A 60,948-nucleotide genomic window follows, 5' to 3' on the forward strand; every position below is an offset into this window, starting at 1 on the left:
TTGAGAAACACAGGTATATACGGATACGCCACACACCCCCATTTGAGATTTTATACTCTCACAAGATTATATTATATCTAATGGCAAACTGTTATGCCCATTATTGCAGGCTTTTGAAGAAATACATTTAAATAAAACATGTACTTATTTAAAAATCACTCCTCCTCTAAATTCTAAGTTTAAACATGAATATCTACTCACTTCTTTACCCTGGCCTATTGATTTGTAGCTGCCAGTTATTCGAATGCTTACGATGTTCTAGGACCTCTACAAAATGTCAGATATACATTATTTAACACAACTTGTTAACCATTTCGTGGTTAGAAAATAGAAAACTGAGGCTCAGAAAGATAATAAAAGTTTCCCAGCATCATACAGCTAGTAAATTTGTTGTAAAACCAGAACTTGAACCCAAAAGCATATGCTGTCACCTATTACAGTATTTTTTAATACTCTTCTCCAATAGCCTGTCACGGTCAAGTTGCTTTCTTAATTCTTCAAGGAGATAGCTTCACAGAGGCCATTCCCTTACTTCTTTTAACACATACTATACTCTTTCAAGATATAGCTCAAGAAAACTTAGTTCCCTTAGCCTTCACAATCTACAGTGTATTTTTAAACTTGAAATATCAGCTTTGATATTTACAGATGACAAGATGTGGTATCTGGATATGGTATAAATTAATCCTGAGTGGGTGAGGGAGGAGATTTGGGGGAGGGTACAGTTACAGAAGGAACAGAGTTGGCCATGTTTTGTCACTTGTGTAAACTGGATGGATGACAGCTACATGGATGCTTATTGTACTTTCTTTCTATTTATGTACATGCTTGAAGTTTTTTATGATAAAAATTTTAATTTAAAAATCAACTTACAGACCTGGCTGGAGTGGCTCAATGGATTGAGTGCTGGCCTGTGAACCAAAGGGGTCGCTGGTTTGATTCCCAGTCAAAACTGGGCAAACTGGGCAAACTGGGGCGCATGCCTGGGTGGCAGGCCAGGTCCCCAGTTGGGGGTGCGTGAGAGACAACCCACATTGGTGTTTCTCTCCCTCTCTGTCCCTCTCCCTTCCCCTCTCTCTAAAATTAAATAAATAAAATCTTCTTTTTTAATTTAAAAAGATAAAAAAATCAGCTTATATATTATGCTCTGAAATAAGGACGATTAGAGCTATAATTTGTCATGTGTGTATACCTAAATACCATTCTCAGGCTTGTTTTTTAATTTTATTATCACTTGTAGAGTGGAGGTTATGTTCTTGGCTTTAAAATAGATCCTGTGGAAAAACTGCAAGCGTCAGTTAAGGAAATCAATTCACTTCACAAAGTCTATTCTGCCAGTCCTATATTTGGAGTGGATTATGAGATGGAAGAAAAGGTAACTTGTTCACTATGTGAAATATAGTGTTTGCCGAATTGTTTTTACACAGTGTATAAAATTCAGATATAAATACATTATGTACAAATTAATTTTAAATTATGTTTAAAAAAATAAGCTGTGTTTAAAATTATGAATACACACACTCGGCTCGGCGAACACGGCCCCTGGGCCAGCACTAATTTGTGCGCACCACCTGCCTCCTCGCTGGCTGCTTCATCGTTTATTCCCGGCCTTCTACGTGAGCAGCCTGTGCAGGAAAGTCTCCACAGGCAAGGCTCCTACATGTAGACAGACTCGAGCCTCTCACTCTGTCAGTCTTACTTTTATTCTACTTCAGCCCCCCATTAGCAGGGGCAAACCTTGCAGGCCTCATGGATACCGTTTTCCTCCCGCAAGGCCCAACGGTTTAGCACCTGTGGGAGTCTGCTCCTCCAGTGCGGCCTGTGCCCATCCTGTTCATCAGTTCCTCTGTCATGCCAGCTATGAAATATTTTGAATATCACCCATGTCTGCTCATTTCTTGCCCATGTCTGCGCCAACCTCTTCTCTCCAGGTACATCATTTCTTTTTTGACTTTAAGCCTCTCAGCCAGGACCCTTGTGCTCACCAGCTGCTGCATCAGGGATGTCCTCTTGGTCTGCTCTGTCACAGTGCCCTCCCCAGAGGTGTGCTCCGTGGTGCCCTCACTGACTGCTCCATCACAGGTTCCCGCGCGCTCTGTTCTTTTGGGCCCTCGCTGCATTCTATTGCTGAGGTTTTTGTCATCCTAGGCAAATCTGAGCTGCAGTTTTCTCATTATAAAATGAGAAACTCTCTCTAAAAAAATTATTGATTGAAAAAGTTACTGATCAGGCCCTAGCTGGTGTGGCTCAGTAGATTGAGCACCAGCCTACAAATGGAAAGGTTTCTGGTTCAATTCCCAGTCGGGGCACATGCCTGTGTTGCGGGCCAGGTCCCCAGCTGGGAGTGTGTGAGAGGCAACCAACTGATGTGTCTCTTGCATGTTTTTTTCCCTCTCTCCCTTCTCTCTCTAAAATTAAATAAATAAAATCTTAAAAAAAAAATTACTAAATCCTTAAAAAAAAAAGTTACTGATTATGTCCATAAAACGCCTGGCACATGGGAGCCACTCGGTATGTTAGTTCTCCTACCCGTTTCTCCTCTGCCTCCACTTCTCCTCTTTTCCCTTCCTTTGGCCCCAATGCATAAGAATAGCCATTCTGCCACTTCATGTAATTCTCTACTCCAACAGCTGCCTCTTCAGGGAGGTCTTCCCTGACCTTATCTAAACCGGCAACTCCTGTCACTTTTTGTCCCTTATTCTACTTGTTTGCTTTGTTTTTAGTAACAGTAATCAGTCTCCTCTGCTATAAATAAACTCATAAAGTCAGGGATTTTTGTCTTTTTTTCCATCTATTTTTCTTTAACCATTGAATCTCCCACAGTCTCAGCTGACACCTAATAGACTCTTAATGAATATTCCATAGCTGTTGAGTGACTGTTGAATACCTGCCATTTGCCATTCACTGCTCTAAGAACTTCATATGCATCATCTCATTTAATCCAACAGTTCTATGAAGTGTATCACAATTAAGGAGACTGGGGCTTAGGTTGATTAAATTAATTGTACGCAATCACACAGCTCTGAACATAGTTGAAACACTGAGGCTAACCTCCGACTGTGGAATCACGGCACTCTCTTGATGAGCAGTACACTTCTGCCCTCAACCTAAAAGCCCTACTAGATCCCATGCCAGCCTTTACCTCATGCACGTTCCTGGGATTCAAAAGCCAGAAGCTGTGCTTTCCTCACACTCTGATTATAATAGATATTGCATTTGTTACAGCTACTTTCCTGTGTTGAACTGTATGATATTATTAATATTTTACCATTTCAACTAAGAAAAATGTCAATTTCATATGGTTCAAGTTACTGTTTAGCTATTTGTAATTGTGTTTTATCCTTTGCCCACTCCCACTTGATTACAACCCTTTTGTGAGTAAGGGCAGGGACTTCATACCTTTGGTAGCACTAGCATAGTGCCTGATACACCAGAGATGCTCAAATATTTGCAAATAATATAATTTATGAATAACATACTCATAAATATGAGTATTTTTTTTATGTTTTATATTTAGAATAATCTATACAAATCTTAGTTCTTTTACTTTTCACAGATTCTCCTCAATGACTATTTTGGGGAAAATTGAAAAATTTCTATTACACAAAGCTTTGTGGGGGTTTTTTTAAACTAAATGAGAGAAAATGAGATAAAGTCCAATGAGAGTTTTTTCTTTAAGAATATCTCTAAGCCCTGGCTGGTGTGGCTGGTAGGACTGAGCACCAGCCTGCAAACCAAAAGGTCGCAGGTTCGATTCTCAGTCAGGGCACATACCTGGATTGCAGTTTAGGTTCCCAATAGGGGGCGCTCAAGGGGCAACTGATGGATGTTTCTCTCACACACCAGTGTTTCTCTCCCTCTCCTTCTCCCTCCTTTCCCCCCTCTCTAAAATAAATAAATAAGTAAACTCAAGAATATAAGTGTCATATTGAGTGTGTGTAAATTTGTCATTTTAATTCTTTTGATGATATCAACTTCAGATATAAAGGCTTAGGTTTAACTGACTCATTTTATTACTCAAGTTAGTTTTAATAAGATCTGTTATACCATAATTTTTATAAGACTTGAGTAATTTATATTTGTGTTATCCTTTTATAAATATTTGCAGTTCTCAGCATATTTTACTAAATGATTTATTTAATTAATATTGTCTCTTTGATGCATTTTAACATTTGTTTTTCAGCCACAGCCCCTTGAAGCTCTGACAGTTGAACAAGTTCAAGATGATGTAGAAATAGATTCTGATGATCACCCAGACGCTTTTGTGGTGAGCATAACAAAGGAGGCTACTAAATTTCTTATGATTATTTTTATGTGAGTCACATTTTATTAAACAATTAAGTATATAAAACACCATTGAACTTGAGAGTATTTGAAACATGAGTTGGTGAGTAAAATTTTTTTTAAGTTTGTGAGTTTTTGTGTGTGAAAATACTTTTTAATTACCAAACTGGGAAATACTTTAAGAACGCAGTTATTCAGAGGATTTCAGATACGTAAAAAGTTTTTTCATACCTTAAAATACTAGAACATGTTAAATATAGTTAAATTAATTTAAAGTCTGTACTTACTATAAATAATTTTTATGAGATGGGCAATTTATAGGTATATTACCTTAAACATCTATTTGAACAATAAATTTTTCCATTTCCAAAGTTGTATTATTTAATTAACAGCCAAAATAATAATAATCCTTACTTTATATTGTGATCTGTGAATCTGACCAGAATACCTCTCTGGGAACAAATATTTTTAAACAAAAAGTGAAATTGGTATAAAATATTTCATTATAAACTACTACTACTACTTTAAACTATGCATTTGCTGACTGATTGCTTTGTTTGTTTTGCCAGTATCTTCTTGTAAACAAAAAGTAGGGATGAAATTTCATAACTTCTAAGTCATTCTTTATATCTCCTTTCAAGTTAACAATGCTAATTACACACTAATGATAAAGCACATTTTTTAGAGCCGAAAGCACAACTCTTGAAGACCTCAATAATGACTGACAGAAAAAATGAATTCTGCTACCAGCATTGTAAAGATAATTGAGAAAACAATTAGAAACATAGTAACAGGATATAAAATACATTTAGTCATAGGATTGTTCTGTAAATTAATTGCCTATTCCTTAGCTCACTGACCTATTATAATATTATGTCACATATGTGAAATATAATTTTCTTTGTCTTATAGGCTTATTTTGCTGATGGCAATAAGGTAAGGATATTTTACCTAAAGTATATGAAAAAAAACTTTATTTTCCAATATTTAGTATTCACAAACTTATGTGAAACCTATTTTTTGTTTTTTTCCTCTTCCTTGCCCACCTTCTCTATCCCATCTTACCCTCTTATCTCCCAAAAAGCAACAAGATCGTGAACCTGTATTTTCAGAAGAACTGGGGCTTGCAATAGAGAAATTGAAGGATGGATTCACCCTACAGGGACTTTGGGAAGTAATGAGTTGATCTTGAGCTGGATTTCTATTTAAAGATATCTCAAGATTAAAGATATTAGTTGCCCACCATAAGGCATGGAATAGTTTTCACATTTACAGAAAAAGCTTTTAAGGAAGATATTTTTTTAATGATTAAGGAAAAATTCATTAGGATTTTACTGTCAGTTTTTTTAAAAATTATATTTAAAATTGTAATCGAAATGCATCTGGTTTATAAATATGTATATTTTGTACTGAATACTTGTAAATTATTAGTCTGCAGATATTAAATGACTGTATCACATTGGGTTTAATAAAGAACTTATGCAGCACCATTTAATGTTTTGAAAGTATTATTTAAAAGAATATGGCTATTCTTATGGAGTAATCAAAATACAGCTTTTTTAATTATAAAACTCTGCTTTAACTATATTTCCATAAAGCTCCAGATGTAAGCCAACTCTAATATAAATTACAGCCTTTAAACGTCATTTTTAGGTGGTCAGTTCTGTAACAATTAAAAGTTAAACTAACTATAGACTATATCAACTTCTATGTAAAGTTTTGGGCACTGTTTTATAAATAACTTCAATATAGTTTTGGTAAGAATACATTTTATTTTGTAAGTAAATAATTTTAAATAATTTGTAAATAAATAGTTCGTTTATTGACTTTATTGTTTGTATTAATAAAAACTTATTTGACGTTTTCAAAAATAGGATATGATTTACTGATTTCTTGGTTAGGTGAGATTTGGTGACTTCTCTGGCATCAGTGCTTTTTGCCACTGCCTCGGTATAAAGAAACATCATAAGGAACCTTTGTCAAATCATTGAAATTAGCCAAAAGAGCCCTCTTTCTCTAGAGGGAAAGGAGTGAATATGTAAACATTTAAAATAAGGTTAAACTGTATGGACGAACATAAACACATAGTACAACCAAGTGCTAACCTGAGTCTAATAAAAGGATTTCTACATTTTTAAGGGATGGAATTATAATTTTTAAGGGGGAAAATAGTTGTTGGAAAAATTTATACACATCACAAAATCCCACCAGGAATTTGTTTAAATAGTTTTTCAAGCAAAAGAAGCTTTATAAAATTGCCAACTAGTAAAGAATAATCTCAAATGTCTGTCATGGTGTTTGCATCTGACTCATTAATCTTTTCAAATGTTAGGTGTTACATGTAGAGAGAAATGAGTCATTTATTGTTTAAACAAGAGAGCAGCTGTTAGTTTTTCCTAGTGTGTTAAAACCTTAGTGGCATCTATAAATGGAAAAAGAGTCAATGAGCTCTTTCAGCTGTTGTATGAGCAGCTGACAGTACCACTGACTTCACTGTGATATTAAAAAAAAAGAAAAAGAAAAAAACCTTTACTCGTGGAAAGAGATCTTGAAGTTTAAAAATACACAATTCCCTGATCTAGGGACATTCATTCATTCAACAAATACAGGGTCTGGCACAAATAATGCCCTTTGTTATTACAAAATCCTAAGCGTGTAATTCTGTAACATAACAATATCACACTCAAGCACACCATATGACATTTTAGGTGAAATGTTCAAACTGAAACTATAAATTACTCTACCCATGTTATTACCCTACCAACCACACCCACGCAAGCCTTACTTCTGCCAGACCCTGTATTTATGGAGCACCTGTGAGGCCCTGGAGCAATACCATTAAATAAAACAACTTCCCCCTAAAATCCCTGTCTTTGTGGAGCATGTGTTCTTTTGAGCATGTTTAGGAATACCAAGAAGTAGTACATATATACAATGGAATATAGCTCAGCCATAAAAGAAAAAGAAAAAAATCTTGCCATCTGCAACACCATGGGTGGACCTAGAGGGTATTGTGCTAGTGAAATAAGTCAGAGAAAGTCAAATGCCAGATGATTTCATTTATATGTGAAATCTAAAAACCAAAATAAGAGGCAGAACAGAAACAGACTCAGAAATACAGAGAAATTTTGATGGGGGTTGAGAAGATGTGTGAAAAAGGCGAAGGGATTAAGTGCAAATTGGTGGTTATGGAATAGTCATGGGGATGTAAAGTACAGCATAGGGAATATAGTCAGTAATAGTGTAATAACTATGTCAGGTGGGTAATTGATTTATCAGAGTGATCACTTTGTAAGTTATATAAATGTCTAATCACAGGGTTGTACACCCGAAAGTATTAGTCTATGGCAACTGTAACTGAAAAATAAAAAATTATTTAAAGATAAATTACAGAATTTCTATAGCCCCTCTGATTTCAGAAAGTATGACAATATAATTTCATAATAAAATGTTTCATAAAACAAGTATATGATGCTATCTGTATATAAACAAAAGATCAATTTTCTTCCTAATCATACCTCTGCATTCCATAATTAATACGGTGTTCTATTATAATCAACAACTTAAATTATGATTCCAGTTACAAGTTCTTTTTTTTCCTTTTTCATGTATAAGACCTATTTTCCAAATTGTACAGGTGATGTATCACTTCTTCCTATGTTCTGTTGATAACATTGTTCTCATGGGGTTACACCTGTTCTTAACTTTTTCTTTAATGAAAGATCATCTTAAACACTTTCAATCACAGAATATCTTTACTGACCATATTGTTTGTGTGTGGTTTTTTATTTCCTTAGTATTGACTTGAAACTATTTTTTTTTATCTTGACGATTCCTTTTATTTTATTTGTTTTATTGTTATTGTTTGCCACACCAAATACTTTATAGAGTAAGACAGGGTGTGATAAAGATAATTTTATAATTTAATACTAATTAAATTTTTTTCACTTACGATCATTTAGAATGTCTTAGAAAATTAGCAGTTTCTCTGCATTTATTTCAATTATGATGAGGATATAATTTTAAGGTTTTTCTAAAAACAACTATAATTATAATACATAAGTAGAAGTCTTTAAGTCTCTTCCTTCCAAAATAAGTTGAAAATAAAACTTTGTGAGTAACAGTTATTGGAAAGAGGATATTGCTTATGAGTATTCAAGTCAACTCACCTCATATTCTTGACCTTTGCATCACTAGTCCAGATAGCCAAGTAGCAGGCCACTAGACCATTTTTAGTGGACTGACTCATTCTTATGATTCAGTTTTCTGTCAGTTCAATAAATATTTTCTTGTGGTGGCCTTTATTAGCATGTCTTCTAATGCTTTATGTATTTTAAAGCTTTCCACTTCATTTAAATTTCTTGTTTCCTAGCTGTTTCCTTAGTGATCAAAAGTTTCAGTTGTTCCTTTCACTCTGCAACAGCTGCAGGAACAACTCTCCTTTCCAAACTGGCTCTCCTAAATTCCCGTTGTTAGAGTTGGTATCTATATTTAGCTGGTGGGATTAAATTGCAAAGGCTTCAAGCGGGGCAAAGCACACTGATCTGCCTTTTTACAGCTAGACCTGTGTGCTGCGAGGAGCTAAGGCCTTCAGTGTCCCCTTCCTTACCCAGGTTACTCACAAAATGGATTCCCAGCGGGAACTCGCAGAGGAGCTGCGGCTTTACCAATCCACCCTTCTTCAGGATGGTCTAAAAGATCTCCTGGATGAGAAAAAATTCATCGATTGCACCCTAAAAGCTGGTGACAAAAGTATCCCTTGCCACAGGTTGATTTTGTCAGCTTGTAGTCCTTACTTCCGTGAGTATTTTTTATCTGAAATTGATGAGGCGAAAAAAAAGGAGGTAGTACTAGATAACGTGGATGCTGCTGTACTGGATTTAATCATCAAGTACCTCTACTCTGCCAGTATTGATCTCAACGATGGAAACGTACAAGATATTTTTGCCTTGGCCAGCCGCTTTCAGATCCCCTCGGTGTTCACTGTCTGTGTTTCTTATCTTCAGAAAAGACTGGCTCCTGGGAACTGTCTAGCCATCCTAAGATTAGGACTTCTCCTTGACTGCCCAAGACTTGCCATCTCTGCCCGTGAATTTGTGTCTGATCGCTTTGTACAGATTTGTAAGGAAGAGGACTTCATGCAACTGTCTCCACAGGAACTGATCTCAGTCATTTCAAATGACAGTCTAAACGTAGAAAAGGAAGAAGCAGTATTTGAGGCAGTCATGAAATGGGTGCGAACAGACAAAGAAAACAGGGTTAAAAGCCTTAGTGAAGTGTTTGATTGTATCCGTTTTCGCCTTATGACAGAAAAATATTTTAAAGATCATGTTGAGAAAGATGATATAATTAAAAGCATCCCAGAACTCCAGAAAAAAATCAAAGTTCTCAAAGATGCTTTCGCAGGCAAGCTCCCAGAACCTAGCAAAAATGCAGAAAAGGCTGGGGCTGGTGAGGTGAATGGAGATGTTGGTGATGAAGATTTACTCCCTGGTTACCTGAATGACATTCCCAGGCATGGAATGTTTGTCAAAGACCTCATCCTCCTGGTTAATGACACAGCTGCAGTGGCTTATGATCCCACAGAAAATGAATGCTACCTTACTGCACTGGCTGAACAGATTCCCAGAAATCATTCCAGCATTGTTACCCCACAAAATCAGGTATATGTGGTAGGAGGACTGTATGTGGATGAAGAAAACAAGGATCAACCTCTACAGTCATACTTCTTCCAGGTAAGAAAGGCTATTTTTATATAAGTAGGGACATAAAAAAAAGGTTGTTACTCACCATCTGGTAAACTGATTTGCAAATTATTCAAAGTGTTTCCATTGATTCTACTTGATGTCCTATTCCAGTCCCCAAAAAGCTGTAATCGAACAGATTTTCTACCTTTTTCCAAGTTTCCTTGAACTGATTTGAAGTTCTTGGAGGCAACATTCTATCTCCTATTTATGGTTACTGCCTGTAATATAATTTTGTTGAATATTATAAGAATTCATATATGTATTTCACACACTTTGAATTACCATCTAGGGAAAACTGCCTACACAAATGTCACTAATGTGAAATAACAATATTTAGAATTTTTTATTTACAACATGGTAATTTTTTATATATGACAAATTATCACATCTATTCAGATCAGAGTTGTACTTAGTCATTATTACACTTAATCTGTTTTGTGAAACCACAGAAGTTTCCAAGAAAACAAATTCTAAACTAATAGAATCTTTGTAGTTTGTTTGAAGGGAGTTTGTTTCATATTATAAATGCATTGTACTTCATCAGTTTATGGAGGAATCGGTGACTTGCCAATATCAGTGTTTTGTAGCTAACCATTAGCTCAAAGAGCCTGTTTAGGTCCTACCTAATCATGGCCTGGGATTTCTGGGCACTTGAGTTGGAAAGGCCAGAGATAAGTGTAAAATGTCGTTTTGCAATAAGTGTGTACTCTCAAAGTGTTGTGAATGCTGTACATTCACAAAGTACTACATTTAACCAGTTTTTTCTTTTCTTGAAAAATGGAATAAATGTAATACATGTTAATCATGCTTCTTAATTTTCCAAGTTCCACTGAAGAATGTAAACTATGAAATATAAAAATAAAATAGAAGCTGTGATCATATGTATTTGAACATGGGCCAGAAAATTTCCTAAGCCCTAATTTTAAATTCAGAAAAATTTTAAAAAGGGCAAATTCAATTTAAAAGACAACGATTATATCGAGGAAGTAAAAATGTTATCAAAATGCAGTCAGATACTTAGAAATCATAGGTCCAAGGAGTACTTAGAGCCTTATCATTATTCTCTCCTACCCTGTTACTACCCTTCCTTTATTGACACAGCCTTGCATTTCTGGTTTAGCAAACCTGCTTAATGTTCTTTATAGCCACAAAAACAGTTATACGAAGTTGAAAGGGCCAACTCCCTATCATTGCCTATGCCTTGCTCCTTTTAAAAGGCACAAATAGTGGAACAAGATGCCAGGATAAAAGCACCTGGTCGTAAAAGAGGGTTATGACTCATAAGAAAATATAGGTATGAGGGGTTTGGAGGGGTGGAAGGATTAAGCAAGAAAGAAAAAAAGAAAGAACTCGTGGACATGGACAATGAGGTGATTGTGGGGCGGAGGGGGTGGGCGGAGGTGGAAGAGGAGGGTATGGGGGATAAATGGTAATGAAAACTACAATACAAAATAAAATAAAAGACTTTTTAAAAGAAAATATAGGCATGAGAATTTTAGGTCTTGCTTTTCTTGGTGACATTTATTAAAATGTATTGTTAGTACTATCACCTTTGGTTGTATACTGTTGATTATGAGAATTTTTACAAAGGTTAAGAGAGGGTTTTTTCCCACAGGCTTAATGGGTTCATCCAGTCTTAAAATAATAATAAAACAGCACCACATCTTAAAATAATCTAGGTCCAAACCCTAATTTTAAGGATAAGAAAACTGGGACCATAGTGGTTAAACAGCTTGACAGCTCGTCTGTCAGAGTGTGGCAGACAGCCCGCTGCTTCATCTGCTGCGGGAAGCGCCCTAGCAGGGTAGCGCGGGGACGCAGACAGTGCTGTGCAGCCTGGCGGAAGCCGGCCACACGGGGTTATAATGGCTTCTGTTCCCATTTTGAAACAAAAACTATGGATGTATGTACCTTGCATTTGAATATCACTTAAAATCTCTGTGAGCTTGGGCAAACTATTTAACCTTTCGGTGCCTCAATTTTCTCACCTGTAAAATGGAGATAATAAAGTGCCTGTCCTGGAGGACTAAATGAGATTACCTGTGCAAAGCATTTAGTAGGAACCCTGCCACAGAGTCAACACTCCACAAGCATTGATCATTATATCTACTATTCCACACACCACTTTCTTGATCAAAGGATTTTTTTCAAAAATGAAAACATTAGTGATCACAATCTAGATACTGAAATCAGTAAATGCAAAGCTAATAATTAAACCACTCATCTCATCTAGTCGTAATTAGTGCTTTGTTTTAACTAAGATTACTAGAACAGACATAGATAGGCTTTCACAGGGACCCCCTCCCTATACCATAGCATTTAATATCTGCATTGTCCTTGGTATCCAATTATTCTGGGTTTTATTCCTTTTTCTTCTTCTACATAGAAGTAGCACTAGAGAGCTTAACAAACCTGTGACTGCTCTACCTTCAGACAGCAGTTTTCTTGTGCCTGGGTGTCCTAAATGCAATGTAGAAAATATTAAAAGTACCAATAGTAAGTTGTAATAGTAAGCTGAAACTGATGTCAGGAATACCAGAATCACCTACCCCAGGTCATGGGCACTAAAGAGGGGTGTCTTAGGCTTGCAGAAGTGGGAGTAGCAAAAATAAGCAAAGTTACTTCCTAATATAAACCCAAAAAAAGAAAAAAAGAGCAGGGTAGACCCTGACCACGTAGCTCATTTGCTTAAGCATCATCCTGATATGCTGGCCCAACCACTGGCCCAAGGTTGCAGGTTTGATTCCCAGTCAGGGCATGTACAAGAATCAACCAATGAATGAATAAACAAGTAAAACAACAAAATTGACATCTCTCTCTCTCAAATCAATAAAGGAAAGAAAGAACAGTATTTCAATTAACTCTCAGCGGAAGGCTAGGAAGTTATAGGCTATAACACTTGCCTATATCATAAGGTAATAAGGCAAATCTAAAAATTTTTTAAGGAAAGAAGATACCGCCTAAAGTTTCAGTTGTCTGTGGCCTGAGCGACAGGTCCAGCTGTCCCGGATGCCAGCGTGGGGCGCCTGTTAAATATAGCACGTGGGGATCATTCACACACTGTGCCCCTCCCTGCAGTGAAAACCTCCCTTTCCCCAGGGCCCTAAAAGCAGTATGACTCTTTATTCAGACCTGAACAAGGAAACATGGGAAGAGTTAGTTTGACTAGAAACTTTACAGTCTAACTAACCTCTTAGGACCATTTTATTCTCTTTCCTTTCTTGGAGTCCTACACATGTTAGTACTTTCAGCTATCTTGGTAAACCAAGTAGATTTTTCTCACTTTTCTAGGTAATTCTGGGTAAAATATAATACTTTTGCATTATAGTTTTATTTTACTTACAAGATCCTTGACTCTCTCAATGAATTCTGAACAACACAAACTGTAGCATATTTTCTGGTACAAGCTCCACGTTTCCTCATATATTCTTTCTTTCAGCTTGATAACGTAGCAGCTGAGTGGGTTGGACTTCCACCTCTGCCTTCAGCGAGGTGTCTGTTCGGTCTGGGAGAGGCAGATGACAAAATCTATGTAGTTGCAGGCAAAGACCTTCAAACAGAGGCTTCACTGGATTCGGTATTATGCTATGATACTGTGTAAGTTGGCATCACATTCTTATTTCTTAAGCATTTCGGTACATGAGTGCCTGTAACATTCATACTATTAGAACCTGGAATTTACTGAAAACATGTAAATTCTATCCTCTTCTGATTATAGGGCTGCAAAGTGGAATGAAGCAAAGAAACTTCCTATCAAAGTCTATGGCCATAATGTGATTTCACATAAGGGGATGATATATTGTCTAGGAGGAAAGACAGACGACAAGTAAGTACCCTAAAATCTCCTTGTGCTTTGTATCCAAATGATTTTTTATTACAAACATTCCTTCTTCTTTTCATTTAAATCTACATGATGAAATAGAACTTGGTTCTTTCTCACTCATAATTCTTTGTAAATAAATTTTTAATATAAAATTTTCAAAAGTGATTGGAGTATATTATAAATGCTTTCACAATACCTCCAACATAAGCATTCTTACAGTAGAAAACCAGCATTTAGGAACATAAGTATGTTTTTAGGTAATTTATAATTATATTTTACTACATTAAAACCAATGGGATTTTTTTAATTGGTTTAGTCATAAGTGTTTCTTTTAATTTAGTATTTAAAATAGAATTCCTAGCAATAGTGCATAAAAGTATCATGGGTTTGCACTTTACATTTATAAGAGAGAATTTAGTTAGGTGCGTTTAAAACAGAAAAGCATGGTAACTGAAAATAGGACAGTTATTTCTTCAGCAGTGTTTCACTTATTTACTCCTGAGCAGAAGTGGTATTCAAAATATTTAACCCTGGTATTCCCACAGTGCCCAGTTGCTTGTGACAAAACAGGATGAAGTTTCATATATAAACCTAACTGGATTTCTAGGCACTTCTCAAGGGATAGGTTATTATGAAAAATGTAACTCAGAGGGAGAACTGAGTTCAGAGTACCTAGGAATCAGTCAGCTAAGCCAGTAGCCTGTCTGATAAAATGAGGATTTTCAGTTTAAATAGTGAGAATTAATTTCCTGCCCCTAAAAATTCTAATGTGGTTTGTCGTCATTTTTCCGGTTTAATTAATAGAGATGCCCCATCCTGGAAAGGGAGCCAGAATTAAAGATTGGAAGGGCAAAAAGGAAAGGAAAGTATAGAAATACGCTAAAAGTAAAGAACTCTGTGTTCTGCAGTTAGTAATTAATGGTTAGTATTCAGTTATAATGACAAATATAGCACAGAAAATGTGATTGAAAAAGCAATGAGTTTTTAAACAGTAGTTTTATATTCAAAGGTAATATTCTGAAATTTTGAAATCCTTAATCCTAGCTACCATCAAATGAATGTTTAAAGGAAGGCCATATTATAAACTCACTCAGTGTAAAATCATTTTTTGGAGGACCAAAATTTCTGTTCAAGATTAAATGTCAAACCTACTACATGTGATAGAAAAAGTTCTGTAGCTCAAAAAAAATCATACATTGGGCATTTTTTTCCTTGGTAAATGAAATGGAAAAATCTATTAAGCAGCTTCTGATTTTGGAAACATAATGACCCTGCCAGATGATTTAAATTGTTTCCTTCAAGTAGTATTAGTAACTACGAAATTGATATGTCAGTGAGAAGCATACAGGTCTTGTCAGTAAGAATATGTTAATCTTGAGAATATGATTAACCAAAACATTGCTTGACAAATGCCGAAGTCAAGAACTTTGAAATGAGTCATTCTCTAAATAACACACGGAGCCCTGGCTGGTGTGGCTCAGTGGACTGAACACTGGCCTGAACCAAACGATTATGGGTTTGATTCCCAGTCAGGGTACATGCCTGGGTTGTAGGCCAGGTTCCCCAGCTGGGGGCGTGGGAGAAGCAACCAATCGAGGTATCTTGCACATTTATGTTTTTCTCTCTTGCTTTCTCCACCCCCCCCACCCCTCCCACCTCCCCTCTCTCTGAAAAGTAAATGAATAAAACATTTTTTTAATTAAAAAAAATGAAAGAAAGCACTGAGTTGCACTAGTGATCACCACAGAATGTGAAGAACATGACTTTGTATCATGTTCTAATCAAGAAGTTTTAGAGTAATACTCATAAGTCAAATATTAGAAGAAATGCTTCTACTTCAGGTATCTCATCTTTTAAATGACTAAAGAAAAAAAACATCCTCACAAAAAGTTGGGATTTTGTTTGTTTTTTGGCTTTACCAAATAGATCCAGTTAATCACTTATTATATGGAATTCAGTGAATTATGGGTAACTTTAAGGAAACATAAAGAACATACTAAGAATAATAATTCAGATGAGCCCGGGTTTTTCTGGCAGCATTTGGCATATAATACTGTTCTCATGGTCTCATCTATAGTCCCAGAGTTCTTAAAATACATTGGAATGTTAATGGTAGACTAAAATGAAATGAGCCATCATATTACATAGTTAAATTTAAAATAGGTACATTCTCACCTAATTATTTTTTAAGTTATCTGATTAATTCCTAGAATATTCAGATAATTAAATAAACATTTGTGTTACCGAGACACAATAAAGGGTTCATCTTTTTTTTTAACTCTATATATGTCTTCCATTAAATTTAGTAACACGATTAAAATCTGTTTTGCATAGGTTTCTAGAAAGTTGCCAAAATAAAGGTACCCTAGCTTCCCATAGTACAATTAAGTTCTAAAATAGTTTTGGTCCTCACATTTGAAATTGTCATTTGCTTGGTGGCATATGTTCAGATTAAGAAGACTTTAAAGACCCTAACTTGTATGACTTTGTGGGTTGAGCACTATCCCGTGAACCCAAAGGTTGCTGGTTCAATTCCCAGTCAGGGAGCAGGCCTGGGTTGTGGGCCAGGTCCCAGGTTGGGGGCGTGTGAGAGGCAACTGATCCATCTGGCATGTTTATGTTTCTCTCCCTCTCTTTCTCCTTCCCTTCCCTTCTAAAAATAAAAAATTAAAAATCATTAAAAAGAACCAGTATCACACCAATAAATTCAATAAAAAGAAAAAAATTAAGTTTTTAAAAAGGATACTTTGGGTTGGTTTGTTTGGGTTTTTTTTCCCCTCTGCTACACTACATATTCCAAATGAGAGGCAAAACTAGATGACTGGCTAAGTTGCTTCTTTCAAAAAAGGAAGGTTCACCCTGGCCAGATGGCTCAGTTGGTTGGAGTGTCATCCAGTGCATTAAAAGGTTGTTGGTTCAATCCCCAGTCAGGGCACATACCTAGGTTGTGGGTTTGACCTTGGGGCATGTTTGGGAAGCAACTAATCGATGTTTCTTTCCCTTCCTCTCTCTATAAAAATCAATAAAAATATATCCTTGGATGAGGATTAAAAAAAAAAAAGATTGTAAAAGGACCATGTTGTTGTCTTTTTTGCTTATAGAAAGTGTACAAACAGGGTGTTTATCTACAACCCCAAAAAAGGAGACTGGAAAGATATGCCTCCAATGAAAACAGCCCGCTCGATGTTTGGAGTGGCTATCCACAAAGGCAAAATTGTGATTGCAGGAGGTGTCACTGAAGACGGTCTTTCAGCTTCAGTTGAAGCTTTTGACCTCACAACAAATAAGTGAGTTACTATATCTTACTACAGCGTATGAATCACTATACATTTTAACTTTGGATAAATATGAAGCTTTCTAATTAGGACATGGGGAAAGGAGGACAGAAACGTAAGGATTAAAGAGGAAATACATTCATGTGAGTATTTTCCTGTTACTGGGGGTAAAAATGCCTAACATTTTTCTGCATTGCATGTGTCTGTAATTTGGAACACATCACCTTCAAGGTAATGTTGGGGTGCTTAATTTGTACTTGTTATTAACTTTGTGAATTTAGTCATGCAAAGGTAACACTTCTGAATAATTATCTACACTTCCGTGGATATATGTACCTCTATAGGGTTATTTGATTTGAAATAGGTAGTTTAAAGATAAAAAGACCCACACCTTAGCTTGTGATGTTTGTAAAGAGAGAATGTTTCAGAAGTCTAATTTTTTTTTGCCAGCAGTTTGATTTTTTTATGCCCTTTATAATATTCTTAAATTTTTCACTTTTAAGCTTTTATTGGCTTCAAGTTCATGTGAAAAGATATTTGCGGGGGTGGGGGAAGGTAGAAGACATTAATTGTGGGGATAAGTGGTGATGGAAGGAGACTTGGCTTCTGGGGGTGAATATGCAGATGATGTATTATAGAATTGTACACCTGAAACCTATGTAATTTTATTAACCAATGTCACTCCAATAAATTCAATTTAAAAAGATATTTGACAAATATTTATATAAAATTAGTTGTTTCAAAATTTTGAGCTCACACATCTGAATTATAGTTTTTATATTTCTAGTTTAGCAATGAAGAGAAATTAGAGTACTATTATTACTTTTTAAATAAACCACGTATTCCTGATTATCTGAAAATTATAATACAAAGAACTTCTATGGATAGGACTTAAACAATCATTAAAAGTCATGTTGTGAAAACTATATCCTATGGGTAATCTCATGATATAGAAAGTTAAGAAGCAGAAAACACAATTGTAACTATTTTCTTAGTTTTGTTCATGTGTATGGATGGAAGTTTGTATTTAAATGTATGCTTTTATAAAAATGATAAAATTATACCAAAATGTTGCTTATTATTATGTCTGGAGGGTAGATCATAGGGGAAATTTTTTTCTTCTATACTTCCTGTATTTTCCATATTTTCTACAACATACATATACTATTTTTATAATTAGTTTTGTCATATTGAGAGCTTTATAGCTAATCTGTTTAAATCTTTCAAATAAAGGAATAATATTTGATATTTTCTAGTAGCAAACTTAATCTTCTAATTTTGGGTGCATATGCTACTTGAATTTCTTTATTATAGTTACCTATAATTAGTCAGTAAATGCATGTGGCATTTCTTTAAGTTTTACATTGACTATATATTTCAATGATTCCTAGATGGGAAGTAATGACCGAATTTCCCCAAGAAAGAAGTTCCATCAGCTTGGTCAACCTGGCCGGATCGCTGTACGCCATCGGTGGGTTTGCCATGATTCAGCTGGAGTCCAAAGAGTTTGCACCCACTGAAGTCAATGACATATGGAAGTAAGTGTTCTTCACTCCCATTTTCTGAACCAAATAGCAAATCAGATAAGTGATCATTGATAAACAATTTTTAAGTAAATAGTCAGCTAGACTTTCCCAACATGTCAGCTACTTATTGGTGGTACACCCTTGGAAATTCATCGACCTTTTGCATGTGCTGCTTGATCACATACTGCTTCCAATGAGCTGTGAGCTTGGAAAGGAACTTCCCCAGGCCTGTTTATTAATTAAATGAGAATTGGACTGTGGACCCTTTAAGCTCCACTCCAGCTCTGAAAGTGCAATGCTCTAGGCTTCCGCAGAGTAAAGCCTACTTCCAAACCACTTTCTACCGGACAGTACTTTAATCTCCTAAGAAAACAGAGTTCTGAAGGAATATTTAACCTCCTGAGCTTTCCATAAATTCGTTAATTCTATTTTAAACTTAAATGGTTTTACAATTTTTTGAGAAGTCAGTTACAAAAGCTTTAAAAAGAAATAGTAAAAAGAAGCAATCCATTCTACCTCCCACATACGTGTAAGTTGTGTCAGGAAGAGTCACGTGAGGCAGGGGCAGGGGACATAGTGTATGGATGTCTGGTCACCATTGCGAAACCACGTGTCTGCCGAATGGCACCTGCTGCCTTCAGCCCAGGTGCTGTGCCTGCTGATCTGAGTTTACAGGAAATAGATCTCAGTTGCCTGAGGTGAGCCTAAGTGAGTTCACACTGTACACACCCAGACACCGCCAAATCTGTGCGTTCCCTCTCAGCTTAAAGGCCAGTTCCCACTCCCAACTCTGGATGCCCTTACCTGGCCTGTCACCAGACTGTCTAGAGCATTGGGACTCAAAGTGTTGGCATCTCCTGGAAGCGTCTTAGAGATGCAGAATCTGAGGCCCCACCCCAGACTTAATCTGAATATGCATTTTAACAAGATTCCCAGGCAATTTACTTGCACATTTAAATTTATAGCTTAAGTTTATAGCTTACAGCTTTGTAAGAGTAATCAGCAAAGGCATACCAACCACTAAGCCTGAAAGTGGAAAGTGGGTATTTGTCTGTACCTGACCAGTACATGCCTTATTCCCAGCTGGTGAACTGAAAGGCTAAAAGGCCAGTAGCTTAAGCAAATATTTGCACATCCATCATTTCCTTATGTTGTTGTATTAACTAGCCCTGTAGAGAGCACGAAAAAAGTGGCTATAAGGGGAAGTTAACTACTACTTCTCACTCCCCAACCCCCACCCCGGCCCCCAAAAAAGGGAGGAAGGAAAGAGGCTAGACTTGGCAAGAGGGTGAGATGGGGAAAGTCTGGAAGCAATAGGAAAAAAGGATGAAATAATGAATGGTTGAGAAGGTTAGGGGTTTTGGAAAACAGGGGTAGGAACCAAGAATGAAGAGGTAGTGATTCTTAGCCCTGGCTACACATGAAAATCGCTTGAGATGCTTTTAAAATATATGGGTAGCTGGGCCTTAATACAGAACAATTAAGTTGGAGTTTCTGGAGGTAGGGCCTGGGCATCACTAGGTCCTAAAACCCTAAAACCTTCCCAGGTGATTCTAAGGTGTAGCCGCTGATGTTAAGGAAGGTGCTGTCACTAGCTGAACTCCGCATGAGCCACTCTGGTTCCTAATGGTAGTCAAAAGCCAAGCTGCTTCAGCAGGAGGAAGTTGTAGGCAGCATCTCCTGCTAAAAGTAGCCCTTATATCACTGAGGGGAGCCTGAAAGAGGGATCTTCTCTGAGTGTGATTTATTTTACAATTAGGGCAGTGGTTCCCAAACTTGCCTCCTCATTGGAATCACTGAAGGAGCTTCAAAAATATTGACCATCTGTCACACCTCTATAGACTGTGATTTAATTGGTCTCAGGTATGGTCTGGGCTTTGAAACTTTCAAAAGATCCCCAGGTGAATCAACGTGCCGACAAGTTTGGCAGCCACTGGATCAGGGAAAGGCAAGATCAGCATTCATCATCATCTGCTTAGCTGTAAAATTTTAAATTTAGGTATTAGTATTTTCTGTTTGGGTAATACCATCTAGAACAGTGATCCTCAAACCTTGCTGTGTATTAGGATAACTTGGGGAGCTTTTAAAAAATCCTCATACCCAGGCCATACTCCAATACCAATTAATTCAACTGTGGGTTTGGAACCCAGGCATCAATATTTTTAATGTCCCCAAGTGGTTCCAATATGCAGTCAGATTTGAGAACCAACAATCTGCAGCAGTTCCCAAAGCAGCATCACAGCACCTGGGCATTCGTCCAATATGCAAATTCTTAGGCCTCTCCTCAGACCTACTGAAAGTGTGCAGGTGGGGCCCAGCCACCTGTGACTTAGTTGAAAGCCACTGAGCTGTAGAAAAGTGGCTGCCCGCTTGCCCTCAGCTTCCAAGTGAATATTCACACATGCAGAGATGTAAAAAGAAATGAAAACTATCAGTATACCGCATTCTAAATATATGGACCCTTTTACTATTAACAAAAATCCTATTTTTCTGCTTGTTCTTGAAGTCACTGCATTATTTAGGATGGGCTGAGCTGGAAGTAAAACTATAACAGCCAGGAAGCAAACCTTCTAAGCCTCATTTAACCTCAACCGCCTAGTGCTTAACTGTGGTCACTTTTTCATTAAAAGGTCACATTTTTCAGGTCATTTGAAACTATCTGTTAATTTGCTGACCCAAATTTTGTTTAGATAATTAAGGTTCTTCCCTTTATTAGTAGTAAAATATTTTTTACCTACTTTTCTCTACATAAAAATCACTCAGGACACAGTACAACTGTTGAGAATTAAATTTGGACCACTGAAGAAATTCAGATAGTGCATGTCTTACATAAGTATCAGCAAAATTGAAATCTCATTCATTCATCATAGAATGATTGGGGTTATTTCCTTATGCCAAGTCATGACTGCTTCTGGAGGACGGAATAAGATATATTATTTGTCCTGAAATACCTTTGAGCTTGTTGAGGACAGAATATAGAGGTGGGGGGGGGGGATTAAAATGGAGTAATTGCACCCTGACTAGTGTGTAGTTCAGTAGGTTGGGTGTCGACCTGCAAACCAAAAGATGGCCAGTTCCACTCCGGGTCAGGGCACATGCCTGGGTTGCTGTCCAGGCCCCCAGTTGGGGGCATGGGAGAAGCAATCAACTGATGTTTCTCTTACACATCAATGTTTCTCTTTCTCTCTGCCTTCCCCTCTATAAAAATAATTTTTTTAAAAAAAGAGTAATTTGCTATAACAGATACTATAAAAATGACAATGTGAGACAATAAAGAGAAAGCAACAAACTGTTTGATGAAGGCAAGAAAGGCTTCAGAAAGAAAGCAGCATTTAGGAGTTTTCCATGCAAAGAAAGAGGAGCATTTCAGCCACTGGGCAGAGAAGAGGCACACGTTTCAAAGGAATTCCAGTTGTCTGTATCTTTTTAACCCTGAATACTCAGAGGGGACAACTAAATCTTACCTAATGTCAAGTGGAGTCTAAGAGTAGTACTCACACTGGACAGTAAAGGGGAAGGAAAATGGATTTTTATGGAGTGACCACTAGTGTCAGGTTCTGTGCTGGGCACCAGGGTATGAGAACGATTGAAATCATAAGGCGCCTAATGGGCCTGGATTGTCCCAATTCTTACTCTTAAAGTAGAGTCTGTTGGACTTGACTCATAAAGACCAGCCATATCTATCAGTCCAAAAGGGAATGACTAATTGCCTGTATGTTACTCCTCATCTCTGGACTGCCTCTAATTGCCAAAGGAAGCTTATCTGCCTGAGCATCCAGACGAAGGACCGTGGCCGTGGTTCAGGCACGCTCATGCAAAGGGTGCAAGGATGCGTGCAGAGTTACCCTCCAGCGGCCAGAGGCGTCCTCCTCTGGCTGAGAACCAGTAGGGTTTCTCAAAGGTCCACAATTGTGTATTTGATACATAACGAACTTTCCACTTAACTGCTTATTGATTACTTTTTTTCTCCACCAGGTATGAAGATGATAAAAAGGAATGGGCTGGGATGTTGAAGGAAATACGTTATGCTTCAGGAGCTAGTTGCCTCGCAACACGTTTAAATCTCTTCAAACTGTCTAAACTCTAAACAAGAAGGTGGAAAAATGTAATAGATTGGGAGGTGGTTTGTTTGGATAACAGGGCTTTAATTTATTCTGTTTTTTAAAAGCCCATAGAGAGTTTCATGTAGAATTTATTTACTAAGTTACTGTCCAAGAGGTTAGCAGTGGGTATCAAAACCTCAAAGTCACTGAATCTTCAATGTAATGATCAGAGCTTAAAACCATTTTCTAATGAGAAATTAAAGATTAACTTGAACAGATTATTTCTTCTGAAATCTCTCATTCAATCAGTTGTACAGCAGGTTCCTAAACTTGAGTTGCCAATCCTTTCATTTGTGTTGTTACTTTACACATGCTTTCTATTACAAATGAAACTGGAAAATGAAATATGTACATCTACATTTTTAAAAATGTTTAAAACATCAAAAGCTTTCCCTCATGCCTCAAAATGACAAGAATTCTATGCATCATATTGAAGATTACATGCCATGAGACTTAAATGCTAGTTAAGGAGTATAATAAATGGGTCTCATTTGAAGGAGAAAACTCTACTAAGTAAAGGCAGTCAAATTCAAGCAGTCTTTTTCCTCCATTCTTTTTTTGACATTAGTATACTGTTTGTGATTTAAATCAAAATTTTTTTTTTTTTTCAATTTAAAACCAGCCAGTCACAGTTTTCAAGCCATCAGCTAAAGTACCTGTGCTGGGAGAGTGAGGAAGTGGCCTTAAACTGCAGAGGCAGAAGTGCAGCCAGTGGCTGGCATGGAGGAGGGTGTGTATTCCTTGGTTTATCTATACTTTCCAAGAAAGAGCTATTTGCAAATTTCTGAAAGAAAGGTGACTGTATTATTCCATTTTCTGGTGTATAAGACCCTTACCTTTGAGCTATTTGTTGTTAGTGTATACACGGTGGGCCAGAAGTAGGTTTAAAGTTGGTTACATGGAAAAATAATACAATAACTAATAAATACTAATACAATAATAAACTATTTCACAAACTCATAACTGTACACCTACTTTGGCCCCACCCTATATATATAGTAGTTGATTCGCAGGTCTTTCCACAACCATCACATTCAACTCTCTCCAATCTGTAACTAATCGTTGCTTCTGGGCCTCACGTGCTTTCATAGACACATTTCTGACATACATTATTTTCTGAGAAACCTGACTAGGGACGGGTTTGGAGTATTCTATGACTAGGGAGAGGGCTGAACAATGCAGACATGAGATTCAGTTGTAAGATAATGCTTTGGGATGATGAGAATGTTCTGGAATTAGATAATGGTGATGATGGTTGCACAATCTTGTGAGTGTACTAAAGACCACTGAATTGTGCACTTTAAAATGGTGAATTTTATGGTATGTAAATTATATCTTAATAAAAAAAATGCTTTTGTTTATAACCATTCCAGTTATTTAGACAGAAAAATCATCAAAAATATAAATATAAATAAATACAAATATATACACATACAGCATCTGAATCAGGCAGCCTAGAGAAAGGAGAGGAGGAGGTGTGGTACATGAGAAATCAGGGGATGTGTAACAGTAAGTGAAAGGTATATCAGGAGCATTTCATCAAGATTTCTATGTATCTAAAATATACAATACCTGGGGTTTTATTGATATCCAATTTATAACCCTCAACAGTCTAATTTATAACCCTCACCAGTCTAATAATTTTATTCTAAAAGTTACATAATAAAACATTTCAACCTATTCAGTTTAGTTCTGGTAATCATTTGCTTGGGAATTAGGACACATTCATAAAATGGACCATAAACTTAGCATTTAGCATATCAGCTAACAGAAATGATTATCATGAGATCATCATATCAAGAAATATGAAATCAAAACAGAAATATATCAAGATATATTTCACTTACTTACTGTTCTGATTTTGTTTTCCACAAAAGGTAATGTGAAGTTCACATTTTGCAAAATAATTAAGAATTGGGGCTTAAGTCAGGCAAAATCATTGGATATTTTAAACAAGCACTTTAAGCCTAAACTAATTATCAGTGTGGCAATTTACATGCAGGACACACATTATAAAGCTACATTTAAGAGTTAAGGCTCTCTAGCTACCAACTTTTTTGGAGACAGAATGAATTTAGAGGATCAGACTAAGAAGACAACACATTTCAGATGGCCAATTACCTGCACCCCCACCAGGTGCCTTTTGGCTGAGCCCATATATACCAGTCTTGGAACAGTTAGGGATTATATCACATAGTATGCATAGTAACTACTTTATTGAATAAATGTGTTGTAAAACAAAGAGAAAATCATTTTTTCCTCCTCAGTAGGATCTGTAGGATCAGACCAAGTCTAGAGTGGTCCACTTCCCCTCAGCTATCTCCCCATTTCTTTGCTTCCATTTATAAGAAATTCTCATCTCCTCCTCCTTTCTCTTGAACCAGTCAGACCTTCAAACTTACCACTTTGTCAAAATGAATCTTTTCAGTTACCTGAAGTACCTGTGGTGGGAGTTTGTATTTTCTCATGTTGCTAAATTTAATAGATATTTCCCAGTCCTCATCTTGCCTGACCTATCAGCAGCATCTCATGTAATTGCTCACTTCCTCCTCCTTGAGATGCTTTCTCTACTTAGCTTCTAGAAGTATTACTACCTATGACTTTTCTTCCTACCTCATTGGCCAATCCTGTCCAGTCTCCTTTGCTTATCCTTGACCCTCTTCTTCTTGACCTCTTTGTGCGGGAGACCCGGAGCTCAGTCCTCAGACCTCTCCTCCCTTCACACTTTCCTCTCATCACTTTTTAGTGATTTCTTCTAGTCTTATCACATTAAATACTACTGACAACTTCCAAACTCATTCTGGAGTCTGGACCTCTCCCTTTACCTCCAAACTCATTTATTAAAGTGCCTATTTGATATCTCCATTTAGATAGTTAAAAGGCATCACAAACTCAACACGTCTAAAACCAAATTCATAATCCTCACCGCCACCACCAGCACTCCCACCTTCCTCTTCTGATGGACCTCTCCACCTCAGTAGATTGCAATTTCACCTTTTCGGTTGCGCAGGACAAAAACGTAGAATTAATCCTTAACCCCTCTTTTCTTCATACCTCATATCTGATCATTGAGCAAATTCTGTTGCCTCTGCCTTCAAAATACATATAAAAATATGACCAATTCTCATTACCTCCACTGCCACTACTCTCTCCAAGCCACCATCCATTTCTTGTCTGGATTATTGCTACGACCTTTTAATGGGTTTCCCTGCTTATACACTTGCCCCACTGCAGTCTTTTCTCATCTCAACAGAGCAGTCAAAGTGATCCAGTTAGAATGTGAGTTCTTTATGCCTTTGCTAGAAATTTTCCAATGGCCTCATAGCCATGAGATTCTATATATTTGACTCTCCTATTTACCTGTTCTCTTATTAGACTTCCAACCCATTTGTCCTGCTCTAGTCACAATAGATTCCTTGTTATTTTCAAACATGCCAGGCACATTCCTACCTCAGGATCTTTGCACCTACTCACCCCCCAGCCTGAAGTACTCTTTCCCCAGATAGCCTCACCTCCTTAAGTCTTAACTCAAATGATAATCTTGTCTCTCCCAGATCACCCTATTTAGAATCATACCCACCCACAATATTCCTATCCCTTCCTCTGAATTCTTTTCCATAGCACTTAATAGCATTAATTTTGTTTGATTCCACCCCTGGAATATGTGGTGTACTCACTGCTATATTCTCAGTGTCTAAAACAGTTCCTGGCACATAGTATGTACTCAAAGATGAACTGTAAACTATTTAAGTTCCTTAAAAGCTACATATCTTTTATACTAAGAATTTCAAACAGCTTTCCAACCAGATAGTAGAGAGGGTATTCCATTGTAAAATGTCTGTTTATTTTAATAGGGATTCAATTGATCTTGAAACCAGTCAATTCTATACTATTTTTTAACTGAGTCAGGTCATTTAATTAAAATAAGTTCATATGTGACACATCATGATAACTAATTTTAAATAAAAACTACAATCATGATTTGCTATCTCCAAATATACGTTCTCTCAGGTAGTCCATCCGAGCATCCTTTGTTGACAGTGCCATAGAGTTCCATTCAAAATGAGGGATCTGTAAAATAAGTAAGATAGTTTAAATGGAGATTTTAAGGCAACAGCAAAAAACATGAGGGAAGACTTCTAAGCACTACTGAGCATAGCTGTAGGAACCCTATGAAATTGGTTTACATAAGCATGTCCTTTGCGCCCTTTTTGGAATCTAAGTGGGTCCTTCTTCCTAACAAAGCCCGGAAGACCTTCTTTTGCCTCACACCTTCCTATGATACCAAAAACAGACAGTTTTTCCTAGGAACTTTCCTACATTCACACCCTAGCCTTTTCTCTATAACTCCGTCCATCTGGTAAGATAAATGTACAAATCAACAGATCTTCTAGAGACAAGAAAGGATGATTTTTATGTACTATTCTTCAAAAAAAAATGGAGGATATTTCAGGTATTTTAATAAACTTTTTTAATATTAAAAATATGTAATTCTACAACTTTAGCATTAAAAGGGAACACATGTACAAGTGAGGGTCTCCAAGTCTTTTAGAGGCTGATTTTCATGAGTGTCTCATACCTGAATTACACGATAGCCCAAAATTTCCAAATGTCGTTTTTTCATAGCAGATTTTCCTTTTAAATGAGGGATGTTTCTACAAAAAGCTCTTAAATCCAAAAATTCCAAAGCAATTCTACATAAGATAAAAATAATTACTTCAAAAATCAAAATGAGAAACAATAATTATAACCCTCTCAGGAGCAAGGCTGCACCTTTGATAAACTAACAAAAGCCAAATGAATATAAATGAGTGTACGAAATTATTTTCTACCTAAATTTGTAATTAATGACAAGCCTATTTATTATACATATAGCAAATTATACTAAATAGCTCCATGTTTTCACCCATTTGTTTCTCTGTCCAATATATATTTATTATGCACCTACTATATGTAAGGAAGGCACAGTGTAGAATACAAAGCTAAAGCGACATAGCTTTATAGCAGTGTAAAACGTGGCTGAATACTATCAGAAAAGCAGAGAGGTATGGAGCCTCCAAAGAAGATTTTATTTGCTTCTGCTGAAGTCACTTAGAAGATTAGCACCTTAGAGATATGCTAGACTTTAGACAACGAGGGACAGCCATTAAGACTGAAAGCACACACACAAGAAAAAAAAAGCTACAGAGGTAGAACGCATGAGATAGATTAGAAGTAGATTCTACTACTCCATAAATCCTTGATAAATGAGTTCAAATATAATATTTAAATGACAAAATATGAAACTAAAAAATAAGTTACCTTTCAGATCCTGGTGGCAGCCTTGATCCAACTCTTTGGGTATTTGATTCACAGTGTATTTCTGGCACTTTTTCCAAAGTTATATTATCACTTTCATAAGGAAGAGGTTTCTTTCTTTTATCCAAGACACACTCAAAATCTATAAGTACAGGAATCAACAGTATGAATGTAAATTCTTACAGGTAAGTTTAAGATATATTTAAAATATATATACACATATGTATACAACACATACACACGCAGAGAAAGAATGATGTACCTAATTATCCAAATTACAAGATCTGGTCCAACAGCACCTCTGTTTGAAAATCAATCAATAAAAATCAACCAGCAAGTATTAGTAAATTATATTTAGCATGGGGCTATATTTAAGCACTGGACTAGGTTAAATCACATTAAAGAGTTTTTTTGGGTTTTTTTTAAAAAGATTTATTTATTTACTTTTAGAGAAGGGAAAGGAAAGAGAAAGAAACATCAATGTGTGGTTGCATCTCGCACACCCTCTACTGGGGACATGGCCTGCAGCCCAGGCCTGTGCCCTACGGTGGGAATCAAACCCGCAACCTGGGTTCGCAGGCCGGAGCTCAAGCCACTGAGCCACACCAGCTAGACAGTTTCATTTAACCCCTTTAATTCTGTTGGTCACATTTGGAGAGAGCTAAGCTAACTCACCTGAAAACTAGGAAAGATTCAAGCATGTATCCTGTCTTTCCTAGATGAAGTGTACGTAGCATAAATCAATGACATGGAAAGTTCTTTTCAAGACAAGTTTCAGCTAACAAATTTAGAAGGAATGATAGATGTAGAATATCACAACTCTGCCCCCTCCAAAGAATGATGGATTTAGGCAATGATTTTAATGGCTACTAAAATCAGTAGCTGATGAGAGGACTTTCTAATGGATGAGCTGACTGAACACTCAAACCCACTGATGGATCTTAATATAATACAAAGGAAGACAACCAGCCTTGTGTGTCTTCTGATATGATGCAATAAAAAGTACATACCACCTAAAAAATAGTCTGGCCAAAAAAAAAAAAAATCTTGCCTGAATCTAATCAAACCTCTAAATCTAACTCCTGGCTTACAAGAAAAACGAGGATGTTGGAGCATTTTAAATGACACCATAGAGTTGCAATTAGAAAAGTTCAGGATGTTTTTTAAAAAGTGCAATAAATAAATTGTAAGGAAAAAGGAGAGAAAGATAGAACTTAAAAAGATAAATAAACAAATGCAATGTTTTGATCCTACTTTTAACAAGTCAACTGTAAAAGAAAAGAAAATTGAGGCAATTGAGCATTGGCAAGCTATTTGACATTGTGAAAGTATTGTAGGGGCCATGATGGTACTGTGGTTAAGTTTTTAGAAAGCCATCCTTATCTTTTAGTTACACATTCTAATGCGATATATAACCTGTGATTTGCTTGAAAAGAATCAAATGGGACTCTGGTGAGTGGGTATTGATCATTATTTCTACTGAATGTTGATTCCACTTTTGTATATGTTTAAAGTTTTTCCATAATGAAAACAATCATAAAAGCATTTAAACCAAGAAAAAAAGAAACAATGAATGAAAGGGGAAAAAAGTAGCTTTAATGATATAGTTGTTACACATAAGAGAAACTGGGGAATTGAGGCATCTTCAAGTTTAAACATGAAATATTAATTCTCTCCTTAAGAGAATCAATTCCAGAGCTAGAATGATCAGGTCTAATCCTGGCTATCCCATTTGCCAGCTATATAGCCTTGAGAAAACAATATTGTCTCTGGGCCTTATCTGTTATATAGAATAATTTACATTCCTTATAGAGACATGAATGTTTATTATATGTAAAACACTTAAGACAGTGTCTAACATAATAAGGAATATATATCAATTACTATTATGTTGTTATATAAAATTGCAGCATTGTTAGACAGATAAACATACAGCAAAAAAACCCCTTAAGTATCAATTATGTAAGCCACAGCACACTCATTCAATGATAGATTACACAATCATTAAGAATAGTGTATTTTCACTGTTGGCATAGAAAAATATGCATAATAATATATAAACAAAGAAAGTAACAAACACTATAAAATAAGCCACTTTTTATTTTTAAAAAATCAGTTAGAAATAGAAAAACACACCAAAATTAAATAGTGTTTATATCATGGGTGATTTTTCTTTTTCATTATCTACCCTTTCTGGGTGTTTTGATAATCACATATCATGTGATAAAGTGTTTCTTTAATATCTAGAAAGTAATGGTTCCAACCCATAATTCTTACTCATACTACATATTATCTTAATTATACCACATTTTTATATATAAAATATTATCTATTAAATATTTTTAATGACTTACATACAGTTTTACATAAAAATAAACCTCCTGACAACAAGATGTACAAATAACTGAATTACAATGAGCTTGTGACAGAATAATCCTATTTTCAGTACTAATTATGTGTATGATTTTGGGACATAGTGATTTTTTTTCTCTTTTCACTTTTCTGTATTTTCCAAGTGTTTTACAATGGATATGTATTATTTCTAGTTTGAAAGAAACGTTAACAAAACAAACAAAAAGAATAAAGTGCGATAATAGGAATAAAGAGCCGGCCATATGCCTGTCACAAATTTGATGCTCGATAAATTTTAAATTATATGATATGGGGTTACAGACCATTTTCATATCCATATTTTAGTGTGTTTCCTTCTGTGATCATTACCTTTATAGGAGTATAATCTATCTTTCAAACAGTAGAGATAAACAAGAGTAGATCTATGTGTCAAAAACAACCCTCTGGAAGAGACTGCAAGTTGTTGTCCAATACCCAATTCTTCTCTTCATTTTTAATAGAGTCTTTAAATGTCAGCTGGGTATGTAGCCACCCAGAATAAAAACCATCTTTCCCAAAATGACTTGCAACCAAGTGTGGCCACAGAGTATAATTTAAAAATGGTATGTACAACTTCAGAGAACTGTACTCAAAGGGACATCCTTCTTTTTCCTCCCCCCACCCCTCCAACTCCTGCTCAGGCTATAAATGTGTTGGCTGAAACTGGAGCAGCCATCTTGGACCATGAAGAGGAAACTACACATTAGATTATAATAAAATAGAAAGATCCTGGATCTTTAATGTTTGTGAGGCTGGCATCTCAGCACTGGACACCCTATGTGTTTGGGAGAAGCAAAAAAGTTTCATTAAATTCCTGTTATCTTTGGATTTTGTCACTCTTAGCCAAACCTAATACTGACTACTTTAAAACCGAAAAACTGAGGCTACGTGTTTTGTAATACAAGATAAGGGTTTTAATGACTATCTGTTTCGGTCTCCTGCTAAGTACAGAAATCACACATACACCATCATCTGATCATCTAGCTTCTGCCTGAACATTACTTCTTCACAAGGCAGCCCATTTTAACTTTTCAACAAGTCTTTCATAAACTTTTCCATATGCTGAATTCAAATCTGCTTCCTTTAATTTTTACCATTTTTATCCTTAAGATAGAGATATCTAATTCTTCTTTCACATGACAATCCTTCAAATATTTTTTTAATTTTATTGAATTTATTGGGTTGACAGTGGTTAATAAAATTATATAGGTTTCAGATGTACAATTCTAAAATATATACAATCCTTCAAATATTTTAAGTTTTATGCTCTCCATAAGACTTGTTTTCAGACTAAATATCCCTAGCTTTTTATAAAATAAAATTTATTTTATTTATTTTTTATAAATAATTTTTTTAAAGATTTTATTTATTTATTTATTTATTTATTTATTTATTTATTTATAGAGAGAGGGGAAGGAAGGGGAAAAGAGAGAAGGAAAGGAACACTGATAAGAGATATGTCAATTGGCACACCCCCAGATGGGGACCTGGCCTGCAACCTAGGCATGTGCCCTGACCGGAAATCGAACCAGTGACCCTCTGGTTCACAGGTCAGCACTAAATCCACAGAACCACACCAGCCAGGGCTAAAATAAAATTTACTGAGTACTTACTATGTTCTAAGGCTATTGTTAAATGCTCTTCATGCAACATGTGGGTTAACCCTGTTAAGCAGATACTATTATCCTCATTTTATAGATTAAGAAAACTAACTGGGTTCACAGGTTTAGGATCTTGCTCAAGGACTGAAATCCATGTAGCCCTAGGCTTTTCTAGTTCTTTCTAAGGCCTTTGTGTCTAGGCCTTATGTGTCACTGTCCCTCACAAAATGCAATGCTGAAAATAAGAATACAATACTAAGATGTGTCTAAAGGACAGAATACAGTAAGACTGCCAACTTTCTCATGATTATTACTAATATAGTTTAAAAGAGTATTTGATTTTTGGCAAGCATTTATACTATTAGCTTACATCAAGCTTATAATCTTTTAAAATAGTCTGTATGCAGATGTTTTCTAAACCTAATTTTAGAAAATTTATATTAATCCTCTTAAAATTTCGTATTTTCATTTATGCTTACCACTTGAATTAGCCATTTTTTAAAAAAATCTTATATTGCCATCAAATATATCATCTGGCCTATCAGCTTTGTCATCCTCAACTAAATCAGAATGACTTCTACAGCTACACCACTGAGAGACAAGATTACCCAGGGTAGAGTAGAGCACATACCTAAGGAGATCCTCATCCAGGTTGTTAATCCAACTTAGTTTTTGAGATGAATTTACAATGAAATTGACATAAATAATTTCCCTAATTTAAGGATACTTAGTGGAAAGGACAGAATCTCTTGAACATCCAGATATGTCCAATGAATCTAAATCTGGGTTTTAAGTACTTAAAATTTGTAAAAGACTTACAATAAAAAAATTTTTTTTTGCCAGTCCAATTCCCAGTCAAGACGCATGCGTGGGCTGCCAGCCAGGTCCCCAGTAGTGGACACGTAAGAGGCAACCACACATTGATGTTTCTATCCCTTTCTTTCTCCCTCCCTTACCCCCTCTCTAAAAATAAATAAATAAAAACTAAAAAACCTTTTTTTTTGAAGAATAGCAAAACGCTGGGTCATGGTAACTTCACTGTTGTTTTCTACTTCTATATCTTTGGAAATCTTCAAGGTAACTTGAAAAAATTTTTAAAAATCTTTCTTGTTAAAATTCCAGTTGATAGGATAAGTAAAGACTTACCTATCATGTGGTAGTAAGGTGTAAGAACCGAGGCTTTTACACAATTGATTCCTCCTAGTACCTCTGCTAACATTTTATAAATCTGCTGCTGTGCTCCATTCAGGCTGCCAATATCTTTATGAAAATAAAAACAATTAGTTCACTTAAAATGATCAGTTTTTGAATAAAAATCATCCAATTCTACAAACTGAAAAATAAAGATTAATATTTCCAAGAGCATCAGTGTAATACTATATGCAATGACACTAAATTCAGTATAAGTTCTTTGCTCTCTACCAGGAGTTTTAGTATCCTAAATATTAAGAAATTCTTATAACACAAATCTCACAAAATGATTCCATTGAACAGGTCATGGCACTGTTGGGAACTCTGGTGTCATGGTTAGGTTTAAAAATAGTAACAAGGCACTGCCACAATAATTTACTTTAGAATTAAACTTCACTTTCTGACCCAAAGAAAACTCACACCTTTGTTATAATATTGTTGACAGAAGCGGTCATGAAACCATGGAATCTGATACTCAGGGCATTCCAAGCAGACGGCTCTATTTAATTCCATAAGACGAAACTGGACCCTCATACTTAGCGATGAACATAAAACTGAAATAAAAATACATAGTAATGGATTTTGATAGCTTGGCCCTAGCAAAGACAATCCACTTTTTCACATTCATTTATCCCCATTATTGGCTGATACTTTTATTTTCATAAAATCATTTCAGTTACACATATATGCTTTATATTTTTAAGTTATTACATTCAGAGGCATGATTAGGATCAACTCCTACGTGGTTTCCACTGATTATTAATTTTAAAACTACATTTTTAAAAATACTACCAAAAAATTGTCATTGATCTAATATTCCACATTTAGGAATCTATCTCCAGGAAACAAAAATGAGGTCAATGATTCAGGTATAACAATCACTACTTATAATACAACCTCTAAGATAAGCAAACTTTATTACATACATACAATGGCAGGTTATGTAGACACAAAAATATTGTGACATCAAAAAATAGTTAAGGGTGTAGAAAATTAGTCAAGATATAGTTCAATGACTAAAGGTAACATACAAAAGCAAATGCATAAATAATCCAAATTTTGTTTTAAAATATATATAGATCTATAAACATACACATAAAAGCAGGAGAAAGACAGAAAAGAAACACACCAAACATTAAAAGTAGTAGTTTCACTTGGTGGTAAGGTTGAGACCTTTTATTTTCTGTTTTACATTTTCTGTGTTTTCCAGATATTCTACAATAAGCAGGAAATACTTCCATAAGTATTTCAAAACAAAAAAATAACATTCAAGTGCTTTGGTATAGGTTGAGCTGAAACTTTGATAAAAAATAAATAACAATAAAATGTAGATACATACATTCAAGTTGAGAATCCAATCTGCCTAAGAATTTGATGTTAAAAATTGTCTTTATCAGATCCTCTGGAAAATATTCACACGTGGCCAAATAGAAACCAAGAAACACTAACACGAGAGGATCTAATATACCTAAAACAGAAGAAAGATTTTTTAAAAGGTATAATGTACAGCCATCTCACGTATAGATTAGCAAACACTTTATTCAGGTAAAATTAGGTTTTTAAAAAATGATGCAAACACAACCTTGCCAAAACTAATATATATTGTTACAATACTGTCAGTGGTGAGGTGGTACCTTTGGGTGGGGGCGGATTAGGAAAGGGAGGCAGGGAGAAGGGTACTGTGGTAATATTCTGTTTCTTGATCTGTGTACTGATTCTCTGGGTGACTCAATTTGTATAAACTCATACTATATGCTAAGGACATGTAAATGTTTATTGTTAAAGAACCTTCATAAAAAGTTTTTTAATTGCCTTGAAAGGAAAAAGAATTCAAACCTAAAGGTCAACAGTGTATATAAAAAGGAGAAATGACCCAGGTCTCTATGTATTCAGTACTCAGAATGTGTTAGGTATCACTGTAGACACTTTACAAATATTAACGCATTTAATATATTTTTAATTGATTGCTTTTTTGAGAGAGGGGAAGGAACAAAGAGAGAGAGACACATTGATTTCTTGTTCTGTTTATTGATGCATTCACTGGTTGATTCTTGTATGTGCCCTGACCAACGATCGAACCTGCAACCTTGGTGTATTGGGATGACACTCTAACCAGCTGGGCTACCTAGCCAGGGCAAGTATTAACTCATTTAAATCTCACCTCAGTATACAGTAGAAATGGTTACTATCTCCACTTTATAAATGAGTATACAGAGATGCATAGGAGTTAAATGACTTGCCCAAAGTCACACAGTTAGCAAGTGGAGGGTGAGATTCAATCTGGACAGTCCAGCCTGGAGCCTGGACCACTATACTTGGCTTCTCTGTAGGGATTTCCGATCTCCAGGCTGAGTGCACACATTCACGCAGCTCAGATCTCTCCCAGTGCCCTCTCCCTTACCTGTCACCCAGCAGCATGGCACATATCCCAGAGTATAAGGGTTGAGATAATTTAGCTGATCTGCCTCATTCAAGAGACATTTCTGATGAAAGGGAAGGGGTCATCCAGAACACCCTATTGCAGCAATATTTTGTAAAGTACAAAAAAAATTGAGTATTTTCTTTTGGGTTTTTTGCTGACTTTATTTAATATAGCAAGATCAAGGTAAATAAGGTAAATACTCATAGTGACAATCTCCAGCAGCAAAACTGATCTGTCAAAACTAACATTCAAAATAAATTATTACTCCATTAGATATTTTAAATTGTACTTATAAAAGTCTCCAATAATTTTCAAACATTCTCTTACTGTCTTTTTTTAAAAAAAAGCTGTAATTGTCAACCTTTTTTTCTTGATTTTTACCCTTAATTAAAAAAAAAAATCTAGTATCCACGCCTCTATTTAGAGAATATGGGAAGAGATGTACTTTCATTTCCTTCTGAAACATGAGCAAACTAGGAGAGCATATTCTAAGACTCAGTTTCAAGTCTCACCTTTCCACATACAGCTGTGTTACTAAAAAAGGATGTATATAAATGCTGTACATGCATACACTCAATTCATATATAAACATACTTTTCACAGTCCCATTTTACTTGACTATTAGCACACACAATAGTATTAGATATGGTTAGGCACTATCTGGGCTATAGATCTCACAAAAATGTAGCAAAGTCTATGAGCATGATACTGATACAACTAATTATTTGTCTCGGTCTCACACCAGCTTAACTGTTGAAACTGAGAGAAAGAATCAGATATTATGCGTCTCCAGATGTCATACAAATATTAGGTACACAGCACCACATACAAGGCATTTTTGCTAAAAATATTTAATCTGAATCTAATCATCTACTCCTAATTTCTAGTTTACTAGAAATACTGGAGATGAAGAAGCAGGGTTTTAACAGAAAGCAATCAGACAAATCAGTAATGTGAATAATCCACAATAAATGGCCAGTATCTTTTTTTTATGGCCAATATCTTTTATTAAAAAAAAAAAATACCAAGGAAAAAAGATAGGGAGAAAGTGATATAACAACTCAATATTTGCTGCTTTAAAAAAAAAAAAGGTTATGAAAGGCAATTTGGTAAGATTTGGGAAAATTTGATTATGGTATAGATGGCATGTGTTCATTTTCTTAAGTGTGATACTGAATGTCCTTATAACCTCAAATATTTGAGGCTGACGCTTCAAACAGTTCATCATACGTAAACACATGTGCATGCACATGCACACACAGACCAAATGCGGCAAAATGTTAACCATCATTCAAAAGATAGATTGTGGGTATATAGTACGTAGATGTTTGTTATAGTGTTATTTCATTTTTTTCTATATATTTGAAAGCTTTGGTAAGGAAATGTTAGAAAAAACAAAAACCTTTCCCCCAAGTCAATCTCAAGCAAAAACAAAACCAAAATAAAACCAAAAACGCAGATAATATTCTAGACTCTATGAGGTCAAAGAGATAACAGCCACATGAGTGAACCTAGAATGGATCCTGTGTAAAAAGCCACAGTATTTTGTATTTTCGGAATAATGAAGGTGATTTGCACATTCACTGTGTACTATATATTAGGAGAGTACTAATTTTCTTAGGTGTGAAAACAGATTTGTGATGATATAGAAGAAGTTCATTATTCTTAGAAAGGTATATGCCAGAGTAATTAGTGGTGAAGGGTCGCAATGCTTGCAATTTACTTTGAAACGGCTCAGGAAAAAAATAGCAAGAGCAAGAGAGACAAACAGTAAAGCAAATATAGTAAATTGTTAATGATTGTTAAATCTATCCAATGAGTATATAGGTGCTTGTTCTTTCTTTCAATTTTATCCATGTTTGACACTTTACTTAATAAAGTTTCAAAAATGAACACAAACTTTTTTTTTTAGGAATAGCACTCATAGCTACTATGGTTACCCTTTAAATGAGAAATATCAGCAACAGTATCCTCCCACCTATTCATTCATCTTAATACCAAACAATACACCTACTTAAGTAAGAATTAAGGTGTTGAATGCAAGTTCCAAAAAATTCATCCCTTTGAGGTGGATCATAGTTCAAGATGCTGAATGGCAGAATAATAGCAAAGATTGCAAAAGGATGGATCTGTATAAACAGAACAAAAATATTTAGTTTAAGCCTCAGTAAAACAAAATTTTAACCTAATGATTTTAGGTAGAGATCTTTTCCTAGCACGTCCATAGTTAAATGAACGTATCTATAGTTAAACAATGAATGTATCACTCTGTTTATTTTCTACCCTGCTATAATAAATAACCCCACCATTAACTTCTAGTAACTCTGAGTATTAATAAAGAAAAATGAAGTCAGTTAACTTACCAATTAATTTTATTAGGTATAAAATCCCATTCCAGAAATTCACTAGTCATTAAAATGAATGGGAAATAGTATCACTAATTTATATGATATCAGGGCATTTTGTAGATTCATGTAATGTAATTAATGGAGTGTCTTAGTTTATAATCAGAATTTATTTGTCTTTCATTCAGTTTTTTTATTTCACTATTCACTCATTCATCCAATATTGCCAAGAAATATACTAAGCAAATAAGACACACTTTTATTTTCTTTTGAGAGAAATACTAAGTAAAAGCCTTATCCTTACATATACAATAAATTTTGTCAACTTCTTATTTAACCCAAAAGGCAGCATTTTATAAGTAAGTTCCAGGAATGAATTTGTAAGAAGATACACTGACAATTTAAGAATACAGTAGACCCTAAACAACATGGCTTTGAATGGACTACATGGATCCACTTATATGCAGATTTTCTTCAATAAATACCATAAATATACTTTCTCTTCCTTATAATCTTCTTAATAATATTTTCTTTTCTCTAGCTTGCTTTATTGTAAGGATACAGTATATAATACATATAATATATAAAATATGTGTTAATCAACTGTTTCTGTTATCCAGTCAACCATAGACTATTAGTGGTTAAGTTCTGGGGGAGTTAAAACTTATATGAGGATTTAATAACCCAATGAATAAACATTGTTCAAGGGTCAACTGTACTGAAGTCAGTGGATAATTTACAATTTTCTGTTTCATTTCTTCCACCTTTGAATGTAATTGTTTTTAAGTAGTAAAAGTAGTATCACAGGATTTCAGAAAATAAGAAAAAGGGAAAACAAAGATGATTCACACTCTAATATCCTAATATAACCAGTACTGTTTTAAGTGTTTCCTTCTAAACAACAAATTTTGACTACTGATCTTAATAGTCTGCCCATAACTGCAATGCTGGAGAAAAAAGGATTAAGGGGAGAAAAAATAAATTGCTGAACCAAAAACTAGACTTTAATTTTTAAACTTCAAATTCCAATCAAGTTCTCAAAGTTATGATAAACCTTTATGTTTTCACAAGTTGACAACTACATAAAACTGTGTGACGTTTCAACTTCACCTTTTCAATCTGCTGAAGGACCACTGAGGCTATCTTATCAAGTAGCAAAGTACTGAGGTAGTTAGTTCTAGAAATAAAGGATGCAATTCCTGCAACATTTATGTAATTAATTTCATCCATCAAACACTGTAAAGTAGCAATTGTTTCTTCAAGAAGTGACTCAGCAAACCAGTCTCCTTTCAAAGATTTAAGTTCTTCCCATAACAGATTCAAATTGTTGTATTTTTGTAGTCTCTGACGACCATAGTGATCTAATTTTTGAAGTAGTTTCAGCTGTTTTCCAGTAGTACTATCCAGATACACGTGACCATAGTGAATCCATCTTAAAACTGAAGTGGCAAAACTATTCAGGTCATTTAGGTCACACTGTGGTAAAACTGCTTCAATTCGAGATATCCCCGTTTCATCTAGGTGAGGAGATGGAAGCAGAGAAATAGCAGAGACCAGAATGGAAATCTCACTAGGTTTGACACTAATTTCCAAGTAACTATAAAGAAAGGAGGGAAAGTTAAAAGAACAAAATTAGTACATCAGCAAAAAAAAGCCAAAACATATATAAGTATTAAAACGTGGATATGTAATTGTTATAATAATTACTAGATTGGATAGGATTAAAATACAAGTTAATTGAGAAAGGGTTAACTAATTCAAAGATGACAGGTCCATAAAGAGTTACTAAGGGAAGCCCTAAGATAATCTAAAGCACATTCCAAATTTTTTATGCAAAAACAAAACCATAGCCCCTGAAAACAAAAGGTCAATGTCAGAACATTGGAACAGTATTTCTTTCCAGTGCTGCTGCTAGAGACATAATTGGGGCTAAAGAATTTCTGATATGACCTGGCAGGAGGTGGTACCTAGTATAAGCACTGGCATACACTGATCATTCAATTATATTGGTTCCTATCTTACTTGATATACAGGAAGTCCAGCCTTAAAAAGTCCCAGAAAACACACACTATTGACTCCATTCTTTATTCTGACTTTGCCAAACTCCATGGTTAGATTCCTACCACCAGGACAGCAGCTGTTAAAATCAAATTAAAAACTGGGAGCTTTGAAAGAATCTTTAGGTTTAGAAGTACTAGAAGATATAATCAAATCTAAATTAAAATTAAGTGACTTTTTAAAATAGTAAACAAACATATTGAAATAAACATAATATTCAATGCTAGCAAGGGTACATTGATACAGGCATTCTCATTCACTATTGGTAAACTTTAAAAGTTGCTATAACCTTTCTGGAAAGTAATTTAACAGTATGGCTCAAGAACTTTGCAGGTAAGTATATCATTTGACATGATCCTTGTCACGGAAACTATCCTCAGAAAATATCTAAAAGACTGGCAAAGATTTCTGTTACATTATTAATCATATTTTTAATGTGGCTAAAATTTGAAAACAGTCTACTCAGTGATGGGAAATAGGTTAAGTAAATTATGGTAGTCATATAATGAGTAATATCCAGTCGCTAAAAACATTTACAAATAGTTCTAAATGATGTAGGGAAATGCTAATAAGGTTTAATGGGGGAAATAAAATAATATCTATCCTCATGTTCATGATTCTAAACTATTAAAGAAAAAAATATATATATATATATGTACACAATATGTAGGTGTGTATAACAAGGAAATAAACCAAATGTTTAGAGTGGAGGAATGGTTTTATAAATGACTTTTATTTTCTTCTTTATACTTTTTTCTATTTTCAAAATGTTTTTTCATATCAGACAGGTAACGTGCTGACATCATAAAAAGGTCTGAGGGAAAAACAAACAAAAATTCATACACACAGACAACAGTATGGTGGTTGCCAGAAGGAAGAGGGGTGGGAGAGTAATAAAGAGTAAAGGGGGTCAAATATATGGTGGCGGAAGATTTGACTTTGGATGGTGAACACACAATGCAATACATAGATGATGTATCATAGAACTGTACACTTGAAACCTAAATAATCTTATTAACCAATGTCATCCCAATAAATTTATTTTTTAAAAGAAGTTCGAGGAACCGAGGGAGGTAATAGCATGAATACCCAATCATCACCCTCTGAACCCCAAAAAAGTCTCAAAATGATTTTTATATAATATTTGGCCCAGTGCCTGTGACAAAGTAAGTACTCAATAAGTACCAATGGAATATTTTATTTATAACTACAAAAAATTAATACACTGTTTTATATAAAAAAAAGAAAGCCTCCAAAAGCTGTATCTAATTGCAGAATTGACTCAAGGGAAAAAACTCTCAGTGTTTCCTAATCCTGTGATACTTGTATAAAAATAAACCCCCAACAAACAAAATCTCTCTAACCTCCAATTGATGTTTTTCCTTGTGATTCATCCTCAAATTCCAAAATTTACATATGCACGTATGTTTATTTATAATACCACCACATAGTCACCAGCATGGCTAAAATTAGAAGAAAAGGCCAAGCATTGGGAAGATGGTGAAGCAAAAGGAATGCTCACATTCTGCAAGTGGGAAGTGGCTAGTCCAGCCTCTTCATATTCCTTGGTAAATATCCACAGACATGCATATATATGTTCGCTAAAAAGTTATGTACAAGGATATTCGTAACAGCACTATTTATAATAGCCAAAAAATGGAAATAAATTAAATATACATAAAAAATGGAAATTAAATTAAATAGATATCAAAGAATGGATAAAAAATTTTTTTTATTTTTATGAATACTATATTGCAAAAACAAAGGTAAATCTCATAAAAAATTGAGCAAAAGAATCTAGACGGAACGGGCAAAATTAATCCATGGAGTTAAAAGTAGGGATAGTAATTAACCTGGGGGAGGGCATGTGGGAGAGCAGGCAGGATAGTAAGGAGGGGATATATATTTTTTATGTAGATTATAATTAAATGTGTTAAAAAATGTATTAGTCCAGTATATGAATTCCCAGGGTTCCCCTAATAGTTTCAGGAGGTGTTTATATAAACATGTATGTGAACTAGTTTGATTAGATTGTGTTCCTTCACACAATCTGTACTGAAGTGGGAAAAGGTGATTCTGAAGCATAACATCTCCCAAGTAATTTTTTGAAAAAAATTTAAACTACAGAGATATAAGGGCTCTTGCTACTAAAAATTACTAAACTTCACCCTGGCCAGGAGGTTCAATTTTTTGGAGCATCGTCTCCTACACTGAAACGCTGTGAGTTCAATCCCACGTCAGGGCACATATAGGAGGCAACCAGTCAATGTTTCTCACAGCCATGTTTCTCTCTCTCTCTCTCTCTCTCTCTCTCTCTCTCTCTCGTTTTCTATTCCCCACCCCTCCTTCTTCTCTCTCTCAAATCAATAAACACATCCTTGGGTGAGGATTTTTAAAAAATTAAAAATTAAAAAGGAATTAGTAAACTTCAACACTGTCATATTTGCTTCAAGTCTTTTTATAAAGGAAATAAAAACATTACAGTTAAAATGAAATCTTTTTTGACACTCCCAGTACTATCTCATTTTCCTATTAACATACCTAGAGGCAAAAAGAATTATATAATTTAATTTTTAAAAAAATACTTGTACACCAAATAAATCATGTCTCTGGACCTGTTCATGACATTTCATTTATAACATAAAATTCTTAACTCAGAGGCTATGTGAAGGTCTATGCTAAATATGGAAAAGATAAAGAAACAATAATCCCTCATATAATCACCTTGATAAGAATAAAGTATTTCAGAAAAGTGTGAACCTTATTATAGCATACATAATGAGCTAAATTCTCATCTGATTAAGTGCCACCTCTTATTCTCCAGTTCAAATCCTTCTTAGCCATTATGGTATATCACTTTATCAAAATAAAATCATTTTCAACTATATGCCAATTTTTTTATTAAGACATTGAGCATCATGCCTAGTGTTTCAGAAATTACCATAAGAAATCAAACTGGTATGGAAAAATAGAGGGGGAAAAGATTAATCTGATTTTAATTGCATTCAAGTTATTATTCTGATTTTTTTTAAACGATTTATTTATTTATTTTTAGAAAGAGGAAGGAAGGGAGAGAGGGAAAGAAACATTAATATGTGGTTGCCTCTCATGCGCCCCCTACTGGGGACCTGGCCTGCAACCCAGGCATGCGCCCTAAACTGGGAATCGAACAGGAGACCCTTTGGTTCTCAGCCTGGCACTTAATCCACTGGGCCACACCAGCCAGAGCAATTCTGATCTTTAAAAATTTTAATATAAAACTACATTTTAATCTAATGAAAGTCAATGGAAAACTGAATAACTCCTTAGTTGAAATATCAATGCTACATTCATAGAAAAGCAGAGAATTGTAAATTATAAAAGAAAAATTCTGTATGAAAATACCTTCTCATGAACATTCCCTTTATACATCTTATTTTTAAAATTACACATTAAAAAAAATTTTCAATTACATTTATCAGAGTGACATTGGTTAGTAAAATCATACAGGTTTCAAATATACATGTCTATAATACGTGATCTGTATATTGCACTGTATACCCAATACCCAAACTCAAATCATCTTCATTAAAATAGGCAGAAAAACAACTGAAGGACTCTAAATATGAATGTTCCCAAATTCATATTGCCTTCTTCAGCAACTCCAATATTTTCATGATTATTCTATTCCAGCAGGAAAGAGAATGGCTTGGCTTTTACTGATATTCATGCCCTAGGAAACTCATTACCTTACTGGCCTCATTTCCATTTCAAAATATACCAAGGATAAGCATTGGCAGAATGGATGGGGAAAGATAAGTATCTTAACATTCTTAATAAGCTACCCAATTCTATCTCCAAAAGTTCCACAACTCTTTACATAATTAAACAAAACTAGATTACAGACTGAAAGATTAGATTATAAAATGAAAGACTCAACAAACGATTCTACTTTAATCTTACCTAAGCAGCAATTCTCTAAGTCTCACAAAAAGCTCTTTACTCTGGAAATGTAGACAAGTCAATCCTTCAGTTATCTTCAGTAACTCTACTGGTTTATAATTATCCAAATTCTTATGCAGAATTGAAGCAATTCTAAAAAGAATGATAAAACATGTTATAACCAGTTCATTCATTTATTTCTTAAACATCTACTGAGGAGCTCCTTCCATACCAGACATGCTCTGTGCTACAAAAACAGCAATGAATGAGACAAGGTTTTCTTTTCTTGAAGAAATGTTTCAAGATGGTGATAGAAATATTGCCAGGTGGATAGTAGACTTATGGGGCCGAGGGGGTTATCACTTCATAACTTATGTAAGTTATCTAACCACTATGCTGTATACCTGAAACTAACATGATATTGAATATCAAATGCAATTGAAAAATAAAAATAAATTAATTTTAAAAAGATGGCGACAGAAATGTCACAAAATAGAATGAGGTAAGAGCTATCAATGAAGTGTGAATGAAATATTTAAGTACCAATAGTAAAAAGAGAGAAAAGCATAGTTTTACTTCCTAAATTAAAATAAATCTCACAGAACAGAGCTATCAAATTCCATATCCTCCCGCCCAAAAAATCTTTACCAAGAGTTACTAACAATAAGCAAAACTGATTTAATTTTTTTCCTTTAATCCACTGGCCCTCTAATACAGATGCTTAAAAGCAATGAGAAACATGAAGACACAGTAAGTTGAAGGAATAGGGCAGAAGGAATATTTTTAAAAAGGAATATATGATAGATAATAAAAAGTTACATATACAGGATCCAGCACAAATAATACCCCTTTTTTATTACATCATAAGCATGTAATTCTAACATAACAATATCACACTCAAGCACACCATATAATATTTTAGGTGAAATGTTCACATTAAAACTATCAATTATTACACCCATATTACTACCCTACCAACCACACGTAAGCAGGCATTAGTTCTGCCACACTCTGTATATAAACTGAACTAAGAAAATTCTCCTTCTTAAATCTCGAGTTAACAAAAAAGTAAAAATACGATAGTATGATTTCAAGGTAAAAACCGTGGTGTGAAACAATTCAAGCTAACAAACATGGCAACTGTTTTGCACAAACTGTCCTTTAGAAAAGTAGGATCCTGCTCTCTGGTCTCCACTTTCCTAGACAATGATACTTGGCTTGAGAATAACAACAGTAGCAAATGAAATGAAAAATGCTATCAACAGCCCTAGCTGGTGTGGCTCAGTGAATTGAGTGCTAGCCTGCAAACCAAGGGGTCATCAGTTCGATTCCCAATCAAGACACATGCCTAGGTTGCAGGCCAGATCCCCAGTAGTGGGTGCACAAGAGGCAACCACACATTGATGTTTCTCTCCCTCCCTTTCTCAAGTGAAAAAAAAAAAAAAGGAAAAATGCTATAAACAACTTTAGAATCTCTATTTTGAAAAACAAACTTTTTTTAGGAAATAATACCTTAAGTGTTAAGACTTTATTTCTTCAAAACCGACAGCTAGATTATATGAAAAAAAACCCATAATTTTTCCTCAAAAATATAATTACTTATGAATGACAACTAAACTTAACAGCATGAAATTCAGGAAGGACTACTTTTTAATCAGACGTGAATTTCTGGTTTCCATCTTTTCCATTGCCCCCATCACTGCCAGGGCTTGCTGGCCAGTCAGCTCCTCTGACATCAGTAATATAGTTGATTCAAGTCTAGAAGCAAAGAAAAATATTTTTATGTTGAAAAACTGATAATTAGTTTATTTTAAAAAGTTTTAAGTAGCAGTCCTTAGATAACAAATAGAAAAAATAATGAAAAAAACTGAATTCCAATATGTATATAATTTCAAAATCAAATAAAAATATTTTTTTCAAAGTAATTAAGGCCTCAGTATAATCTAATCTTATACTCTTTAAAAATAGACAAGTTTTTTAATTGATTTTCAAATTAGATAAGGTTACAATGGTAATAAAACACAATAATTCAGTGAAATTATTCAATACTAGAAAGCTAAAGAATTAACTGCCATTCTAACAATATCCCAATTTTTAAAAATTGAGTAAGATTTGATCAGGAGGTCAATATATCTGCACATTGACAGAAATCTTATATACTAAGTACTTGCTGTAACCTTATAAACTGAAAATGTATAAAAATGGTCCATTTTGAAACTATCCAAAATAGCGCAGTAATAAAAAGTATTTATGTCTTTTAGAAGACAAGCCCAAAACATGAAATCTGAAGACAGCAGGATAAACTAATTTTCTACCCATACTACTCTACACCATCCTTTTCACCAGCCTGTCAAACATTTCAAACCCAGCTTCTCTCAGCTTTTCCCAGCCACTTTGGCCCACATTTTCCTCTCACTTTTCTGTCCGCCCCCAGCACTTACTATCTGTATCAGTAATTTGAATACTTATTCATAAACTATATTGCAGTGTCATTGTAGTTACATATTTCAATTATATATTCTATCCTCCCAATTAGAATATAAAATCCTCGAAGGCAGGGACCCAGTTAAATTCAACTTTCGTACTGCTTTAGTATATGAGATTTTAACAACACATAGTGATAAAAAAAGATTCCAATAAAAGTTTTTAAAATAATCATGATCTCATCTTGATACAATCTCTTAAATTGTATCTTTAAATTTCTTCTGTAATTAATGGACACAATTCTTCTTAATCATATATAAATTCCATATATTAAGAATCAAAGGATTCTTAAAAATAAAATTCTCCAAAGATTTGGCTAACAGAGTAATGAAGTAGATACTTCTATTATGCAACTCTCTGTAGCCCCTAATCAACTAATCCACTCAATTCTACTTATAAGTTTGCTCTTATCAGTAATCATGTATATAGTATTTGCTCATCTTTATATCCCTAAAATTTCTATCTACATTAATATCTGGAAATACTGCAAATTCTTCAAACATGGAAGATAAATCAAATTCACTCAAACCTGACATGAGAATATACGCCGATGTGCACAGTAAGTGCTTTTAATGATGAGTGTGAAGCCAAAGCAAAAAAATGGCCCATTGTTAATGGCTATTATAATTCTGAGTAGTCCATAGCCTACACTGGGTTGGGGAGTCTTATACCTGTGTTAGAGCCAGTCACATGGCCTAGGAATGGAGAATAAAAACATTTGAGTGGTCCCCAAAAAAGTCAATAGAAAAGAGAAAAATAAATGAAAATAAAAACATTTAAATAGTGTTCTCCCTCATCCACTGCTGTGTTGACTCCAAGTGGGTTAACTGGCCCTGTTTCAGAACACAATAGCAGAATAAGAGTTTGAGATGTAAATTAGAATAATCACAAAGAAAGAATCAAGGAGCAGAGCATATAAGATTATTTTCCATTTCCTGATTGAATGGGTTGATTTTTGTGCCTTCCAGAACTTCAGGAAGATTTAAGCTTGAAGGCACCATGTATTTGCCACAGAAAAAGAAAGCATTTTTAGCTAAACTTACTGTTTCTTTTCTTCAGGTCCTGCCATGGGTCCCAATGCTACAAACAATTTTACAAAGCTAGCAGGTTGATCAAACAGAGGAATCATTTCAGTTAGCCTCTTTTTAGCCATTAACATAAATGCAAAACTATGAAACTGTAAAGAGTGGTATAGACTAAGTATTTTACTGATTGACTCCAAATCAAGGTTGTTCATATTGCTTAAAAACACCTTGTTACACCTTTCTAATAGTGGGTAATAACTATATTTAGTATTTCGAAGAAATTGTACTATTCTTCTTGCAATGTTGACCTGGGAAGAATCAATGGTGTCAAAAAGATGTTCTGTTTTGTTCACTAATTTTTCTTGAAAACGTTGTGATATTAAAGAAGATATGCTGACCATCAAAACAGACAAGGATCTGAAACAGGAAAAAGATGAAAAGATTTTTACATTATTTACAAATAATGAACAATTCTAATCTAACAGAATAGATATGGAAAGGAACTAGTAAAAATATTATGGGTTTTATACCATAAAATTTTTCTTTTAAATACTAGCAAGGCTTGACTCAGATCTCCCAGTAACTGAACCCCTTTGGACAAAAAAAGCATTGAAATAATATTTTTTGTTGAGTATGTATAATATCTCATTCTACAGATAACTGCTTTGAAGGAAAATATTTCAGTGTAATTTACTCAGAAATCACTGAACCAATAGCCCATGAATGCAACATGAAAAGTTTTATTTTATGTTTTTGGTAGAACTTCACTTTATTACTCTATATATGTGTAATTTACTAATAAAAACTTTGGCAAAATATCTCACTAATAATTTTATATTTTTAATGTTTGATTCTAGATCAATATTAATATGACAGACAATACTGAACATAAAGTAGCATTTAATACATCTTCACTCAATAAATACTTTTAAACAACATAAATCACTCCTCTGGGCACTTGGAAGACACCAGAATTACAAAAGTGATGGCCCTGCTTTTAAATGACAGTTATTTTATAATACAAAAAATCAGAAAACCACAAACACAAGAATGTATTCATAATGAATAAAGAATGCAAAATGGAAAAAACATATAACAAATAATTGGGGATGATAACAAAACAATACAAAAAAAGAAATAAAAATATAAATCTGAAACTATCTCAACCATTAGCACAGTGGAACTATTACATTATTTTTGTTTCCAAATTTCTTTAATCTTTTCAATAAAATATGTCTATTTTTTAATACCCAGTTGTACAATTCTCTGGCTTCTCTAATCAAAATGTTTAATGTTAATAGTAACATTAATCAGTAACCTAACATTGGTATGTAGTTTAACCATAAAGACCCCTGAAATGATTTTTTTTAAATGTATTTGTAATGTAGTTTGGAGTGGGAAAATATCCAAAGATTTTGTTAGATTCTGAAAGAGGTTTTTAAGAATTTTTAAAAGTTAACATAATTAATTAACTTTACAATTTTTATTGTCTGCTTTTACAAACTACTCTCATGTGCGCATAATAATACACATAATGTAAAATTTACCACTTTAAACATTTTTAAATGTACAGTTAAGTGGTATTAAGTACATTCACATTGCTGTGCAGTCATCACCACCATCCTGGAGAACATTCTCATCTTCTCAGACTAAAACTCCTCACTGACTAAACAGCAACTCTCCATTTTCCTCTCATCCCAGCCCCTGCAAACAGACATTCTACTTTCTGTTTCAATGACTTTGACAACTCTAAGTAACTCACACTAAGCAAAAGCATGCAGTATTTGTTCTTTTGTGTACGGCTTATCTCACTCAGCATAATGTCTTTAAGGAGCATCCATGTTGGAGCAGGTGTCAGAATCCCCCTCCTTCTTAAGGCTGAATAATATTCCATTGTACATATGTACTACATTTTGATTGTCCATTCATCTGTTAATAGACATTTAGGTTGTTTCCAAATCTCTTGGCAACTGTGACCAATACTGCTAAGAATATTGGTACATGTTATGGACTGAGTTGTGTCCCCTAAAAACTCATGTTGAAGCCCATCCATAATGTAACTATATTTGGAGATAGAGCCTTTAGAGAGGTAATTAAGATCAGACGAGGTCATAAGGGAGCCAGGCAAACTTCTTAGTTTGCAAGGAAGGTAAAATTTCAAACCTTTCACAGATCTCAACAATATTGTGTTATACTTTAAATACTTTATCTCTAATTCTCACGCAACATTGCAAAATAGATACACTACTATCCCTATTTTATAAATGAGGAGAGTAAACTCCCCAAGAAGTTAAAGTCACATAGCAAGGAAGTGGCCAAATTAAGTGCATGTTTGTCCAAAACCCAGAATCTTTCCATTACAACACAAAGCCTCTAAATAAATTTACCTTAAGTCCTGTATGGTTTCCAAGTTCTGATTTACAATATCAGCTATTTTCCCCATTAATGGACTAAAATATAAGTGTTGATCTGCTAGGCAAGAGGAAAACTTTGACAGCACATGAATATCAAACCTATTTAAAAAATATACAAAGATCATTAGTAGTATTTATTTTCACTTGAAACATATAGAGCACAGTTGTAAAATAAAAAGCAATAAAAAATACTATTATATTATTAATACAAGTACATTACTACTTTAGAATGAAATTTCCTAAAATGTTGATTATTTGTTATTATAAAGGTAACCCAAACTAACAGTTTTAAAAAGTCAGATACTATTAGAAGATTTTAAAAAGGGAAAAATGACTCAAAATTACTTGAATCATTTACTTATTTTTTGAGATGACAGAACAATTTCAACTCAAGATTGTATATTAACAAACAAAAACAAACACTATTACAACAGTGCTATGAAAAACTTCAGAATTTTTCTATAGGAAAAAACGACCTGATTTCTTCAACAAGTAAATGGCAAGATGAAAGGGAAAGGGGTATTGTTACAGATTTTAAGACTTCAAATTCACTAAAGATAAGCATATGGAAGTTTACAGCAGCACAATATGTAATAGCAAAAAGCTGCAAATAATCTAAGTGTACATTAAGAGCACAATGGATAACTTGCACATATCTATAGACTACCACAGCACAAGAAATAAGAACAAACTACTGAATCACACAACATCATGGATGACTCTTTAAAATATACTGAGTGAACTAAACTAGATATGAGTACATACTATAGGATTCCATTTTTATTTTTAAAAAACTAATATAGGATAAGTCAAGATAGTGGTTACTCTTGGGGTGAGGGGACATGACTAGAAGAGTGCACACAAGGAAGTTTTGAGACGGATGTTATGTTCATTGGTCTCGGTGCTCTTACACAGAAGTGACCAGTCTGTGAAAATTCAACAAGCTGTACATTTATGATTGGTGGAATTTTATATGATATTCTTCAATCAAATGTTTAATTACAAAAAGAGAAAAACTTCAGACAAAGCGACCAAATGTAATGTGTGAACTATCTTTGGATACAAATTTAAATAAACCACCTATAAAAAGACCTTTATAGAACGATGAAAGAAATTTGAACACACCAGGTATTAGGTGATACTAAGTCATTATTATTCATTTTCTTAGATATTATAATGACATTGCGATAATATATATTTTTAAAAGAGTACTTATCTCTTAAAAATGTATACTGAGGTATTTACAGATGAAATGACTAACAATTTAAAATATACTGGCTTCCTGTCAAGATGGTGACGTAGGCAGACATGGCTCACCTCTTCACACGCTCACGTCAAAATTACAACTAAAATATAGAATAACCATCACTCAGAAACATCAGAAATAAGAGTTGAATGGAAGCCTGACAACTACGGAATTGAAGAAACCACATCCATCCAGACTGGTAGGAGGGGCGCAGATGCAGAACAGGCTGACCCTACAACCATGTGGATAAAAATTTGGTAGGGATATCTGAGCAAGGAGTCCCAGACCCATACCAGGCCCCCCAGCCTAGGATTTCAGTGCCAGGAAGATAAACCCCCACAACTTCTGGCTGTGAAAACCAGCAGGGATTGAGTCAGTGGAGGAGGCTGCTGGAGCCTTAAGCAGTTCCTCTTGGGGAACCTCACATGGACTCACCTACTCAGACTCACTCTCTGTGAGCTCCAGTACTGGGATGGCAGCTTGAAGGGCACCAGTGGTGTATAGGAAGAGACTGAAGTGTCTGGCATCAAGATGAATAGAGGCCACTGTCCCTTTGCTGAGACCTCCTCCCAAGGAGCTGGTACACTGGTGCCATATCTGTGACTCCATCAACCTGGCTAACACTGTGTAACCAATCTCGGAGATCCACAAAGACATCACCCCTCCCAACTTATGGGACCATCCAAGCTACTTTTCCATAAGAATGGCTGGCCTTAGCTCCTAAAGCCTATCAAACAAGCAACAGCTGGCTTCAGTAAGTTCAGATTAGAGTCACAGCTTGGCTTCACCTGGGAATCACCAAGCCCAGCACAAGTAACAGCCATCTCAGATTGCTTTCCAACTCAGGCAGGGTGCCCCAGGCAAAACAAAGGTGACGACTGACCTTGGCCTGCACCACCCAGGAAAACCCAGGGCCAACATACCCAGTGGACAGCTACAGACCACATTAGGAGCACCACCACCCTATCCCTGCACAGCTGATCCTCCATTGAGGGTGGAGGTTGGTGGTAAGTGGTCACAGCCAATCCTTGCAGCTGACTAGCCCACACAAAGGGCGCACCTCAAATACCCAGCTTTGGTGACAGGGGATGCTGTGCCACTGTACCCAATAGGACACCTACTACATTAGACCACACTACCAAAACATGGAGTCAAAGCAGCTCTACCTAATACACAGAAACAAACACAGGGAGGCTGCCAAAATGAGGGGGACAAAGAAACACGGCTCAAATAAAAGAATCAATCAAAACATCAGAAAGAGTTAAATGAAATGGAGATAAGCAATCTATCAGATGCAGGGTTCAAAACATTGGGTATAAGGATGTTCAAGGAACTGAGTGAGGACCTCAGCAACATATAAAAGACCCAGTCAGAAATGAAGGATACACTAACTGAAATAAAGAACAATTTACAGAGAAACAACTGTGGAAAGAATGAAGCTGAGAATCAAATCAATGATTTGGAACATAAGGAAGCAAAAAACCATGCAAAACAAGAAGAAATAAGAATCCAAAAAAATGAGGGTAGCATAAACAGCCTCTGGGACAACTTAAAGAGGCCCAACATTAACTAAAATCACAATTTTGTAAACAAAAGTAGAATTTCTAACCCCCGAGAACTGTCTGGGCCTGTTTAATGTAATCTAGCCGCCATAACCAAGGCCGACAGAGACCTGCTATATGTAACTACAATTGTTAAGAATTTTTCAGTCCTGACCAGAATGGCTCAGTTGGTTGGGCATCGTCCCACAAAGCAAAAGGTTACCAGTTCCATTCAGGTTCCGTTCCATTTGTGTTCATTCCCTGATCTGAGTATGTGTGACAGGCAACCAACTGGTGTTTCTCTCTCTCATCATTTCTTTCCTGGTCTTTCTCCCTTCCTTCCCCTCTTTCCAAAACTAAATAAATAAAATTTTTTAAAAAAATTTCTTTAAATTAAAAAAAGACGAAATTGTTATTGTTTTAGCTTTCAGGAGTAAAATGCTAAAAAAGTGTTATATGGAAATGCCTGCTCCACCCTCCCTGTAAGTAGCCTATTGTTACTTCTGTTACTCAATCCTTTCCTTTCTACCCTAGGTTACTATTTAGTTTAAAGAGGGAGTTGTTCTATGGATTTGTTTTTGTTTAGATTTTATTTATTTATTTCGGAGGACAGGGGAAGGGAGGGAGAAAGAAAGGGAGAGAAACATGGATGTAGGAAACATCGATTGACTGCTTCTCTTACGCGCCCTGACCAGGAACTGAACCGGCAACCCAGGCATGTGCCCCAAATGGGGAGTGAACCGGCTACCTTTTGCTTCGTGGGATGACGCCCAACCGAGCCACACTGGTCAGGGCTGTTCTCAGGTTTTTAAAATTCTCCTTTTTCCCACCTTGATTTTCCCTTTCCTCACTAATATTGGCTTTTTCCACTAATAATGGACTTTGGTTATCCACAAACTCTAGGTTTAAAAATTCCAAGTTTTCAGAACTAGTTGCAGATTTACTAAAATGAGCTTTGTTATTCTTTCAGCTCTCTTATACCCAGAAAGTTTCTTATATTCTCTTATGTAGAATAAACTGTATAGATTCCTCAATAGTCATTAAGAATACCCTGAATACCCCCTGGCTGGTGTGGCCCAGTGGATTGAACGCTGGCCTGCAAGCTAAGAGGTCACCAGTTCGATTCCCAGCTTTGGTTGCTGGTCAGGTCTCTGGGTTGGGGGTGAGCAGGAGGCTCACATATCAATGTTTCTCTCTCTTTCTCTCTCCCTTACCCCCTCTCTCTCTAAAAATAAATAAATAAATAATCTTTTAAAAAAATATTAAAACAGCCCTGTCCAGTGTAACTCGGCTGGGTGTTCTCCAGCAGAGTGAGGGGTCACCAGTTCCGTTCCCAGTTGGGGCACATGCCTGGGATGCAGCTTTGGCCCCCCAGTCAGGGTTCATGTGAGATGCAGCATGTTGATGTTTCTATTTCTCCCTCCATTCCCCTCTCTAAAAATAAATAAATAAAATCTTTAAAAAAAAGCAACCCTGAACCAATTTCACATTATTTAGATGATTATTGATTATAACATGCTGAGAAGAGCTGTGTTTATAGTTTAGGAAATAAATCTGATTTGATACTATTCACAGCAATGGACCTGAAAGTTTCTAAATCATCTATGAGCTCTGTTCGTTGCCTCCCCATAAAGAAAGAGAGAGAGGCAAATATCTACAGCTGCTGTTAAAGTGTTCCCTTTCTAGTAAACTGGTATTTTTTTTTTCTCTTTTTATGGCTCCTGAACTTCTAGGTTCTAACTCAGTGACTATCACTCGAAGAATATTTTCCTTCTAAAGCAGAACTCTTCAAGGAAACAAGATACAAAAATGCAAGTCCATGGCTCTGGCCAGGTGACTCAGTTGGTTGGAATTTCACCCAGGACCCCAAAAGGTTGCAGGTTCGATCCCTGGTCAGGGCACATACATAGTTGTGGGTTTGTGCCTCATGGGGGCACATATGGGAGGCAACCAGTTGATGTCTGTCTGTCTCTCTCTCTCTCTCTCTCTCTCTCTCTCTCCCTCCCCCCCCCTCCCTCCCTCCTTCCCTCCCCTCTCTTCTCTCTCTCTCCCCCCCTGCCTACTTCCTCTCTCTCTAAAATCAATAAACATATACTCAGATTTTTTAAAATATATTTTTAAAAAAGCCAGTCCCTGAAGAGCTGACTCTACCTAATTTAGATTTTGATTATAAATGCAAAACAGCACATTATGTTCCCTACTCTTAATTTAAAGAGGAACCATTTGAAATACTGTTTTTTCTCTCTTAAGGAAAAACACATACCCCATTCTTTTCCTACAAACTTTCACTATGCTAACCCTGAAAAGGGGAATCCTGTTAGAGAAAAAACTGAGAGTACTTGCCTTTCCAGTCTTCTCCATGCTTCAGTCACTAGTGCTTCAACTAGTGGGTCATGGGCCGCAACGGCAAACCTCAATAAAAACAAGAGAAAATAATTTTCCATACATATGCATTTTTAAATGATTAAAAACACATGTAGTAAGAATTATAATGCAAAAGTTAACCTCAGGTTACTATATTCTTACACAGTTATTTCTCGTCTGCTCCAATTTCAGCATTCTGATTTGTTGGTACAACCTAATAAACATCTATATTTTATCTCATGTCCCTCTTACTCTTTTATCTACTCACTTCAATGTTCTCTACTGAACAAGGAATGCTCAAAGATGCATTTCATGTTAAAAGTACATATGACATTACTTTGCTCTCATTATAAAAATATTTCTATAGGATAAAGTTTGTAAAATAAAGAAAAGTTTTAATAGGGCAATAAAAATCAGTTATAACTCTGCTACTCATAAAGAGTCACCATCATTAATTTGGAACATTTCTCTCCAGTTATTTTTTCCTACACACATACAAAATATACATATTTCTTTCACATTTCTATATCCCACCTTTTTCAGTAAGTTAACATTACATTATTGACATTTGTACAAGTCATTATATATTCCTCCAAACATGATTTGACTGTATATTATTCCATTAATTGAATATAGTATTGTTTGGTTAAACATTCATCTACTATTTGAATTTTAGTTTTTCAATATCATAAATAATGCTGAGATGACTATCCATGTACAAGAATCTTTATATGTATCTCAGATTACTCTCTTAGGATAAATCTTCTAAGCAAAATTATTGGGTCCAAGGGCAGTTTTAAAGTTCATGATACACAGCAGGAATGGACCTAGAGGTTATTATGCTAAGTGAAGTAAGTCAGTCAGAGAAAGACAAATACTGTATGATTTCACTTATATGTGGAATCTAAAGAACCAAATAAACAAACAGCATAGAAACAGACTCATAGATACAGAAAACAGAGTGGTGGTTACCAGAGGGGAAGGGTACTAGGGGACTGAATGAAAAATGTAAAGGGGTTAAGAAGTACAAGTTGGTAGTTACTAAACAGTCACAAGAATGTAGAGTACAGCATAAGGACTATAGTCAATAATATTGTAGTGACTATGTATGATGCTAGGTGGGTACTGGAAATACCAGGGAAAACAGTTCTGTAAAGTATATGATTGTCTAAGCACTGTGCTATATATCTGAAACTGAAACAAAATAATATTGAATGTAAACTGTAATTGAAAAATAAAATTTAAATTAAAAAATAATAAAGTTCATGATACATATTATACTACCAGCAGCATATATGAGTTGCTGTTCCAGTACACCTTCAATAACAATGGACATTTTACATGTATCATTAAGCCACATGTACTATATATTGTATGTACAAAAGTATCTCTTTTTAACCAATTTCAACATCTTTATGATGTTAAGCCTCTATTGTCTCCTAAAAGTTAAAGAATTTCAGGTTGAGTCAGAGCAAAATCAAACTATATCTTGTTTTAAAAACTTGAAAACACTATTATATTCTTTCTTTTTAAGATTCTATTTATTTATTTTTAGAGAGAGGGGAAGGGAGGCAGAGAGAAAGGGAGAGAAACATCGATCGGTTGCCTCCTGTACTTTCTCTGACTGGGAACCAAACCCAAAACCCAGGCATGTGCCCTGACTAGGAATCAAACCATTGACCTTCTTGTGGGACAACGCCCAACAACCTGAGCCACACTGGTCAGGACCCACGATTATATCCTACTCTTGAAATCCTTTCCTTATTAAATTATGGTTTGAGGGAAACACAGAAATGTAGTTTTTAGGCAAATTATTACCCAGCAGCATTTCTCCATTTGTGCCTGACACACAATCAGTCTTGTGAGGTGTTAAATCAATGTTTTGTGATTAAATGAATTTGGAAAGTGCCCCCACTTAGAGATTCATAATATACAATGGCATATTAATGGCTCTGAAGAGCCCTGCAATAAAGATTGTTTAATTTTGTCTGGTTCAGCATTTTCCAATACAACATGATCACTGAAAAAACAAACCAGGTATTTTGCCTGTCATCATTACGTATTTTCTTCAAGTACCTGAGAAAAAAACACTGCAATCTGAGAAAGACCACCCCCAAAAAAGAGGGGGGACACTTTTTTTTAGTCTGACATCAATCCCTAAAATAAGTGAAGCCTTAAGCCCCTTTACTGTATGCTGACTCCCAAATAAAAATAACTGTATCTCTAACTGTGCAATTTTAACATCTACAGATGCTTAAATAGCACTTGCAGGTTGGATAATCATGTAAGAAAACTGCTACTTTTCCATCAATGAAACTAATAAACAGACTGACTGTAACTTTTGCATGCTTTTTTTTCCCCTTTATATAACTACTCGATCCTTTATTTAGGGAGTTCAGTTCTTCTGTTGGCTGGATTCCCTTACAAACAACGTAAAATTTCTTTTTTTAATCTTTCCCCAGTTTTATTGTAGTATGCTTAACAAATAAAAAGTGTATATATTTAGGTTGCACATGTTTTGATATACAACTATTGTGAAATGATTACTACAAAGAATATCTTCTAAGCATCTTAAAAATATTAGATGATGAGGAAAACTATAAGGAAATGTTTTCCATTTTAAAGAGATGTTTTATTTTTATAACTTATTTTAGAGAGAAAGGATTGGAGAGAGAAAGAAACATCGAGTTGTTCCACTTATTCATGCATCCATTGTTTGATTCTTGTATGTGCCCTGACCAGGGATTGAACCTACAACCTTACCGTATCAGGGCAATGCTCTAACCAACTGAGCTACCTGGCTAGGGCTTAAAGAGATGTTTAGCAAATTAAAATATAAACTATAATCATTTCTATAAAATCTAAAAATATATTACTTACTGTCGTGTGATGTACAACACATTCACCAGGTTATCGTCATTCATAAATTCCATTTTATCTACAGTTAAGTTATAAAGAGTAAGAAATTGGGGGTGGTTTCTGATACATTCAACACTTTTTAATGAGCTGGTCTTCTGCTTTTGAAACTGCCAAAGTATATTAAATGCACATCCCACTTGCTCTCCTGAAAGTATGGCTTTGTTTTTTTCAATAAGATCAAAAACTTGCTCTTCATCTGTACATTTATCCATCTGGCTAATTAATGCTTCACAACTGAAGGGTCGAAAATGAAATACTCTCCAGGAGAATGGACAAATAGCTCTTAGACGAAGCATATTTGTAAACACTGGGTCTAGAAAAAAGGTATTTTCATTTACATGACAAATTTTCTTGCGTAAAGAAAACCATTTGCAACTAGTAGCCAGGTACAATATGCTGATATAAAAATAACTGTTTTTCCTTCGTATTTTTTGCTTCCATTATGATGACTCTATATTCCATTCCAATATACAGCTTCTGTAAAAGAATTGGTTTAAGATGATTACACTTATATTAGTAATATCAAATTAATTCTAACATTCAAATTAAAGTAACAAATTTTTCTCATTGTGTTTTGTTTTGTTTTTTGCTATTTGGGGGTTTTTTTGCACTAACTAGACACATTGTTCTTCGTCTGAATTAGATAGTAGGGTTTGATCCAAAACTAAATGTCCAGGAAAAGGGTCTTCTTTCTGCATTCCATTTAAAAAATGTCTGTTAGAAAATATAGTCAATAATACCATAAGAACTTTGTATGGTGACAGATAGGTACTAAAGTTATGGTGGTGATCACTTCATAAGGTACATAAATGTCAAAACACTAAGTTGTCCACCTGAAACTAACATTGCATGTCAACTATAATTTAAAAAAATAATGTTTTTAATGTTTGTTACATCTAACATTTACATAAAGTTTTCAAATTGGACCATAAGAGCATAAGGGAAAAAAATCCCAAATTTGGACCTTTTTTTTTTAAGAGAGAAAGGGGTGTGTCGGCAGGGGTGAGAGGTATAGACATACACAGAGAGAGAGAGCAAGTGCCTGGTGAAACATCACCAATGTAAGAGAGAAACATTGATAGTTGCCTCCCCTCCTGCATGCCCCCACCCGGGATGGAATCTGTAACCTAGGTATGTGTCCTGACTGAAGATGAAACCCTCAGCCTTTTGCTGTACGTACAGGACAACACTCCAACCAAGTGACCCACCTAGCCATGGCAAAACAGTCTTTTTTAATAAAACAGTAACACTGTTCGCAAAAATAAGTAAATATATTAAAGTTTATACAAACAACAGCCATTAATTCAGAACCACAATAAATTTTTTTTCAAAAGGATAAGTATATATGCTTTCACGATAATTTCTTGCTCCTTTCTCCTGATGCCCCAAAATAACTCAGTTTAGTCACTTACGACCTTAGGTTTTAACCAATAAACAAGATGATTAAAGGTTCAATGAGAAAATATGAAAAAATCAAGTACTGTAATAAGACATGATTAAGCAATATATGAACCAAAGATAATTATGAAAAATAATTTGTCTTAAAAATACAAATATTTGCATTTCCAGTTGAGAAACAACGGTTTTAAAAGCTGGGACTAAAATCGTATCATCCAAACACTTCTGCAACATTTTACACAGGACTTTAAAAATATATTATGCCATTATATTTTCTGAACTAAACTTCCAGGTAGATATTATCGTTTGCATTTTATAGATAAGAAAGGCTAGATACAAAAAGATTTAAAAACTACTAGTGAAGCTGGCACAAACCATCCAGTTATTTCTACTTTTTCAACTTGAACAGTCTCATTACAGTAACAAACCAACACTGAAACTATGCTTAGACTCCTCTCTACGTGTATACCAAGCTCACAAGAAAAAAAGATGAGACAGTATTGATTACTTCGCGGCAGTCAGTACAGCAACTTGACCCAAGGCCACCTGGGTCACACATAACACAGAAAACACTGCATAAAGCAAAATTATCTTCAAGATTCTCCTGTCTCTCCACAATTCCAAGGGGAGGCAACTCAGTAGTTAGAACATCAAGATGTCAAATCCCCATTTGCCCCAACTAAATGACCTTGGGAAAGACATTTAACCAAACGAGGAGCCTTGGAAACTATACAAGAGAAATAGGTACCACCTGTGAACAGGTGCAGTGCAAGATAAACAGTGATACCCTTTGCAAATGACTGGTATCCTCCGCTTCCGGCACACAGCGCCGCTGAACGACTAATTGCGGTTTTTCCGGTCTCTGCCAGGGTCGTCTCAAGCCCCGGTCCTCGACCTCTGCGCTCCAAAAAAATCTAACACCGAGGCGGCCTCGGTTTCTCAGTCAAACCCTGTATCCAGGGCCGGAAACGCGCTGGGTGGAAACAGAAAACCTATCGCAGATACCCGGCCCTTACTTGCCCTCAAGTTCTTCCCTCAATGCCCTGCAGCTTTTCGAAACAATCCCAGCAAAGAATGGTAACGATAGCTCAGAAGTCAAGGCTATCCTCGATCCCCAACAAAATAAACGACGGGCTCATTTGTGTTGCTCATCCCTTGCTCCTATCAGTTTTTAGCGTTTACTGGAGAGACATCACCTTTCCTGCGGTGCTGATCCTCACCAAACCGGAAAACACGCCGGGCTTAAGGCAGCGTGCAGGGCGAACTGCACGCACTACAAGCCCCAGAGGACGTTGCGAAGAGCTGGCGGAATAGACGTTGCTTACGCATCTGGAGGAATTCTGGGCATAGTAGTTCCTCATTGCGAAAGACGCGAGGCAGAGCGTCTTAAAATTACTGAAGTTATAGGTTCTTTAGGTCAGTGTTTCTCAACTCTCTGAGGTTTTACATAAGTCGTGGGAGACTGACGTTTTTATAATATACAGTAAAAATTAATATGAAAATGAAATTTGACCACACAGAAAAGACACGTAAATAATTTTTTCTCTTACTATAGGGATGAAACTGAGCATG

At 35.3% G+C, this 60,948-nt stretch overlaps 3 protein-coding genes across 3 annotated transcripts in view; 2 read left to right on the top strand and 1 right to left on the bottom strand.

Moving 5' to 3' along the window:
• BBS5 (Bardet-Biedl syndrome 5) overlaps window positions 1–5,617 on the top strand; it is a 24,019-nt gene extending 18,402 nt beyond the window's left edge. Inside the window, exons 9-12 of the mRNA XM_054562692.1 lie at window positions 1,241–1,375; window positions 4,184–4,267; window positions 5,197–5,220; window positions 5,369–5,617. Of these exons, the coding sequence (XP_054418667.1) occupies window positions 1,241–1,375; window positions 4,184–4,267; window positions 5,197–5,220; window positions 5,369–5,470 (345 nt within the window). The 3' untranslated portion in view covers window positions 5,471–5,617. The remainder of the gene's footprint in view (window positions 1–1,240; window positions 1,376–4,183; window positions 4,268–5,196; window positions 5,221–5,368) is intronic.
• A 3,204-nt stretch (window positions 5,618–8,821) lies between these two features.
• On the top strand, window positions 8,822–22,974 carry KLHL41 (kelch like family member 41). The gene is made up of 6 exons (XM_054562693.1): window positions 8,822–10,019; window positions 13,471–13,628; window positions 13,750–13,857; window positions 16,956–17,141; window positions 18,521–18,667; window positions 22,631–22,974. Exons 1-6 carry the CDS (start codon window positions 8,910–8,912, stop codon window positions 22,740–22,742), a joined length of 1,821 nt encoding a protein of 606 aa, XP_054418668.1. The 5' UTR covers window positions 8,822–8,909; the 3' UTR covers window positions 22,743–22,974.
• Window positions 22,975–26,519: 3,545 nt separating this feature from the next.
• Window positions 26,520–60,654, bottom strand: FASTKD1 (FAST kinase domains 1). The gene is made up of 15 exons (XM_054562315.1): window positions 60,573–60,654; window positions 57,940–58,455; window positions 55,039–55,107; window positions 49,882–50,007; window positions 47,513–47,911; window positions 45,633–45,743; window positions 44,007–44,138; window positions 39,117–39,603; window positions 37,676–37,790; window positions 34,579–34,707; window positions 33,662–33,793; window positions 33,195–33,308; window positions 28,060–28,198; window positions 27,338–27,452; window positions 26,520–26,829 (listed from the first exon to the last, which is right to left on the bottom strand). Exons 2-15 carry the CDS (start codon window positions 58,272–58,274, stop codon window positions 26,734–26,736), a joined length of 2,499 nt encoding a protein of 832 aa, XP_054418290.1. The 5' UTR covers window positions 58,275–58,455; window positions 60,573–60,654; the 3' UTR covers window positions 26,520–26,733.
• Window positions 60,655–60,948: the final 294 nt, after the last annotated feature.

Source organism: Pteronotus mesoamericanus, unplaced genomic scaffold, assembly GCF_021234165.1.
Source record: "Pteronotus mesoamericanus isolate MK-2021 breed Mesoamerican mustached bat unplaced genomic scaffold, CSHL_Meso_final scaffold_651, whole genome shotgun sequence".
Taxonomy (NCBI): domain Eukaryota; kingdom Metazoa; phylum Chordata; class Mammalia; order Chiroptera; family Mormoopidae; genus Pteronotus; species Pteronotus mesoamericanus.

Bases quoted from the DNA above. Each gene is read 5' to 3' on its own strand.
- KLHL41 (XM_054562693.1), top strand. From the start codon at position 8,910: ATGGATTCCCAGCGGGAACTCGCAGAGGAGCTGCGGCTTTACCAATCC. The intron at 10,020-13,470 runs GTAAGAAAGGCT...TCTTTCTTTCAG, and splicing joins TACAGTCATACTTCTTCCAG to CTTGATAACGTAGCAGCTGA. The intron at 13,858-16,955 runs GTAAGTACCCTA...TTTTGCTTATAG, and splicing joins GGAGGAAAGACAGACGACAA to AAAGTGTACAAACAGGGTGT.
- FASTKD1 (XM_054562315.1), bottom strand. From the start codon at position 58,274: ATGCTTCGTCTAAGAGCTATTTGTCCATTCTCCTGGAGAGTATTTCAT. The intron at 50,008-55,038 runs GCAAGTACTCTC...TTTTTTAAATAG, and splicing joins GCATGGAGAAGACTGGAAAG to GTTTGATATTCATGTGCTGT. The intron at 33,309-33,661 runs GTGTGAGTTTTC...ATTTTCATAAAG, and splicing joins TCAACAATATTATAACAAAG to ATATTGGCAGCCTGAATGGA.